Raw genomic sequence first — 72,089 nt, forward strand, 5'->3', positions numbered from 1 at the left:
TTGGTGATCACCTCAGAAAAACATCGACGTGTTCCTCTTCCTCTCTTTACTTTGAGCAATTCAATCCATGTCTTTATATTCTTAGAATTGTCATGCTAGAGTAGGATTAGAACCTATGGTGCAAAACTTTTGTACGGTAGATCAATAGAGAACACATTTAGGCACTAGGGGTGAAATAGGCTAAGTGTAGGGCTTAATTATTGTAAGAAATTTTAGATTAGCCTAATTCACCCCTCTCTTGGGCATCTTGATCCTTTGAATTGGTATCAAAGCAGAGTGCTCCTAAATTAGGCTTAACCGCCTAGAGCAAGATGTCCCACGTGATGGACCCCCTCCTTTCTTCGAAGAAGATGATTTTCCTTATTGAAAAATTCTCATGGAGGCGTACCTAGAGACTATAGATGTTGGAGTGCTTAGAGTCACCACATAAGGCCTCCCAAAACCTAAGGACCCCTCCAACCCGGTTGGTGATGAGGCAAATTACGAGAAGGGGAATGCAAAGGCCAAAAACACCCTCTTTAGAGGCCTTTGCAAGGATGTCTTTAACCGTGTGCGAAACCACAAAGACACCCATGCACTATGGTCGGGCATTTGTGCGCTCCATGAGGGAACTAAGAGTGAGCATGAGGAACGCTATCACCTTGTGATCAAAAAGCTAAATTAATTTGAGATGCTTCCTAATGAATGTGCTAATGAAATGTATTCTCGCTTGAATGTTCTTGTAGAGGAGATCAATGGGCTTGGATTCACTCAAATGCAACCATCCGATGTTGTGAGAAAGATCTTGAGTGTCCTCTCCATTGATAAGTATGGGCATATTGTGATGGTGCTTCATCAAGGTGATATTTCCACCGCTACACCAACTCAAATATTGGAGAAGATCAATGCACATGATATGTACATGCACATCACTCCACAAGATGGCTCTTCTTCCACCAAGAAGAAAGATTTGGCATTCAAGGCTAGCTAAGAGAAGAGGGGCAAAGCAAAGTTGATCATGATAGCTCAAGTGATGATGAGATCGATGATGCAAGCCTTGCTCTCATGGTGAGAAGAACCACCAAGATGCTAAAAATTCAACAAGAATGGTGTCAAGTTTGATGGAAAGAAGAAGAAATTCTTCACTAGTAGCAAGAGGAAGCCCATCTCCGAAATGGATTGCTATAATTGTGGAGAACTTAGTCATCTAGCTCATCAATGCCCCAAGCTCAAGAAAGACGAGTACAAGAAGAAGTACAGGATAAGAAAGACGACTCAAGTGATGATGATGATGAGAAGAAGAAAAACAAGCCATACAAGAAGAAGGAATATCACAATAAGAAGAACGACAAGGCTTATATTGTTGGTGATTGGCTCATGGACATTGAATCATAAGTGGCTCATCCGATGGTGAAAGTGATAATGAGAAGGAGAAGGTGCCCGCTCTTGTGATTGGGAAGTCACTACCTTCACCGCCGCCACCACCGTCATCCTCTACACACCTATGCCTTATGGCCAAGGGCGATCGAAAGGTACAAAGTGATGATGATAGTAGTGGTGATGAAAATGGTAGTGATAATGATGAAGAATTTGAATCACCTTTCTATGATGATCTAGTTGTCTTGCTAAATGACTACACTAAAATCATAAGAAATGTCACAGAACCTATCAATTTATAAGAGCACAAGTACAATGGCAGCCGTAAGCAGTCGCACTGTCATACTTGAGCCCATATAAATCTGGTAGTCCGTCGAGTACCACGACGGGTCTCGATAAACAATCCACATACAACCAAGATCGTACAAGATTCAACATACATGTCACATGTTACATAAAGTTCACAGATACAATTCATTCATTAGAGTACGAAATAGAGTTATTACAAACCAAGTTCGATAGATAGTAGCGGAAGTAGATTAAAGTTTGAAACTAGCATTTGTCAACATAGTTCAAATACAGTGCCAACACATGATCACAATCCACAAAAGCATGTAAGAGGGATTATTAAAGATGCCTGCCCAAGGCTCAGTCCTCATCCATGGTGGGATAGAAGCAGTTCTTGCAATAGCCGTGATAGACTGTACCATCTGCAACAATGAAAATTAAACCCTAAGTGCGAGAAGGTACTCAGCTAGACTTACCCATCATAAACCAGAAATAAATTGACTCCAAGGATTATGCAAGGCTTTATAAGTGGAGGTAGCTTGACAACTTTTTACATAAAAGCAATTAACTCAGTTATACAATTATACTTTGGTCATCAAGTAATTATAGCTATTCATCTCTAGATTAGCAACTATCATGTGTCAAACATGTGGTATATCATTTGATAACATGCAATAGTAACCATAGTAGGTGTAGTAATTTCCATGTTTATCCGAACCATCACATTTCATAATGTAATTACTACGATGTTGGGACTAGCCAAGTTTCTCACAGTCCGAGAGAGACGGTGATTCGAATTGATTTCAACCAGCTGGGAATTTATTCCTAACACAAATACAGGCAGACCAGATCAGCGGTCATCTTAGGTCACCTTTGGTACAACCCAAGTCCACATTTCATGGGTTCACCCAGCGCCGCACAATCAGGGACAACCAGTTGACAGGACATTCAGGCCCGGCCTACCCTTGGGCTGACGTCTGGCTCCCCGCACATCCTTACAACCATCTAGTGCGCACTTTTACAGAGTGGGGCCTGGCTTGAGTTGAGCTACTCGGCTTCACGGTCGAAACAAGTTATCTGGCCAGCTAAGTGATAGGCATGCGTTTAATCTTGTCAGAAGCACCAACAACGGTACGGTCCTTAATTGGCATAGATAGAATCACATGAGTCAACCTACACATAGACTCTGTCCGACCTCCATTTACATTACCCATGGTTCTTTTCCACGACAGCAAATATAGCCAACCATGCTTCGGTATCCACCTATATCTCGTAGGTGACAGGAAATCATCCGACTTCTACCGGTCTAAGCATGGCTAAGCATATATTCAAACCTGGACCTCACAGGGTTAAAGGTATATGTAACTAGACAAGGTGGTTCTATGCATTAAGTGTTTCCAACCAACTCTTATAACCTAATGTATCAAACATAAAGGACTCAAGTAGTATTTTATAAAACAATAGGAGACTTAGAATGCTCCGGGGCTTGCCATTGAGAAAAGAGGTGGGTCGGTGATCTGGGCACTCAGGGAGCTCTTCGGGAGTCTGCTCCTCTTCTCCTAGAGCTGTGGTTTGAGGAGTCTCCTACTGATCCCCTTCCTCTTCTTTGTTGAATTCCAGCAACGTTATCTCCTCGGTTGATCCTATATGCATGAGCATGGAATAAGATATCATGAATGCATGTATGATGACACGTATAATATGATAAAATGTGATGAATGCATCTTTGTAAGTATTTTCAACAGCATGGTATTAAGGTACTAACAAGTGCGTCATATTCTATAGAGTAGGTGTATATCTCTTCTCTATTACTTAAGCAAACACTTCTGCAATTTATTTTCTGAACTACAACACAATAGCTACTTGTTTTAATCATAACTGGAGTTATACACATTGGAATGATATGGTTGGGGACATTTTGGAAAGTTTATGAAATTCTACAACTTCACCTACGTGATCTACTCACAGAGCCACATTGACTGACATAGGTGGTGGCAGCACAAATGCAACGGAGCATGATCATCATCGGCCATGGCGGCACGGCGGCGCTGCGTGCGCCTGCCATCTCTGGCCATGGCAAGCCCAGGCGAGGAGAGCATGAGCACCATGGTGATGACTCAAACCTATCTAGTCTATCTAGGGTTTGGGTGGAAGCACCGGTGAGGGTGTCCACAAGCGCGGCGGTGCGGAGGTTGGAGCGTGATGGCGCTACACGTCATGTTCCGTGCCGGTGAGGCATCCATTCGCGGTGAGGTCATGCCACTAGCTAGTCTACACCCTGACCAAGCTCTAACATGAGGAAATAAAATCAATGTGCATGCGAGCCAAGTAGTGGCGAGCTCACCGTGGAGGCGGCTAGGGAAGTCGAGCTCTCCGGCAAGGACGGGAACGACAATTTTGCCCTCACCTCGTCTGGCACTACAAACACATCGAGGAGGTAGAGGGGAACACGGTGAAGCTACTGGCTAGTTGGAGGCGGTAATGGTGTGGTGGAGCAGGCGCTAGGCGATGGCAGAGCGTCTTGGTTGCTCGGTGATGCTCGGTTCTCTATGGTGAGAGCGAGAGAGGGCAGTGGAGAGGGAGAGAGTGAGCGCGTGAGTGCGAAATGAGGCACGCGAGCTCTCCTTAAGCGATCGCCAGCACACCGCGGTAGGGGCTCGATGCCGGCTAGCGGCGGCCACACGATGACCAGAAGCTGCACCCAGTTGGCCACCACGGCGCACGACGCGGCATCCATCAGAGTCTGAATTCAGACCTGACGACGCTATTTCAATCCCTTCTAAATCCCAAACGGTGTCGAGTTAGCGAGGAATTCCTTAATAAAAGTTGGAGATCTACATACCAGCTCCAACTTTGCTTAAGTGATCAAAGTCTAATTCTAAATGGTTAGGAAGATACATCAGCACAAAGTCAAGCACGTCAAACTATAAACTCATCATGACTTAGAAAAATTCTAGTTTTGGAAAAATTGTGTTTTGCTGATTTTTGTGAGCACTAAATGACCAAGCTAGGCACTGAATTAGCTCATGACCCAAAAATAAAAGTTGTTGCTCAACTCAAATACTACAACTTTGCTTAAGGGTGCTTTGCCATGCAAGGACTCTATGATATAGTTCAACCTAGGTCAAACATATCACTTTCAAATGATGACTTACACTACAACTATGACTTTGAGACCAAATTTGCCCTAGTCATGAATACCAAAGTTGTTCATAGTGACATTCTAAACATGTTTAAGGTATTTCTAAGGTCACACAAGCATTTCATACATTGTTTACATATAATACTTCCTAGGTCAACAAGCATATCACCACTTAGGTGCTTAATTAGATAAAGTGATCTACATGAACATTGTTTCATTAGTCATCCTAAGTGTAGCTAAGGTGCTTTAGTGACCAACATTAACCATTTACACTTATTCACACATGATCATAATCATACACATGGAAACATAAAATAACAAGGCATGTTTCACATGTAAAAGCTTATATATGAATGCTTGATGATTATGCTCATGCAATGCAAGTGAAATTATGCAAGCCTAACACCTAGGGTGTTACAACCCCTCCCCCTTATAGAAATCTTGTCCCGAGATTTGCAAGACCTATCATTCTTGGAAAAAGGCGAGATAAACCTCACGTAAGTAATCCTCTCGTTCCCACATGGCATCTTGTTCACTGTGATTATTCCACACACCTTGTAGAACTTAATGATCTTACTCCATGTTACTCTTTCCATCTCTTCTAACACTTGGATTGGTTTCTCTTCGTAGGTCAAATCCGATTGGAGCTCAATGTTGGTGGGTGCAATGGCTTCCTCAGGTATATGAAGACATCTCTTCAATTGAGAAACATGGAAGACATCGAATATTGCACTCATATCTGGAGGAAGTTACAACTTGTAAGCGACATTCTCTTTCCTTTTAGTAATCTTGTATGGCCCTACATATCTAGGCGCAAGCTTTCTTTTCACTCCAAATCTCTATACTCCTTTCATGGGTGACACTTTCAAGTATACATAGTATCCTACTTCAAAAGTCAATGGTCTTCTTCTTTTATCAGCATAACTCTTTTGTCTTGACTGAGCTGCTTTCATATGTTGTTGGATAATACGCACTTGCTCTTTAGCTTCAGTGACAAAGTCAATGCCAAAGTATCTTCTTTCGCCGGGCTCAATCCAATTCAAAGGAGTTCTACATTTCCTATTGTACAAGGCTTCAAAAGGAGCCATCTTGATGCTTGCTTGATAACTGTTGTTGTAGAAGAACTCGGCTAAAGGTAGCCATCTCTCCCATGAACCCTTGGAAGATATAACACAAACTCTCTACAAATCTTCTAGTATTTGGTTTACTCGCTCCGTTTGTCCAGAAGTTTGTGGATGGTATGCTGAACTTTTGATCAGTTTAGTTCCCAAGGCTTGGTGCAAGTGTTCCTAGAAACGAGCTATAAATTGTGGTCCCCAATCTAAGATTATGGTCCTAGGTATTTTATGTAGTCTCATGATCTAAGAAATGTACAACTCAGCGTACTTCCTAGCTAGATACCTCGTGTTCACCAGTATAAAATGTGCTAACTTGGTGAGGCGATCTACAATGACCCATATGGAATCGTGACCTTGCTGTGTCATTGGAAGGCATGTGATAAAGTCCATACTTATTTCTTCCCATTTCTAGCCTAGAATAGGCAATGGCTGAAGTAATCCGGTAGATTTCAAATGAATGGCCTTTACTCTACTGCAATTATCACACCTCACGACATAGGCGGTGATCTCTTTCTTCATCTTGGTCCACCAAAAATGGGTTTTCAAATCTTGATACATTTTGCTACTACCCGGGTGGATAGACAACTTGGATGACTGAGCTTCATCTAAAATTTGATTTCTAAGCTCACGGTCTTTTGGTACCACAAGTCGGTCCTCAAACCATAGCACACCTCTTTCATCTAATCTAAAATGTTTGGTTTCTTGCTCTTGCATCTTTCTCTTGATGTGAAATATACCTACATCTGTCTTTTGTAGTTCTATGATTTTGCTCTCAAGTGACCAACTGATAGTGATATTGTGCAGCACAACCGAATGTAACAAATTAAATCCATCTTCTAACAATGCTTCCAAAGTGTTGTAATGAGTCTTCTAACGAAGTGCATCTGCTACAACATTGGCTTTTCCTAGATGGTAGTGCACTTCTAAATTGTAGTCCTTGATCAGTTCTAACCATCTTTGTTGTCTCATGTTCAGCTTAGGTTGAGTGAAGATATATTTGAGACTTTTGTGGTCAGTGTATATGTGACATACGTTGCCCAACAAATAATATCTCCATATCTTTAATGCATGAACAACTGCTGCAAGCTCTAAATCATGCGTAGGGTAGTTGACTTCATGTTTTCTCAACTATCGAGAAGCATATGCAATAACTCTTCCTTCTTGCATGAGCACACACCCCAAACCTATACCCAATGCATCACAGAACACATCGAAAGGCTTTTCAATGTTGGGTTGTGCTAAAACAGGAGCTGTAGTTATCAGGGTCCTTAGGGTGTGAAAAGTTGCTTCACACTCTGGTGTCCAACTGAACTTTTCATCTTTCTAAAGGAGTCTAGTCATAGGTTTAGCTATCTTGGAGAAATCTAGAATGAAACGATGATAGTAACCCGCTAACCCTAGAAAACTCCAAACTTCATGAACCGAAGTCGGGGCCTTCCAATCCATGACCTCATGTACTTTAGATGGGTTTCTAGATATTCCATCTCTTGATAAGATGTGACCCAAGAAAGGTACTTTGCTCAACCAAAATTCATATTTGCTAAACTTGGGATATAACTTATGCTCCCTCAATCTGGACAGAAGAATTCTCAGATGCTCTGCATGATCTGCCTCATTCTATGAATAAATCAAGATGTCATTGATAAACACAACCACGAACTTGTTGAGCTCGGGCATGAATACCGAATTCATCAAGTACATGAAGTAGGCAGGAGCATTCGTCAGTCCGAAAGACATGACCAAATACTCATATAAGCCATACTAAGTGGAGAAAGTTGTTTTAGGTATATCCTCTGGTTCGATCTTTATCTAATGATAGCCTGACCTCAAGTCAATCTTGGAGGATACCTTTGCTTTTGCCAATTGATTGAACAAGATATCGATACGAGGCAAAGGATATTTGTTTTTGATGGTCACAACATTTAGTGGCCTATAATCCACACACATTCTCAAAGACTTGTCCTTCTTCTTTACAAACAATGCTGGACATCCTCATGGAGACAAACTAGGTTGAATGAGACCTTTGTCCAACAGTTCTTGTAACTAAATTTTAAGTTTAGCTAACTCATTTGGTCATATCCTATAGGGCCTTCTTGAGATAGGTGCCGTACCTGGCACTAACTCAATCTTAAATTCCACATCTCTATCAGGTGGTAAACCTGGTAACTCATCTGGGAATACATCAGGAAACTCACAAACCACTAGAATATCACAAAGGGTGGTGGCTTGGATAGCACAAGACAAGTTTTGGAGTTCAAAATTTTGAGAAAGTGGTACTAGAAAAGCATTACCTCCCTTGGGTTCTCTCAGCATAATTGTACGAGTGCTAGTGTCAATGAGAACCCCATGATTGCTCATCCATTTCATGCCTAAGATCACATCTATAGATAATCTGGGCAATACTATTAGATCCATTGTGTACTCCCTCTCTTGTATAGAGATGAGCACATTTCTGACCATCTTATTTGTAGAGATAGTAGCCCTAGCTGAACTTATACTATAACCACCCTAACTTACCTCAATTACTTTCTGATCATTTCTAGATGCAAATGCTTGGCTCATAAATGAATGAGAAGCTCCAGAATCAAATAAAACATTGGTGGAATGTTTGTTAACAAGAAACATACTAGCAGTGACAACCTCTCTCGCAGGAACCTCTTCAACAGCAGTGTAGTGCATGTATCTAGGACGTGCCTTAGGATTTGCTTGTCTCTAATTTCCCTGGTTTTGATTATTGTTCTTCTTAGGATGGGGGCATTCCTTGGCCTAGTGACCCACTTGATTATAGTTGAAGCATGGTTGATTGCTCTTAGGTCCTACTAAGCTTCCTTGCCCTCCATTCCCCTTGGGTAAGACAATGGTGAACACCTTATGAAACACCTTCTGAGGTCGGTTGGTCTGAGCTTTTGCTGGAGGAGGCTTGAACTTGGGCGCTGGTGGTCGAAACTATGGCCTAGCTGCACTAGAGCTCTGGACTGAGAAGACCCTGAGGCGCCTGCCTCAGCTACCCTCTTGCGGCCCTTTGCTACCGCATGTAGATTGTTGTGGTTTTCCTAAGTCAAGGCATCACTAATGAACTCATTGTATGTGGTGCACCTTGAGTTGGTCATAGTTTTCATCAGCTTTGTGCCAAGACATCTCTTAAAGCTTTTTATCTTCTTTTCTTCTGTATCAACAAAACCTAGGGCATAACGGGACAAATTGTTGAAAGCATGCATGTACTTAGTAAGGGTCTTGGTCCCTTGTGTGAGTCGCATAAACTCAGCTACCTTCATGTGCATCGGCCCTAGGGGAATGTGATGTCCCCTAAAGGCTAACTTGAACTGCTCCCATGTGACCTATGCATTGGCAGGTAGAGAGGACAGGAAATGGGTCCACCATATCCTAGCCGGTCCCTGTAGCTGATGGGATGCATATTCTGCCTTCTAATGTTTTGTGACCCTCAGTAGATAGAACTTTTCCTCAATAGTGTTGAGCCATTCATCCGCCTAGAGCAGTTCCTCAGCCATCTTGAAGATAGGAGGCTTGGTGTCCAGGAAATCCTTGAAAGTGTTGTACTAATTTGGCTTAGGCCCCTGTTGTTGCTGGTGGGCGCGAGCCGTGGTCTGTGCAATGAGGCATAGGGTTTCCTCCATAGTTCTCTAACTTCCCAGGAATTGTGCAAAGAACTCATTAGCAGACGGTGGTGGCAGTGGTGGTAAGTCACCGTCATTGCCCTCTTGGCTGTTGCCTGCTCCAGCACGAGTGCGAGTCATCTGCAAAGTTGCAACAATAAGTGATTATTAGATGATGTCAAGAGACTGCAGATGAATTGTATATTCATGCCAAACTGAAATTACTGGAGAGAATCTTAAATTCATACAATAAAATAGAGGCATAATAATTCATTCTTGCAACATGACATCACCAATGTGATCATTCATCGGCTCGCATCGCGTTAACATACAAGTCATAATCACCAGTATGATGAAACTATAATTTCATTAACGTTCAACCCAACGTGAAATAACATGTGAAGTACCAATATTACATGAAAGTCAAATCACAATTACCAAACTTCAACTACAAGTCCATTACATAAATAGCAGGGATATATCTAGCGCTTTAACTAGTCACTATGCGATTCTAATCTTCATTATGATCGCTGTTGAGGTTGGAGATAGGATCATCCTCATTCTCTGGCTCCACTTCTTCTTTGTCCCAACCATCATCTTCAACTAACATTTCTAGATCTTCTTCTTCCTCGTCAAGGATCGGGTGTAGTTGGTTCTTCAGATAATGCACCTCATGCTGAAGATCCATCACTACATGCTGGGTCTGTGCAAGCTGCTGGTGCAAGTCCCTCTCAACATGGTCCTGCTAGACGCTCATGGCATGGGTCCTATCTTGTTCCGCTTCTGCCATAGCTGCATGGTTGTTTGCTAGGATACACTGGCGCGTAGCTATGAACGCCTTGGCACGGGCGGCCTCTAGCTGCTTCCACAGTCCTGCTAACATTGCTTGATCATTTGCTCTTACCTCTTGGGTGGCAGCTCTTTGTTGATCAACTTGCTCCAATTGGGTGTGGAGATTTCCCAAAGCTATATATGCTTGATCAGTTTCCCGTCGGGCCTCACTTGTTGCCTTTTTGTGCTTGCACACACGCTTCTTGAGCTTATGTTGTGCGGCCTCGGCTCTCATGAGCTTATCCATGCAAGTGGTATAGTACTCCTACCAGAAGTCCCTGGTGTCCTGACGAGTGTAGAACATCTTCATTACTGCAAACATGACACTCATAGCGGGACTAGAACTATCTGCCCACTCATCCCGATCTTGGATCAACGCATTATGGTTACGTTATGCCCACATGGTTGTGGATAGATCCACCCAAGGAAAAGCACCAGTGGCACTACCGGTAAGCTCATCCCCTTGTTGCTGACAAATCTGACTAAGTACCTCAAAGGCTACTACTTGGGCAGCTTCCCAAGGAGTTTTTCCCTCAGATTCCACCTTCCATTCCTGCCAGAAGGGTGCTTGGGTACAAGCTGGTATAGTCAGCCGCACTTCATACCATGGTTGTCCCTCTAGGTATACTTTGTTCCAATAGTAGAGGGGTGGTTCATAATACCCCGCATAGTGCAAGACTCTCCAAAGCAGGGCAGGAGTTCCAAACATCAATAGGAAACTCTCACTTCCAGCTGGTGCTGCCATCTGTACCAACAACATGTGCAATTCTCATGAGACAAAGTCATAATGGATAAGAGTTACATAACCGAGTAAGAGATCTATATGGGGAGGAACAATTCAAGTATGGAATAATAATTTATCATGATGCATGCACGTTCCGTACGTCCTTACAAACTTAGGAAAAATTATTTCTAACGACATACATGGTGGCATACATACGTTCTCTCATATATAGCATAGCTAGTCGGGCTACACATTTCATTGTTAGTGTACCTGCATAAGAATTTCATTTCAGCCCAACCCCACAATTATATATGCAGAATGTAAATCTGGTCTCTAGGTTGTAATCTAAATACTTCCATATATGTATACCCATACATATACTTCCGCATCAAAGCTACCCGATGACAATTATTTACCCACAATTAAATACGCACCATACACACATACAAGCATGCATACACAGCCGTATCAAAGCTAGCTCTCCCCGACCTCACGCTCACATCTTGCGGTCATGCCACTCATCAACTTACCTTCTTACCTTGACGTAGAGGCATTTGAGCCATACATTACCACTCAAGTGAATGGCATCCATACAATAGCACGCCATATGGACGACGAAAGTAAAACCCCCAAGTTAGTACTTAATTAGCCACCTAAGGGTCCTTAACTAGGCATAAAGGAAGTGATCACGGACATACTTTAGATTTCAATTCTAGATTTTAAATACCTAATTATATAGCTATTAGTTGCTAAAAACTAGTTTTGGGAAAACAAAAACCTTTATTTTCAATACACATGTGGTCATTAACGTTGAATCTTGCTCTAATGCCAGATGTTGCAGAACCGACCAATTTATAAGAGCACAAGTACAATGGCAGCCGCAAGCGGTCGCACTGTCATACTTGAGCCCATACAAACCCGGTAGTCCGTCGAGTACCACGATGGGTCTTGATAAACAATCCACATACAACCAAGATCGTACATGATTCAACATACATATCACATGTTATATAAAGTTCACAGATATAGTTCATTTATCAGATTACGAAATAGAGTTATTACAAACCAAGTTCGATAGATAGTAGCAGAAGCAAATTAAAGTCAAAACTAGCATTTGTCAACATAGTTCAAATACAATACCAACGCATGATCACAATCCACAAAAGCATGTAAGAGGGATTATTAAAGATGCCTGCCCAAGGCTCACTCCTCATCCACGGTGGGATAGAAGTAGTTCTTGCAATAGTCGTGATAGACTATACCATCTACAACAATGGGAATAAAACCTAGAGTACGAGAAGGTACTCAGCTAGACTTACCCATCATAAACTAGAAATAAATTGACTCCAAGGATTATGCAAGGTTTTATAAGTGGAGGTAGCTTGACAACTTTTCGTATAAAAGCAATTAGCTCAGTTATACAATTATACTTTGGTCATCAAGTAATTATAGCTATTCATCTCTAGATTAGCAACTATCATGTGCCAAACATGTGGTATATCATTTGATAACATGCAATAGTAACCATAGCAGGTGTAGTAATTTCCATGTTTATCCGAACCATCACATTTCATAATAGAATTACTATGATGTTAGGACTAGCCAAGTTTCTCACTGTCCAGCAGAGATGGTGATTCGAATCGATTTCAACTAGCTGGGAATTTATTCCTAACACAAACCCAGGCAGACCAGATCAATGGTCACCTAAGGTCACCTTTGGTACAACTCAAGTCCACATTTTGTGGGTTCGCCTAGCGTCGCACAATTAGGGACAACCAACTGCCAGGACGTTCAGGCCCAGCCTACCCTTGGGCTCACGTCTGGCTCCCCACACATCCTTACTACCATCTAGAGTGTGCCCTTTTATAGAGCGGGTTCCCAGCTAGAGTTGAGCTACTCGGCTTTGCGATCAGAACGAGTTATCCGGCCAGCTAAGTGATAGGCATGTGTTCAATCTTATCAGAAGCAACAACAATGGTACAGTCCTTAATCGATACAGATGGAATCACATGAGTCAACCTACACATAGACTCCACCCGGCCTCCATTTACATTACCCCATGGTTCTTTTCCATGATAGCAAATATAGCCAACCGTGCTTCCGTATCCACCTATATCTCGCAGGTGACAGGAAATCACTCGACTTCTACAGGTCTAAGCATGGCTAAGCATATGTTCAATCCTGGACCTATATAGGGTTAAAGGTATATGTAATGTAGACTAGGCCCGATCTTCCGAAAGGTATGATAGTGTCGATTGGTGGAGACTCAACATTCATGATTTAGGCTTCGAACCAAGACTGATTCGGACCCCCACAACCGTTACACCACTGCTCCGTTGGTTATCAACCACGCGAACGCGATAGACCTCGCCGAGAAGGCTTTCCTACAAGCGAATCGAGAACATAAGCAAGAACGGGATGAACACAATCTGAAATTGCAAATAAATATGAGGCTTATGATAACGAGAAGGAGTTCAAGTCTTTATTCGAAAGGACTAATCGCCATGGGCGAACAAGATCAAGAACTGGGGCCCTGGTTCATAGCAAGCAGCCTTGGCGGCATAGTTGCAGCAAAACGATATATGTTTTATGAGGAAATCAAGAACTAAACAAAAACCAAACCCTAAAGAGAGCGACGGCTGCTATTTATAGAGTTTTGGATGTCACCCCCCTGGACGCGCCCCCAAATGGGCCCAAACACGATACATGGTCCAACGGACCAAAAGATGGTGTCGCAGCACCCTGGCAGATTCTGGACACTAACTTGTTTTGATGATTCCTGTTGATTCTGAAGGTCTTTTGATGTGAGACTACTTAGATTGGCTTCCTTATCAAATTAGCTTTCCAACCATATGTGGATCGTTGAAAACGGAGTCCAGATGCGTCCTAGGTGACCAGTTTAAGGCAGACTGGTCCTAGAACCCGAGATGGGCTCCAACTTTAGTTGGACTGAGCCTCCACCATGAAAAAGATGAATTGGACGCCCATGCTAGACCTTCTCTTATCCTTGGCTTGTATGTGATGAAGAAGTGGTGTCCTCATCATCCTCCCTTTCTTGAATTGAAGTCATCCTCGACTGAAGTAGATCATCTCCTCTATTGGATGACAGCAACGATGGCTCCGGAAGAAGACGTTCATCTTGGCGCCCAATCCTTCGCAAAGGTGGCTGCCATGGTGGTTTCCCGGCTGGGAATTCATCCTCCTCCTGTAAAAGGTTAGTACCAATAAGAGGCATAGCACTAGAAGCAGGACCAGGTGGACATATAGACGATATACAAGTTAAAGCATAACAAGGTTCATCTTGATCAGCAAGAATAGATTTAAGAGCAAATAAAACTTCTTTCATGTTACTTGATAGTTCAATTGTTGGTTTGCTAAAGTCTTTATCATGGTATTTCTTTTTCTTTTCATCAAGTTCCTTTTCATATTGCACAATTTTAGCAGGAGTTAAAGGAAGTAAAGCGATGGTCTTTCCCTTAAATATAAAAGTATATCTATTTTGCCTACCATGATGTAGAACATTATTATCATATTGCCAAGGACGGCCTAAGAAAAGTGAACAAGCTTGCATAGGCACGACATCAAAATCAGCATAATCATGGTATGATCCGATAGAAAAATGCACACGAGCAGATTGTGTTACCTTTGCCTTACCACTATTGTTGAACCACTGAACATGGTATGAATGTGGAAGAGCACGTATAGATAAACCAAGGGTCTTAACATGCTCAGAACTTATCAAGTTATTGCTGCTCCCTCCAACAATTATAGCATGAACACGGAAATTATTGACAATGAGGAATATTTGAAACAAATTGTGGCGTTGTAGCTTGTCTACTGGCTCAACTTGTGTACTCAAAATATGTTGAACAAGGATTGATTGGTAGTTTGTAGTGCATGTCACACTATCAATTACCTCATCAGGATCTTCAGCACTATCCGCAAATTTATCTGCATAAAGATCAGTTGCAAGTGCAAATTCATTCTCTTCATCACTAGCACTAGCATACCCACCATCATCAGTAGCAATATATGCGTGTTTGCTAGGGCATTCTTTAGCAATATGTCCCATACCCTTGCAGCGGTGGCAAACAATTTTAGAAGAGCTGCAGAGAAAGGTGTAGCAGATCCACTAGAAGAAGGTATGATAGAAGAACTCTTCTTTACAGGCGCTGGTGGTGTCTGCACATCAGAAAATTTACTCACCTCGGTTAGACGTGAAGGAGTGGATGGATTCGTGGAACGCCTAGGTTGTCGTCCATGTACTTCCCTTTCAGCTTTAAGAGCATAATGATATAACTGGGAAAATCTAGTCCATTCTTTATAGTCAAGAACATCCTGTATTTCACGACGCAAATCTCCAAAAAATCTAGAACACTTATCCATTTCATCCTATTGTATGTTACTACGTGCAAGACCAATTAAAAGCACCTGGTAATATTCCTCAACAGTCTTACTACCTTGATTTAAACATTGCAGTTTTAATCGCAGATCATGCTGATGGTATGGAGGAACAAATCTCGATTTCATTCATCGTTTAAGTATAATCTAGGTTTGAGGTATTTGAGCATTAGCATTAGCATTAACATTATTGCAAATATCATTCCACCAGAAAAGAGCAAAACTAGTAAACTCACTAGTAGCAAGTCTAACTCTATATTCTTCAGGGACTTAATAGGAGCTAAATTTTTTATCTACAACCATCTCCCAATCTAAATATGCTTCAGGATCAGTAGAACCAGAAAAAGGAGGTATCTTAAACTTGGTTTTAGAGAAAGGATCATTATTACCTTGGTTATTACCTCCCATACTGCGTCGGTTAAAGTTCAATCGATTACGGTTACATGCATCCTCAGTACGTCGTTGAGCTTTGGCTTCAGCCTCCGCGTCGCCATCCTCCTCCTCAGAGAGATCATAATCATCATCTTCATGATGTGGTTCAGGATGTCGTTGTTCAATATCTTCAATCCTCTTGGTCAAGTTGGTGATTTGTTGAAGGATCTCAGTAAACTTGTCATCAAGAATGGCACGAAGCTCATTCTTAGAAACATAGTCATTGAAATCTATAGGTGTGTCCCCGTTTCCTTTGCCGCTGCCTTTCGCTTTTCCTGACATGGTTAGTAGAAAGAAGACAACACAAATAGTATTATCCCTACCAACTACTTAGGTTGTGGACAAGGAAAAACAAGACACTTAACTCTCAAGCGTCTTACCACGGTCTTACAAGTGTTCTTACCAAAGCAACAGGCGGTGCAATCGGTCGTTGACTGTGATACCATTGTAGTTTGAGTGTAACAGTTGCAAGGCGAACCTATACTTGGTTAGAAGAAAGTGGAGCTTGGACAGGCACAATATAGTAGCAAGGAATAGCAAAATTCGCAACTGAATAGCAAAGCTGAATAAGTATCCTAAGTACTTGTCTTAGTTGCTGGCCTACTCACGTTCCAACTACCAGATGTATGAGGTGATGTGAACAGCAGGAATAAGATTAGGAACAAGGCAGAAATCAGCACATGCAAACACAGCTCAAATGGCGCTCTCTATGTGCTCCTCTAGATATTGTTCTTCTTTTGCCCCTCTTTTTCTCTATTTTTGGGCTGTCGTTGGTTTTTTGGGATTCTTTGACTTTTTATTTTTATTTTTTTGATATTTTTTATTCACTTAGGAGCACAAAAGAAGTAACCATAGAAAATATGAGCTTAAACAAGTGAAAGGCGTGGCCTGTGGAATTTTTAGAAGACGTGCTCAAAATCGACAAAAAGCTTGTGACCACGAAAAGAGGATCTTGTGACCAGTTTTTGATCAAAATAAAAATCTCTGACCCCGATAAAGTAGGAGATAGATGGATACAAAAAAATTTTCTCATCGATTTTGATATATGAAACATCGAAATCCGAGTTCATATGCGAAAACTAGACCAGTTTTACAAACTGACTCCGAATTAGAGGACAAAACGGGAACAATACGCACAAAATTGGTCACGGCAGCAAGGATTTGATGGAAATAGTAAAGACAAATATAACAAATTAGTTGGTGTGGACTAGGGTTTGATGGATATAAAGGAAACACAGCAAGACTTGAAGGTGTTCACGGATTATGATGAAAAACAAAGGAAAAAAACATAAACTGGACTAAAAACGATCTAAAACCAGCAACCAGAGCTTGACCTAGGGCACAAACTCAACCACGCAACACAGAGACGAAATTGCACGGCACAACGAGGCTATAGGACAGGGAATATATGGCAGTGTATATTTTTTTGGCTTTTGTGGACTATAGGTAATGCAAAAACAGTAACAATCTAAAGGAAAAAACAAAGTTATACCTAACGGGCAACAAGGTCTCTGATACCACTTGATATGGACTAGGCCCATTCTTCTGAAAGGTATGATAACATTGATTGGTGGAGACTCGACGTTCATGATCTAGGCTTCGAACCAAGACTGATTCGGACCCCGGCAACCGTAACACCACTGCTCCGTTGGTTATCAACCATGCGAATGCGATTGACCTCGCCGAGAAGGCTTTCCTACAAGTGAATCGAGAACACAAGCAAGAATGGGATGAACGCAATCTGAAATTGAAAATAAATATGAGGCTTATGATAATGAGAAGGAGTTCAAGTCTTTATTCGAAAGGACTAATCGTCACAGGCGAACAAGATCAAGAACTAGGGCTCTGGTTCACAGCAAGCAACCTTGGCGGCACAGTTGCAGCAAAACGATGTCTGTTTCACGAGGAAATCAAGAACTAAACAAAACCCAAACTCTAAGGAGAGTGACGGCTGCTATTTATAGAGTCTTAGACGTCATCCCCCTAGACGCGCCCCCTAATGGGCCCAAACACGATACACGGTCCAACGGACCAAAAGATGATGTCGCAGCACCCTGGCAGATTCTGGATGCTAACTTGTTTTGATGATTCCCATTGCTTCCAAAGGTTTTTTTGATGTAAGACCACTTGGATTGGCTTCTTTATCAAATTAGCTTTCCAACCATATGTGGATCGTCAAAAACAGAGTCCAAATGCGTCCTGGGTGACCAGTTTAATGCAGACTAGTCCTAAAACCCGAGATGGGCTCCAACTTCAGTTGGACTGGGCCTCCACCATGAAAAAGATGAATTGGACGCCCATGCTGGACCTCCTCCTCTCCTTGGCTTGTAATTGGATAAGGTGGTTCTATGCATCAAGTGTTTCCAACCAACTCTTATAACCTAATACATCAAACATAAAGGACTTAAGTAGTATTTTGTAAAACAATGGGAGACTTAGAATGCTCTGGGTCTGCCGTTGAGGAAAGAGGTGGGTCAGTGATCTAGGCACTCAGGGAGCTCTTCGGGAGTCTGCTCCTCTTCTCCTAAAGCTGTGGCTTGAGGAGTCTCCTGCTGGTCCCCTTTCTCTTCTTTATTGAATTCCAGCAACGTTATCTCCTCGATTGATCCTATATGCATGAGCATGGAATAAGATATCACGAATGCTTGTATGATGACACGTGTAATATGATAAAACATGATGAATACATCTTCATAAGTATTTTCAATAGCATGGTATTAAGGTACTAACAAGTGCGTCATATTCTACAGAGTAGGTGTATATCTCTTCTCTATTACTTAAGCAAACACTTCTGCAATTTATTTTCTGAACTACAAAACAACAGCTACTTGTTTTAACCATAACTGGAGTTATACACATTGAAATGATATGGTTGGGGACATTCTAGAAAGCTTATGAAACTCTACAACTTTATTTTAATACCGTTAATGTGATTCAACAGTTATCTAGGTCAAACAATTTAGTTATTCAAATCTATCCAGAGAGCAAACAATTAGGACAACAAACTTCTAACAGCCAAACCTCTTAAACCCTAAGGCCTACAAGGTAGATCAGTAAGTTATATACAACTTTATTATTAACAAGTTTTACATAAAAGACCATTATCAACATGAAATTATCCACTCAACCAAAACTATACTTACAGCCATCTATTTGAATTATAAAGCAATAATTAATTAGTTACATACAACCAATTGTTTCTAAGCCTTATTATTAACATCAACAGTTCACATGTACCACAAGAACCATAGAAAATATCTTGGTCAAGCACAATTTATTTATTTAAATGCCTTTATTAATTTAATTAGATAATTAGGGGAAATAACAAACATACACCAAATGTGCACAATAAATTCTCATAAAATTATAGTAGCTTCCAAGTGCTCACAATAGACTACTATAAACTTTTCATACCATTTGGACATGTATAACATCCACTACAAAAATGACAAGCTAGCAAGGTTTATTTTAGTGAAAATATTTAACCCTATAGAAATGTGTCAAACAACATATTCTATATTTTTCTTAGCTTCCTACTAGTGCCATAATATTGTACAAAATTTTTTATGGCAATATGTTACTTATTTTTATCCCTATAATTTTCCTCAGAAAACACCATTTATTAATAGATAAATATAAAGACCCTATTTAAATCAAGTTTACTGCAAGTTTACCATTTTTCCTAGCTAGAGCATATCAACACAAGACCAGAAAAATTGGAATAACAATTTTATCACATCCCTAGCTCAAGTTACACATTTTACAAAATTGTAAATGTTCAAAAAGCACTTATCTGTCTATATTTTATTCACCAATAACCCCTCCGCTCGCTTGCGCAGGGAGCGTGCCATGGCCGACTTTATCCCCACAGCGTTAACCGGCAGTTATCGGTGTTTCGAACAAACACCGGCTAGTAAATTTATAATTGTTGCGCGTTTGGCCCAGATGGTGCACTAAAGGACACAAGGTTTATACTGGTTCGGGCTGAATGTCCCTACATCCAGTCTACTGTTGCTCGTGTTATTAGTACCGAAAAAGGTTCATAGTAGGGGGTACAAACGGTCGAGAGAGGAATAGGTCCCAAGTCTCTGATGGAATGGTCGAAAGGATGCCAATAGCTCGGTTGCTGCTTGGCTATGTGTTATGTTGAATTGATCCATCAAAAGTTGGTCCCTTTAGTGGGGTGCCCTGCCCTCCCTTTTATAGACCAAGGGGGAGCAGGGGTTACAAATGGGAGAAAGAGGAAAAAACCAAAGATGGAGAAGGTCCTTCGGGGGAGCCGGGTCTTCCTTTTCCCATGTGCCTGCCCTGCTAATATGGCCGACCATCTCAGGGATGGCATGTTTACTGATCCTTATGGGGCCATGCCCTGGCTTCTGTCAGCAAGTGGGTGCATCCCATCCTACGTTGGCGGAGGGTGCGGCGTGTTAGAGGGCCAAGCTGTGACCCTTTAGGGAGTAGACGGGAAAGTGACCCTACGTTCGTCACTGTAGGTGATGTGAATTCTATCTTGGATCGTAGTGGTTGTTGTATGTTTGTGTTAGTATCCGCATCCGAGGACTGATGGCGGCGCCTACAACACTGTGGGATAAAAGTCAGTGCCTACAACACTGTTCGGGCACTGTTAGGTCGGAATGGGCTTAAAGTGCCTGTCCCATCGTGTCCTGGCGGTGCCTTCCTGTAGGCATACAGGGCATGGCCCTCGATACTGCGGTTGACTCGAATGTCCTGTCGTGCCCTATGCTCGTCTTTATGAAGGATCAGGGTGCAGTCGTCGGGCGAGGCGGAGTCTAGACCTCGGGCATCGGGCGAGGCGGAGTCTAGCCCTTAACCATCGGGTGAGGCGGAGTCAGCCCTTAGACGTCGGGCGAGGCGGAGCTCGCCCCTAGCCATCGGGCGAGATGGAGCCTAGCCCTTAGGGGTCGGGCGAGGCGGAGCCAGCCCTCGGTGGTCGGGCAAGGCGAAACCAATCTTCTGTCATTCGGGCAAGAAGCGCAGTAGTGTTCTCGTCTGACCGGAAGTGTCAACGTTCGATGGTTATTAGTTCCACCTCGTTGGGTACCCCGGTATTAGGTCCCCGACAACAATGTATCCCATCCATGCCATCTCCACTTCCGGTGCACTGCGCCCCATCTCCGTTCGCCACTATAAGATGTCATTGGTCCTTGCTCTTCTTCTTCATTCCCATCCCTCTCGAATTCGAAGCAGAGGTACGAGATCCATTCGTCATTGTGGAACTAAGTTCGTCTGACAGAGGCGATGGTGTAATCTGAGAAGAAGGGATCTGATTTTCGAAGAAGTTCAAGTCTACCCTTGGTTAGTTTGGTCTTAGGGTTCACGATTTTTGACTTCTCAGTCTCCTGTTTCTGGATCTGTTGGTCATACGTCATGTTTTGGATAATCATTATCTCGTTGTTTCTCCATTGTCCTCGTCTATCCCGACTTCTGGAGTAAGCCTTGGTTGTAGTATGTTGCTCTTAACCATGTAACTTTAAATCCTAGTGTAATTTAGTGTCCGACGTCGTGTAATCTTTCGTGTAATTGCAGAAGACAACGGTGGTCGGCACCATTTCTTTGAGTTTCAGTTGAGAGACTTGAGAGTTGAGACTCCATAGGCGCAGCTCGCAGATCGTGAAGGGATCAGTTTTGAAATGCCACGGCCCGCGGGCCACGGCCACCTCTCCTACCTGTCATCAGTGGCTTAGATATAAATGCAGCTCCGAATATTTTTTTCCTTTTCGAATTTCAAGACAATAAAAAAAGAAAAGAAAAGAGTTTCTTTTTTTTCACGACCCTGCGAAGCATGGTTTTTATTAATAAATAAGCGAGGAAAAAGAAGAAAAGAGTTTATCGTAGACGTATATGTATGTGCCATAACTGATGCAAAATCATCATTGCCAGCTTTAGTTTTCCTTTTGCCAACGGCAAAGGACTCGAGACGACTGATCGAGATGATCCTGTCGTTACCATCAGGGATGAAAACGGATCGAATACGGACGGATATCACCGATATCATATTTATTTTCATATTTCTGTCCGGATTCAGATTCGAATACGGATAGTGTCAACTATGTCGGATAGGATACGATTGGATATCGATATCATAAATATGCGATTTGAGTATTCGGATACGGATACGGTATCGGATATTGGATATCCGGACTCGGATACGGATAGATCTCAACCCCTCTAAACGGATTCGGTTTCGAATACGGTCGGAAAATATCCGTACCGTTTTCATCCCTAGTTACCACACTCACTTTTGAAAAAGCAAATGATGCGAGACTTGGACTTACCTAATTGGGTGCTTTGACTTGAATATTTATGCACCCGTAAATGTAATACACCTGTATTTTTTTTGTGCACAAAATGAAAACCTTGGAATGCATATGATGTTTATAATTCTGGAAAAGAGTAAAATTTACAAGCGCTCTTCAAAGTTGTCTGGAGCTGTCTTTTAGGTCCCTAAATACATCTAGATCCCTAAAGTTCGAAGATACATTTTGGCTCTCTGAAACTGTAACGGGTCTCATCCAAATTTTACGGGTGTTTACCCGACCCACTATCCTACGTGGTATGGAACTAACAGATGGTGTTCACGTGTCACTGACAACACTCCACTTTAGAAAAATCATATATTTTCGTAAGAACTTGGATGAAGATAGTTTTTATATGAAAAAAATGTAGCTCTTGATGAGATCTATAACTATCTAGTTTTGAGTTTTTTCATTTGAGATCGTTAAGACCCTAAAAATAATATAAGATTTCAGCAGCATATTAATTGCGTACCGGGACTTGTCACCTTAGAAAAATTATATCTTTGTTGTACGATATCGGATAAAGATACTTTGTATTTAAGAATTGTAGTTGTCAATTAAATCTACTAATTTCTAGTTTTGAATTTTATCATTTGAGATTGTTAAGATGCTCAAAAAAATAATTATAAAATTTCAACAGTATATTAATCGCACCAGGGCTTTGTCGCCTGAAAAAGTCAGTCTTTCTTATATAGTATCGGATAAAGATACTTTGTATACGAAAGTTGTAGCGCTCAATAAGACCTACAACTTTCTAGTGTAGTTTTTATTTAAAGTTGTTTAGATTTTTTTAAAAAAATTGATATAAAACACGATTAATATGTTGCTAAAACTTTATATTATTCTTTAGAGCCTCTTCACGATCTCAAATGACAAAACTCAAACTAGGAATTTATCAAGATCTATAATTTATATACATAAAGTGTCTTTACCTAACACCATACAACAAAGATATGATTTTTTTAAGGTGACAAGATCTGGTACACAATTAATATATTGCTGAAACTTAACATTATCTTTGTGAGCATCTTATAACGACCTCAAATGACAAAACTCAAATTAGTGTATCTCTTTTGAGAGCTACAATTCATATACAAAGTATCTTTATCTAACATCATACGAGAAAGATATGATTTTTTGAGCGACAAACCCTGGTATGCGATAAGATATGATTTTTCTACGCGACAGGTTTTACTTTATAAATAAGAGATTTAGATTCCTTAATCCTTAGTGCCTGACACTCTCAAATTTGTAATTTGCTTATCCTTTTAGACTAACTTCATTAGATATCCTATATCTAATAAAACTTTAAATATAAAAATATATCAGTTTCATCGACTTTTCTATTATATTTTCTTTTTCAGAGTATGCGTGATAAACCATAGCAACTTGGGCTCGGCGAGGTGTGCTTACATAAGCAGCACAATCTTCTATTACATTTTCTTTTCTACGTTTTTGAGAGATCTTCTAAATTTCCTACTAGATAGATATATAATAATAAGATGAGACAACAATACTCTCCGTGGGTCTTTTTTTTTTGGAAACAAAGCCCCTCCCCGTCGTTTCCGTAGTCCCTGTCCGCGAGCCGTGCTTACTGGCCTGCTGTCCGCCACCGTCGCCGTTGCGCCCCCGTCCGCCCACAATCACGCCGCCATCCGCGACAGAAGGCGTGCCCCAGTCCGCCCGCCACTAAGCCGCCGCCGCGCCCCCGTCCATCCACCACCACGCCGCCATCCGCGACAACCAAAGCCGGGCCCGGTGAGATTGACAGAAAAGCCCACCTCGTTGTACCAAGCCGGCAGAGAGCCCCTAGAAAAAACATAGTAGGATGCTGCGGCGCCTCATCGGCGGAGCGGCCGCCATGCGTTTGCGGATGCCGGCGGCGTTCCGTCGGCTGCTTCACAACGGCGGAGGAGGTGGTGGATGTAGCTCGGGGGAGCCGGAGAGCGTGGCGTACCGCATGTCGATGCTGCGGCGCCCCTCTTCCGTCAGGAAGAAGGGGCTCACCTGGAACTCGTGCAGCCTCATCGGTCGCCTCGACGCACCGGTGAGGCCGTTCGACGGTAGCTCCGATGAAGACCCCAGGGCGTACACCTTCCTCTGCGTCACCCCCTCGTCGCCCGCGCCCTCCTCGAGCTCGTCCAAGTTAACGTTGAGTCCCTCGCTCCCGGCCCCCCAGCCAATGCTCGTGTTATTTCCTTTCTCACTTGCTGCAGAGTTTTTTTTTCAATTTCTCCTAGAAATTGGATGCATTCTCATGTCCTTTTCTGTAGTACATATGATGTGGATTTTGCTTTGCAATATGTTGTTCCCCTATTTGCTCCGGCGCAAGTATGGTTTAACCACTATGTGGATTTAATATGCTTCAGTTAAAATATTAATCCCTTCCTTTTGTCCTAGTGAGTAGAAGAAATAAGTTAATGCATATATTTATCTTGTGTAAAACTTGGTGTTTTAAGCCCTATGAGAAACAAAGGGCATACGAGCATAACACAATTGAGCACAGTTCTAACAAAATCAGTAGGAACTTTCTGTTATGCCATTTACTCCATCCTGGTAATAACCCATCTTCCCTGCTTCAGTGGAGCAAACATTTAGCTCAAGGTCTGCCATCTTGGTATAAAGTAATTTGGTGCATCATGAATAGCTTGGGGCATTTCGCACCAAACAAAGTCAAAGTCATACTTCCAAATCGTTACGCATCCAAATTTGGAAGCCTTATGTTTGACTAAGGCTAAATCTTCTCATGTTTAGTGTGCAAGAATCAACTTGGATTGTTCATTTCAAAATTTGGCTTTAATGGAATGCTATGAATGTTGCTGAACAAAAATGGTTTTAGTTTGTTGGGTTGCTAATATGACTATCACAATGAATACACTGAAATAAGAAAAGCCAATCTACCATCCAAATAGAGAATGTATCCATCAAGCAAAGAAAGCACTATTTTCCAGAAAATAGCATAAGTAAACTCATTTTCATGATACCCAGGAACAAATCAGGAGCTGCTCCACAATGTATGCCTGATTTAACAATAGTTTTTTTCCTTTTGGTTTTCCTACAACCAGCTAAGGTAGTGTTTAGTTCCCAAAATTTTGCAAAATTTTTCAAGATTCCCCGTCACATCGAATCTTTGGACGCATGCATGAAGCATTAAATATAAATAAAAAATAAAACTAATTACACAGTTTAGACGAAATTCACGAGACGAATCTTTTAAGCCTAATTAGACTATGATTGGACACTAATTGTCAAATAACAACGAAAAGTGCTACAGTGCCATTTCGCCAAAAATTCCGCCAACTAAACAAGGCCTAACTACATATGTTCTTGTTCAACTGTTATTATGATTTGGACTGAATGAAAGTTAGGTTGTATAACTATGCTTACAGTACGAAGAACTTAAGCAAGGTTATCCAACAATAGATTTATTTATATGTTCTTGTTCAAGTAACTTTATTGTGGTTTTGGTTAAATGAAACTGAGATTCTATCGGTATGCTTCCGATATAAAAAACTTGAACAGAGTGACACTGCAGTTGAACGGTGAGCTGGCAAATGTTAGCCTAAAGCATCTGAAGCGCAATTACCTTGTTTATGTATCTGGTCGTCTGGGCTCTTATCATAAAGTCAGTCCAAGTGGTGAACGGTATATTTTCTATAAGGTCCGATAGCTGTAACTATGTTTATTATTTTCTTTACCATTCTGAATATATGCTTGTCTCTTAAAAAGCAACTGTACAATTAGTGGCTCCGTAAGTCCGTAGTAGTACCACCTACCCATGTGTTGTGTCAGTAGATCTTGTGTCTTGTAAATTGTAATATACGTCTAACTGATGCACCCTTTGATGGTGAGATGTGGACATGTGATCATTGTTAGAAGGAATAAAGCTCACACTATTCCTGGGGGCAACTGCCAAACATGTACATGAGTTGGGCATATATGCATCTAAGCCCTTATACAAAGAGGAAAATATGCTATACACCATATATATCTAACACCCCCCCTCAAACTCAGGGTGAATCACAAACACTGAGTTTGGAGAGAAAGAAACGATGTTGAACTCGCGTCTGCGACTTGGTGAAGAAATCAGCCACCTGGAGCTCAGAGGGCACATAGCGAAGAGCAATGACATCATCCTGCACTTGAGCCTGAGTGTAATATGCATCAACTCCAATATGCTTGGTGAGCTCATGCTTCACAGGATCACGAGCTATATTGATAGCACTGGTACTGTCAGACAGAAGAGGAGTGGGCATAGAAATTGAAACACCGAAATCCTCAAGTAACCATCGAAGCCAAGTAACCTCTGCTGTCGCAAGAGCTATAGCTCGCAACTCGGCCTCTGCACTCGAACGAGAGACCGCGGTCTGCTTCTTTGTCTTCCAAGCAATGAGAGAGCCACCAAGAAAAATACAATAGGCAGAAAGAGAGTGACGATCAGAGTCACTAGCCCAAGTAGCATTAGAGTAGACTTGGAGTTGAAAAGAGCCAGAATGCGGGAAGAACAGACGACGAGTAATGGTCCCACGAAGATAACGCAAGACACGAAGGAGATGACTATAATGGACATGGGTGGGAGAAGAAACAAATTGACTAAGAATGTGCACAGCATATGAGATATCAGGACGGGTCATAGCTAGATAGACAAGACTCCCAACAATATGACGATACCGAGTGGGATCGGTGAGAGGTTTACCATCAGTAGCACGGAGCTGAAGATTAAGCTCGATGGGAGTCTCAACAGTGTGATGATCAGTGAGGCAAGAGCGAGCAAGAAGATCCTGAATGTATTTTTCTTGGGATAAGTAAATGCCATCAGAGGTGGAAGAGACCTCAATCCCAAGGAAATAACGAAGAGGACCAAGATCAGACATAAGAAACTGCTCGCTGAGGCGTGCCTTGACAAAGGCAATATACTCAGAATCATCACCAGTGATAATCATATCATCAACATAAAGAAGAAGAAGAGTGCGACCACGAGGGGATGTGTGAATAAACAAGGCAGGGTCATGATTGCTTGGAGAAAAACCAGCCGCAATGATCACAGAGGCAAAGCGTTGAAACCAAGCACGAGGAGCTTGTTTCAGACCATAAAGAGAGCGACGAAGACGACAAACCATGCCCTCAGGAACAAGATACCCAGGAGGTGGTCGCATGTAGACCTCCTCACGGAGTTCACCATTAAGGAAGGCATTTTTTACATCAAGTTGAGAAATGGACCAAGCACGAACAGAGGCCACAGCAAGGAGAGTGCGAACAGTGGTCATGTGAGCCACAGGAGCAAATGTCTCATCATAATCACGACCATACTCTTGCTGAAAACCACGAGCAACAAGACGAGCCTTATAACGCTCGAGAGAGCCATCAGAGCGAGTCTTGATCTTATAAACCCACTTGCACGTGATGGGACGGGCATGAGAAGGAAGAGGGACAAAGTCCCAAGTGCTAGTGCGCTCAAGAGCAGCAATCTCCTCAGCCATGGCTAGTTGCCATTCAGGATGACAAATGGCATCATGGTATGTGGCCGGCTTAGAAAAGACAGTGCCAGCAAAACCATACCTATCAAGAGGCTTCAGCGAGCTACGATCGCAAAGATTATAATGAGAGGAGGGCTGAGATAAAGAATCGTCAACCGAAGATGGCTCAGCAGGAGAGGAGACATCAGAAGGCAACTCAACAGGAGGCAAGGAATCCAGGAGCCGACGATTGTAGGTGTGAATCACGGGAGGTTTGGAATCATAAATGGACGGAGGAGCATGTGAAGACGACTCAGAGGGCAGCGGAGGAGAAGGTGGAGGAGGTGAAGATGGTTTAGGAGGTGGAGATGGTGACGGAGGAAGAAGCACAGTGGAGATAGGTGTATCAGGAAAAGTCAAGAAGGACAGAGGCTCAACAATGGCCTGAGGAGAAACATCAGAGGAGGGCCGAGGATAGAAGGAACGAGACTCATCAAAAGTAACATCCCGAGAGATCCGCATACGACGAGCAGTTGGGTCCCAACAGCGATAGCCCTTGTGCTCAGCACTATAGCCTAAGAAAACACACTCAACAGATTGATGTGTGAGTTTAGTGCGTTCACAAGGAGCAAGAAGAACATAGCACAAACATCCAAAAAGGCGAAGACTAGAGTAATCAGGTGGATGTCCAAAAAGGCGCTCATATGGGATGCCACCTTTAAGAGCAGATGAGGGTTGAATGTTGGTTAAATAGCTGGCAGTGGAGATTGCTTCAGCCCAGAAATGAGGTGGGACCGAGGAAGCAATCATAAGAGCACGAGCAGTTTCAAGAAGGTGACGATGCTTACGCTCAGCAACACCATTCTGAGTGTGCGCACCAAGACAAGAAAATTATGAGAGAGTCCCTTGCTCAGAAAGAAATTGGTGAAGAGCACCCGAAAGATATTCCCCAGCAGAGTCAGCCCGAAAAACACGAATAGGAGCATCAAAATGAGTGCGAATCATCCGAGCAAAAGTTTTATATATGGATAACACCTCATTACGATGTTTCATGAAATACACCCATGTGAAGCGAGAGAAATCATCGATAAATATGACATAATATTGATGACCCCCTTTTGAAACAAAAGGTGCAGGACCCCATACATCTGAATGAACAAGATCAAAAGGACGCTGTGACACAGACCCACTAGAGGGATATGGAAGCTGGATCTGTTTGCCAAGCTTACAGCCCTAACACTGATCTAAAGAAACATCACCAGAGACATTTCCTAGAACACCACGATGGACAAGAGTGGATAAGTGGGAACCACATAGATGTCCCAGGCGATTATGCCACTGAGCAAAAGAGGAAGAAGCCGATGCAGGAGAAGCAGAGCTCACAAGACCGGCAGAGGCAGTGGAAGGAAGACGAAGCCAATCGAGTTCCCAGAGATGCGGAGAATCACGGCGGCGAGGGCTAATACCAACTAGGAGACCCGTGCTGAGATCCTATACACAGCAAGTGTTAGAATCAAAAATAACACGACAACCATGATTAGTGAGCTGGCCAGCAGAAATAAGTTGCATGGTCAAATCAGGAACATAAGATACATTAGGAACATGAAATGAAGAAGAGGAAAGAGTGCCCCGACCAACAACCGAAAGAGATGAGCCATCAGCAGTCTGAACAGTGAGAGGAATGGAAGGAGAGCAAATAGAAGAAAGAGAAGTACTATCAGGTGTCATATGAAAAGAAGCACCAGAATCAAGAATCCATGGCAAGATACCTAAAGTGGATGGTGGTCTCTCAATAAAAGACTGAGAAGTAGCAGCACAGAGTACTGGGGCAGGAGTGACAGAACCAGCAGCTCCAGTAGTGACAGAACCAGAGGCTCCAGTAGGTGGAGGAATAGGTGGAGGAACAGCAAGACGACGAAGTAACATGAGTATCTCCTGCTGTGCATCAGGATGCTGAGACTGAGCATGTGAGGAACGCCCACCTCGGCGAGACTGAGACTAAGCCTGCCTCTTCTTGTAACAATGATCATCATCATGTCCATCTCTGCCATAGTGCTTACAATGAAGGCCACCTGAGTTGCGAGTCCCCGAGCCACCAGAGGCTGCTGAAGTAGGCACTTTGGGAGGAGAACCAAGAATTCCAGACCGAGCAGCCAGGACTGAGGAGGACGTCGACTGAAGTAGACCAGTAGAACGAAGGCGAGTCTCCTCATTACGAACAACAGCAAGAGCCTCCATCAAAGACACGCACGGCTCACGAGCAAGTAATTGAGCACGAAGGGGCTCAAACTCAGCACGCAGACGAGTCAGGAAGTCATAGGTGCGACGAAGCTCGAGGTGGCTCTGTTGCTTCCTGCAGGAGTCACAAGTGTCCGGGGACAACTGGGGACTAAGAGTGTCAAGCTCACGCCATATTGTAGATAGCTGTCGAAAGAAATCCTCAACTGAACTGTCACCCTGCTGCAACAGTTGTTCTTGACGTAGGGCGGCAATATAAGTGGACTGGCCAGAGGGCTCATAGCGCTGACGAAGAACAGCCCACATCTGAGCAGCATGATCAAGCCGAATAACCTCTCCTGACAGATGCTTTTCCATACTAACAACAAGAACAGCCCCAGCACGAGCATCTTCATCCAACCAAGTCCGATAAGCCCAAAAATGAGACATGTAAGATGCCATATCATCATCATAAGCTTCGCGCAACTTCTTTTGTTCCTCTTCATAATTTTCTGGAGGAATCATCGGCTGCACTGGACGATCAGGCAATGCTGGACAAGGTAGCTCACCACTAAGAAACTCCCAGAGTCGGAGACCACGCATATGCCACCGCATATGTGGAACCCAGTCATGATAATTGGTGCCATCAAAAATCACTGGACAACGCGGGATTTGCGCGCCTCCAGAGGGAGGAACAGGAGGAGATGCCATCTTTCTTTCTCCAGAAAAGCAGAAAAACAGCAGCAGCCGAACGGACGGCAGAGCAGAGCAGAGCAGCAGAGGTGGATTTAGCAGAGCAGAGCAGCAGAGCAGAGCAGAAGGAGGCGAATGCGAAGCCGACGCGGATGCCGGTGGCCAGGTAGCGCTGGTGGTTCCCAGAGAGCGTGCCCGGGACGTGGATGGGCTCGTCGCAGTCCCGGCAGAAGAGTGCCCGGTCCTCCACGCAGAAGATGAACGCCGCTTTCTCCTGGCAGACGTCGTAGCGCGGGAGCCTGGCGGAGAGCGCCTCGAGCGGGAGGCGCTGGTGCTTGCTGGCGAGCTTGTTGGCGGCGTGGATCTCGACGTCGCAGCGCGCGCAGCACAGCTTCGTCGGCGCAGCACACCACCGTGGCAGCCGCGCCCTCGCACGCGTCGAGCAGAGCAGAGCAGAACAACAGAGGATGCGAGAGGGGCGCGAGCTGCGCGGGAGATGAGCGCGCGCAGGAGGAGAATCAAGCGCGCGCGCGGAAAGAGCGGAGCAAGGGCGCGCGCGGGTACGGAGGAAGTTCGACGGCGGGGCCGCGCCGGCCGCAGAAGGCGTGCGATGGCGGGACCGCGCCCGGCCGCGGAGAGTGCGCGACGGCGGGGCCACGCCCAGCTACGGAGTGTGCAACGGGAAGAGCACGCGAGGGAGAGAGCCGACGGGCGACGGAGCTCCAGGCAAGCGCAACGGGAAGAGCGCGCGAGGGAGCGAGGTAAACCCTAGACCCTAGGCTCTGGTACCATGTTAGAAGAAGCTCACACTATTCCTGGGGGCAACTGCCCAAACATGTACATGAGTTGGGCATATATGCATCTAAGCCCTTATACAAAGAGGAAAATATGCTATACACCATATATATCTAACAATCATATATACATTTAGTACTGATGCAACCTTTGATCAGACGTGGGCTTGTGTTCATATAAATTCCTACCTTTGGTATATAAATTCATCTATTCAATGTCTTAATACCGCAATGTTGTAGACAGTGTGTTTTTTTTCCAATCGGATATTAGTGAACATAAATATGTGCACGATATTTACTTATTCAATTTTGCTTTGTGATAGTATTAGTTTTGTTAATTTTTTTCAGTGCACTATCGCTTTCATACATTTTTAATTGGGAACCCATCATGTTACAGATTTATGTTAGTGAACTGAATTATGTTCTTGATCAAAATAAGCCTCAGAATGACGCAGACTCAACAAGTCCACCGTCAATGCCATCTGTCACCCGTAAGTTTTGCCCATTTACTTGTACAATTTTGCAATTGTAGCTATTCGTCTCTTATTAGCCCCCTTTGTTTACATTGTCAGCTCAAATGCAAAAAGAGAATGAGTGTATAGGCCGGCTTCGCTTGTGGCAGGTCTTCTTTGCCAACCCTTATGAATGGTGGGACAACCGACAATCCAAACCATGCATGGCCCACCTACCCTGATTTCAAGCACAAGGACACTCGTGAGAAAATATGGCTTCGTCCAGACGACCCTCCCTGGGTACGAAAGCAGCTTGAATTACATGACCTGGAAGTAGCAGAGAATGGTCACAGGGGTAACAGTCGACTGTTAAAAAGTCAAAATTGGAAAGCCCAAGATTTTGACTACTCTGATGATGTACAGCATTGTGCGGAAGCATGAATAGGACACATGACATTGTCTGCCGAGAATGAAGAATTCACCTGGCCATTTGGGTGGGTGGGGATGCGCTTTTTCTTTGTCCAGTGATCTTACTCAATTGTATAGATGGTATGCTTGGTAGGATGTGAATATGTTTTGACTTTGCTAATTATTGGGACTGCAAGGTTATTGTGTACTTTGTAATTTTATTTATGCGTATGGCAAGGTGCAGATGTGAGGGGACATCGACATTTTAGCGAGGCCCTATCAATTAAAATAAGCGATATTGTCAACTCACAAAAGGCATGTATGTATTCTTAGAATTGCTTTCAATTTTTCCTCTCATGAGTCTGTTTTGCAGCGCTAGCGTGTTTGGTTTGCGTCGCCGTATGATCCGGAATGATCCGATCCAAAAACCAAAGCTAGCCGTGCCGTTTGGTGTGCCTCATCAGACGGAGATCCGATCCAAAAACCAAAGCTAGCCGTGCCGTTTGGTCTGCCTCATCAAACGGATCCATTCGTCACCGACACCGACTAATCCATGCGCAAGTCATTTCCTGTGACCATCCGGCTCCTCAGAAACCATTTCCTGTGATCATCCGGCTCCTCAGAAATCAGCGGACGACCATATTCTTCGTGTGTCCGATCCTAGCCAAGCTGAACCCACGAGAGATCAACTCATTCCGCATGATACGGTTCCTTGAACCAAACAAGCTCATCCAGTCGTGCAGGAAACAAGATATCCTGGGTGGGATAACATCCTGTGCGAGATGTGTGATCAGCAGGTTTTAGCATTTCAGGATGAAACTTAAGTCAGAACCCCTGACCTATTCTGAGCTCCTGGGAACTGTTCTTCCATGCCAATTATCTTTGATCAGCAATCTGTTCTCAGTATTTCCCCTTTTTCACGAAGGAGCCCAAGAACTTTACAATGCAAGAATAGTAAAGTAAAAATTGAGACATACACTGACGCAGCAGTGCAGACCTTTTTCATGGCAACTTGATTTTGTTGCAGGCCTGCAAAGTCATGAACTACATCTACCAGTGCAGTTCCACTGCTTCAGCGTCCAGCAACTTAGCGTAAGGTAAGGCTGCTCAGCCAACCATGTTTATAATGGTGGACCTCCATTGGAAGAAATGCCTACCTACCAAACATGATAACTTGATAAGAGAAAAACAATACAAGTGCCCTTCGTAAACGTATAACTTCCTATAAATGGTGTGGTCTTTGGATTCCTCATATTAGAATAGTATCATTGGATTTATATCATGAAAAAAATGCAACTTGTAATTTAACAAATTTTTTTACTATTATTACCATATATAGAGTGTTCGTTTAACCTGTCCACTGGAGACCTGTCAATGTCGAAGACATCAGACTTACTAACAGAGTATAAAAGAATGTCTTCTTTTGGACTCACTTTATAATTGTATGAAGTACATTCTACTTACACAGCAAAAGGAAAAAAAAAACTGCTGGTATTATCTGTAGAGCCAATGGAAGATTAAAGCAATAATTGTATCAGCATGAACAAAATGTTATGATCATAGGTTGTAATATGTTTGCTGGGTCTCTGTATTGTCTGAGGATTGCTGGTTCTCTTTGTCAAAATGGCGAGTGAACACCTAGAAAAATGGTGAATGAACGCCTAGAGGATTGCCGGATCTTTATATCTCTTGAAAAGATCCTCAATGCCGTCAAGAACTTCTTGTGGTAGAGGCCGTGGAGTGCTGGTAAACGCGTCAATGTTCTCCTTCAACTGGTCCATGGTGATTGCTCCAATGATGGAGCTAGCAGTGAATGGACGGTCACGCACAAAGCCAAGGGCAAGCTGGACTGGAGTTAGCCCATGCTTCTTGGCAAGCTTTACATATTCTAATGTTGCTTCCTGCCATAAAAAATAATCAAAGTAAAGTAGAATGCATACGAACACAACAGTCAGGGCAAAAACAAATTTGTTATAGTATATATCATACTTTAGCCAAAGAAGCATTGTAGCGTGCCATGTATCCAGGGAAGAGATTTAGCCTACTCTTTGAGATGTCAGTGTTAACATCAAGATACTTCCCAGTGAGAACCCCACTAGCCAATGGGGAGTAGGCAAGCAGTCCAACATTGCAGTTATTTGGGTGGCAAACTTCAACAAGATCAACTGTGATGAAACAAAATATGGTTAAAAGTCAGTTGTTGGTTGCACTCGGTATAGACAAGAGAGGCTGCAAATCACATTATACGAAAAGCATGAAGCAAAAAATATGTTACCAAACAAATCACTACCCAATAGCACAAAATCTATATTTCCTCTTTTCAGCAACACCTCATAATAAGAAGAAAAATGACACTACCCCAGCTAGTTTATACTCCAGTTTCTATTAAATACATTGTCACCCATTACCACAAACCTTCATTTCCATTTTTAGCAACACCTTGTATGGAGAAACTAGAAAATCTCATGAAACATATTAGCAAGAAAAGATGTATATCGGCAATTTAATATTTGTTTGTTAAGAGGAAACTGGCCTTTCTAATTCTATGAGAAATCAAAGGGAATTCTCAAAATACTGGTACAATTTCAGAAATGAGGGCATTACTAAGAGAGTTCCTATGAATGAAATGGATGGACTAAATCAATGTTTTCACCTTCAAAGTGGCATCTCACAAGTAGACTATAACTGTTCTGGATGCTCACGATCTTTGGAAGGCCTTGAGTCTTTGCAGCATGTACAAACTCCATTACTCCATATGAGGTCTCATTCGAAACACCGATATAGCGAACCTAAAGTAGAGATAACATTAGACAATGATTAACAACTTGATATTCTTGTTGATTGTCTTCTGAATGAGCTGTCAGCACTGAGACAAAAGTTTTAACTACTCGATGTGCCTCTACTTTCACAAGAGTTGCATGCTGATAAGCTACTTTTTTTCTGTAAAAAAATACTTACATGGCTGTTACCTGATGCATATTATGTAACATTTTAAAACAGATAGTACCAGCACATGTTGTAACTTGTAAACTGCATCCACATCAAGATCAGATATGTAACTATCGGAGATTCAATTCAGGGGAGAGGGGGAGAGGGATTGGCTGGACAAGGGCCCCAGCCGAGTAGCGAGCAGGGGGCACCCATGGTGGTCAGGTGGAGGCTGCTGATGCAATGGTAGAGGGGGAGGCCCTGTAAAGTGTAAACCAAAGGCAGAGGGGAAAATTCCCTCACGCTGCTTGACCATTCATTGATAACTCCCTCCATATATTAGAGGGGAAAGACCTGACCCCTAATACAACTCCTAATAGATTGATTCTTATGAATAGAATCCAATATTCCAATCTGATTGCAACTCGAAAAGTAAACCTAAACCTATGAGGCTATGACAGCTGGGCGATTCTTTAAATCCATTATTTCCTTAACCTGCCACTTTGGATTTTCCTTTCTTATGTTGGTAGGTCCTGCCGACCATGATAGCAACTGTGCAATGTTATATGTTTTCCCATGAAAAATGTTTATGTGTTACTATTTTGCTCATATAAGAATACTAATAATAGAAATCTCACCTTTCCTTCATCAATTAGCTCCTGGAAAGCCTTCAATTGTTCCTCAAAAGGGATGCTTGGCCTCCATTTGGTTGGATTATAACTAAATTCACCAAATAGTGCCACATATCTATCTGGCCTGGACACATGAAGAAAAACTTTGGAACCAGAAATGTTTATTTGATTCAGTTCAATTGCAAATAGATATATATCAATCTAACAGAAAAAGCTCCGATCCAAAAAGTTTACATGGGCAGTTAAAGAACTCACAGAACTGCATTCAAAGAAAGCTGGTGCAAAAGGCAAAAGAAACAACTACTTCAAACTGAACTGAAATAGTGAAATTTACTTGGTTAAGTCTCCCATATGTTGTAACCTATATTTTACAAGGAACACAGATGGAACTCCAAGAAGAGTTCAGTTAATATATCCATTCATATTTTCTCCCTATTAATCAGTGATATAAGAACCTGCTGAACCTTATATGAAGCATATAATAGAAAAGGCATATTGACTTTCCCGATCAATACATTCACCAGTTTCCTTAAAAAATTGATATAATTCTGTACAAGAAAAAAAATCCATACTGATGTTTAATGGAATGTTTACATGTATGTTGGTAAAATACTAAAAACAGAAAAGTGAACCTAAATATTGTTTTTGGCAGGCATACAGCCATACAGGTGAATCAAGCTAACACTGACCAGTGTATCTGAAGCAAATCAATGTAATCTGTAGACAAGCGTTTAAGGCTCTTTTCAACACTTTCTTTGATATTGGCAGCATCAACACGCACCACTTCTGCGTTGTCACGAAGAAATGCAGACCTCTCAGAATAACCAGCAACTTTGGTGGCCAAAATTATCTAAAATGCAAAGAAAAAAAAAAGGCAAGACCCATCTTACAGTCAGACATTAAACATGACATAGTGGGAAACTTAGGGATTGTGCATTAAAAGGACTGATAGGTGTTATTACTTATTAGTAAAAGCTATACTTCTAAACTTTAAACACTGGCATCAATTTGAGGGATGAAAGCAAGCATATTGTGTAAGAATCATTGCTCGTGCAGAAATAAAGATTTAACAATCATGTGGATTAGTAATAAGAAGTTTATAGTAGAAAACATGTTTTGCTCAGCTGCCCTGTGGGGGCTTTGGAAACTGAGAAATTGTCTATGCTTTCAGGGTACAAAGTGGAAGAGTGGTCAGGTGCTGTTACTGAAGGTAACAGCTATGATCCAGAGTTGGTCTCTCCTTTGCCCCAAGGAGAAACAGGGGGGAGTTCTTTGCTCGGCTGGACAGGCTGAAAGGCATCTCGTCAAGACCCCTCCGGATTACCTACTAAACCAAGTGAGTAACAAGTGGGAAAGGCTCCTCTTTCAGTCGGCTCACAATTGGAGATGCTCATCGTTTCCTGAAGAAGCTGGGTACCTGTTGGCGGATGTTGCAAATCTGGAGCAGGCAGTCCGAGAGAAGAAATGGCTTAATCTGTCAATGTTTGGCGATGCTTGGAAGATGTAATTTGAGTGGTGGTGTTTGCTGAGTGTTCTGTCAGGATAGAGGTGTTTCTGCTTGCCTGGATGATGTAGTGTTTGCAGTTTGGAGTTGCTGTATCGACTGCTTAAACCGTTCTTGGTCTTTTTTAATATTAAGGCCGGGGCTATGCCCTCGAACTCTAAAAAAAGATTGAACAATCCAAAATATATTGTAACATCCATTTAGGTTACCTTGTCTCGTGGCTTTGATTGCATCCACCTGCCAATATAAAGATCAGTTCTCCCTTGAGTTTCCTTGTTGACTGGGACTGGGTACTAGGCCAAAAGAAAAAAAAATGGAAAAGTATATCCCATCACTTAACTTGAAAACAGAGAGAGGGATAATTAGTAGAAGTAAGGAAGGAATCTATACTGACAATTTCCGCTGTGTCTAGGATATTGATGCCTTGATCGAAAGAATAAGCGATAATATCATGTGCTTCCTTCTCTGTGTTTTGCTCGCCAAAAGTCATCTGGAAAGAAAAGGATTTACCTTGAGATGAAGAAAGCATTATTTGCAGCAAGAGGGTTTCAAATTTCATAATCATACATACCGTCCCAAGAGTGACCTCACTGATAAGCAGGTCAGAATCTCCCAGTTTCTGGTACTGCAGCTGTGTTTGTGCCACTGCCCTGACTTGGCAGCGAACGCGCCTCTTGTGCAATCTTTGAGAATGACGAGCATGGAGCGCTGATAAGGTGCCGCCGTGCGATGGAGGGGAGGTTACGGCGAACGATGGCATGGCCATTTGTTGCATACTGATGAAATTCCTGCAGGCACCACATCCCACCATAAGTAAATTTCGCGTCACAAATTCAGTATGCCTCCAGAAACTAGAATCCTAAAGAACGTTCCCCAAGGAAGCCTAGCCACTACATCTAACATCGTATATGTATTTAAATAAACAAATTATTTCCAGTAGTTAAATTTAGGCAATGCTGACAACATTAGCATAAACATACAACTAAATGCGAGTGTTGAACCCTGCCTCCTGCCCCCACCTATGGCAGCCAATACCCAGTGGAGGATTCGTACCATATTTGCCACCATAATTGGACCGAAAACAAAACTCGGGACGAATTGCAGAACGAACAAGAAAAAAACATTGGATTGAGTCGATTGACGCCTATCTTTTCATCAGAAATATAAAAACCCAAGAGAAGAGAGGAAGGGGAAGAGTAGAATAGTACCCGTTTCACGGCCTCCCGCCGAACCCAATCGGCGAACAGGAGAAGCGCGGCTAGCGGGCTCAAGAACGGAGGAATTGCTGGAGTAGAGGGAGGCGAGTGGAGGAGGCGCCGGCCGCGGCGATGACCTTTCCGAAGCCGACGAGGCGGATGAGGTGGCCATCCCGCCGCCACGGGGCACGCACGGCACGTCGCTGATGGGTGGCCCATATGCAAACAGCCCTACACTGGTGGGTGCCGAAACGGCGGCCAGTCAAGGCCCATCCCATTGCTTCTCCATCGAGTCCCATCCCATTAAAACATATAGAAAAAGTCCACTTTCTGTTCCCCAACTTTTAACGAAGTCTATTTTTCATCCCCCAACTAGAAAATCAGACACAGACGGTTTCTCATCTATCCAAATCCATACACGTGAGTACGTGACCTCCACCCTGGTTTTTGTAGTGAGCCCATGCTGATTGAATCAACCCAAAGCTAAATTGAAGACAACTGTCGGCTCATCCCATCCCCTATCCAGTGCAGCCACACGCATCTGAGCAGCGGTCTTTCTCGTCACCGACGCCTTCTCACCGTCATCTTTCCGCGCCGAGCCGCGACGCCCTTAGGCTCCTCGTTGGTACTCCCCCCCCCCCCCCATTGCCCATGGCCCCTAACACATCTCGTATTCTCCTACCGCAGCCAGTATCGACGACAGCCCTTGCTAGGAGAAAGTGGCCTGCCGCTAATCTAGTGCTCGTACTGCGGCATGGGGAGGATACTTGAGCTTATCTCAAAAACAGATGAGCACCCAAATGAAAGGTTCTTAAGTTTTGCATATATAATTGTCATACATGGCATAGTTATTCAAGTTTGGCATACGGCCTGGCACACAAACACATCATAGCTTATCACTTTTCCATGGAGGAATCATCATGAGTGGACCAGTTCCAAATCTCTTTGGAGTAGGCTTAGACTTTGTCGTTTCTTGAGCTGACACATGAGCAGATGCAGTGTGGCAGAACCGCCTAATCTAATGCCTTTCAGGAGTACTTGTCTTCCATTAGACACTAAGTACTTAAGGAAGGACACTAAATTACGCAGTTCCATCGAGCACACCCCAAGGGAGAACCAAAAAATCCACATTTTTCCATCACGATAAAAAATGAGAGAATAAAGCTTACAACATTCTTAAGCCATTTCGTACATCACTTTTAATACAACATCAGAGTTATGAACAATTTGATTTAACAACGGAATATAAACATGTGATCAGAGGTATAGCGGAAATAAATATCTATTCATGGCACTGTGAAGTATTTATATATAAGCTATGGCAACAGATTATAAAACTTCTATTTATAAAAATCTTTGGTGAGAGTTATAAGTAAAAACTATGATTGCAGCGTAAAGAAATCTCCTCTAAGCCCACCACGAGGAATCCATACACAAGAGTCAACTCTAACATCCGTCTGTCACCTGCAACAGGGGGGGAAATAAAACCCTGAGTACTCAATTGTACTTAGCAAGACTTACCCGATAGGAGAAAATAAAAGACTCCAAAGGATATGCATGGCTATCTGGCTTGTGGGTTTATTGCACCTGTAGGAGCCATTACTAAGCGTGCGTCCTTATATTCAATTTTATTAGTGTTTACACCAAAATTTGGAAGGAGTCTCGCAGAGACTTAAAAGCTCCTAAGATCATGTCATCAAGGAAGTAATTGCATGCAGATCAGAATTAGATGATTCAAATGCAGTACCGGAATCGGCTTTCTTCAGACAGCGTTGGCAGATAATGACAAAGGCTACGATCGGCGCTAGGACGAAACACGATGGACTCTACAAAAGGGAAAAGATTAGGGTCCAAGTTATCTTAAATTAGGAATGTTTTCTTTTATGCCGAAAAATTGTAACGAATCGTGCTCGAGTAGGATTCATTTTTAGACTCCAGGTATAAATACCAAACCCTGACTATTGTAAAGGACAACAATTAATCCAATATATAAGTCATTTACTTTTTCGGTTCCGGCCACCCCTTAGGAGTAGGAATAGGGTAGATCTCGGCGAGTTCTTCAGCAAGTACGACTGCATCGATCCGGTCGACCTCCACTGTTTGGTGTAAGTACTGTCATGGCTTATATCTCTGTTCGTACGGCTGTATCGATCCGGTCGACCTTCACTATGACTCTGGTATAAGTTAGTTATCGATTCTTGCCTAGTTCAAGTATGGCTGCATCGATCCGATCGACCCCCACTGCATGAACTAGATCAAGGTCAAGTTATCGGCTCTACCTTAGAATGACAGTCTTTGGTAGATTCATTAAGTTACCGATATTACTTATTACTTTCATTATTTATCTAAATTACAAAAATATCTCTCTGCCCGATTAGAATTGATCTAGATCGGCCTTATATCCTGTTTAGCCCATCGTTTGTTAATCTAGAACTGATCTAATCTATACATTAAATGATGAGTTACGTTTTATCAGCTATTTTACATCAATCTTGATCGTGCATAGCGTGCGGTTAAAGCATGTTGCGTCTTGAGTAGATTTATTGGCTAGCGAAAACCGTTCCATGGCCTAATATCATGGCCTATGTGATTCTGCCTCACACCCCACTGTTAGCAGCGTGGAGTGAAGATCGTTATTTGGTAGGTCTATTTCGGATTAGGCATGATTTTAACTATGCGCTGTGCCTGAATCGGCTGTTTTAGCCGATACCGAGTGCTTTCATGAGCAGTTCGCATCACAAAACCATTGAAGTAAAGATAGGTTGAAAGATGTGTTAGCCCTATGATCTTATTATTATATTACGGCCTGCATGATTCTGCCTCATGCCCCACTGATGTTAGTAATAAGTTAAGGTCGTTAAATCTATTGTTATTTCTATGGCCTGCATGATTCTGCCTCATGCCCCACTGATCATAGCGATAGATGAGATCTAACATATTTATTAGATTTATCTTAATTAAATGGTTAAATAGTATTGAATTGTTTCTTTATATAAAAGGGATTCAGTTGCTTGTAATCATTGGCTCAGCATAAACCAATCATTGTTGACATCTTATTACCATTGATTAATATATGCTCAAATAACAACATTTATCTTGAATGATAACCGATTCTTCTTATACAATCCAATGAGCTTTAACCAATTTATTCTCATGAGTATGCTGGAATCGACTATTTAGTCGATCTCCTTTCATATCGGCTCTCAAAGCCGCACATTCAGGACTGTCTGGCAACACCGACAAGTTCCGTCCTTAATTATTGATAAGCTTTCTCTCCTTGTCAATTACAGGGTCAAATTAACTGGCATGTCTCGGAAGGAGTGCGTAGGATCGACCATCCCTACGCTGAAGCTAGGCAGATCTACAGCTCCATCGAGCAGACCCTTCCGACTTGCTGCGTGTGTCCTCGGCATAGGACGAAAATTCTGTATCGACACACGTTTCTGGCACACCTAGTGGGACTCCACAATCATCATGGCGGTTCACAACAACAGCGACATCCTTATGCTGCATCATGAAGATCTACCTAATGAGAATAAGGGTATCATCAACAAAGCTACAGAAGAGTTTTAGAACAAATATTTGTTGTCCTACACCAAAATACATGACAACACAATTATTCAAAAATTTCCACTACCAAGAGTTCTACTACACGGGCAAACAGATATAACTGAAGATGAAGACAGGTGTTTCTTTAAGAAAGTTGTAGACAAATCTGTTCGTGATGCCATATCAAGCCATAACGAAGCTTTCGTGGACATATTCCACAACACCATGAGAGAGGCGATTTATGGATTTTTAGTTGGTCAAGGCAGACCGGCTTATTACAACATTCTAGATCCATCAACCCAAGGGACTAATCAAGTCAGTACCAGCCATCAAAAAGCAGCACCAGCTAGTAATGGTGATGTCTAGATAGTTCAAGGTTCATCTGAATAGGCTCAAGGAACAACTACGAATCAGATACAGTACAATCTTGGACCGTCAGTATAGCATGTGCGATAGCCGACGGGGCAAAGTCAGAACCAGGTGATCAATTTTGGCACATCAGGCCACATACCATCGTCGGCTCAAAAAATAGCACCATCAATTCAAAGGATCCATAGAGATATAGATCCTTATGTCTACAATCTAAGACTTCAAGCAGCAAGCCAGCAAAGGGCCTAGCAGATTGAGATTCCACAAGGGTATCACTATGGCACAGATTATAACACCTTTCACATGATACCAAATCCAGAATACCAAGGCACACGGGATTTCAATCCACAGATGGGTCAGTAGGTGCAGAGAAATCCAAATCCACAAGCTGATGAATTACTGCTAAGGGTGACCGAGATGATGAAGAATCAATTCGGTCTAAAGCCAAAAGGGCTGACCTTTTTATACAAATGTCCATATCCAGAATGATATGATTTGATCGCTCTTCCCATAAATTGCAGGCTCCTAGAGTTTGCTAAGTTTACTGGTCAAGACAGTATAAGCATGATAGAACATGTCAGTCGGTATCTTACACAATTGGGCAAAGCATCAGTTGAGGATGCCCATCAAGTTCGTTTCTTCTCCTTGTCCTTATCAGGGTTAGCCTTCACTTGGTTTTCATCATTGTCAGTCAATTCCATTGCCAATTGGGCTAACCTGGAGAAGAAATTTCATACATATTTTTACACTGGGACTAGAGAAAAGAAGATTACCGATCTGACAACTATAAAACAGAAGACTAATAAATCGGGCACTGAATTTCTTCAGAGGTTCCGAGAAACTAGGAACTTGTGCTTCTCCTTAAACTTGGCCAATGATCAACTAGCTGCTTTAGATGTTCAAGGAATGTTGTTGATGTGGAAAGAAAAGTTGCTGGGACAAGAATTTGATAACTTAGATCAATTGGCTTAACGAGTAGCAGCGCTCAATAGCTAATTCTAGAGTATGCTCAGAGATACCCGGTTCTAGAAGAGTACCACAGTAGCCAAAGCTTATGATCCATACTCAGTCGATGATGGCTATGAAGATGAAGAAGAGGTTGTTGCAGCTGAATGGAATTGGGGCAAGAAGACAGTAATAGTGCCAAATCCTTGGAGAAAAGGAGTTGAGGAGAGCTATGACTTTGATGTCACCAAATCAGACAAGCTCTTTGATTTTTTACTTAAGAAAGGACATATCAAGTTGCCCGATGGTCATGTCATGTTGCCTCCTGATCAATTAAAGAATAAGAAATTCTATAAGTTCCATAATGCTACTTCTCATTCCACCAACGAATGCAGAATTTTCTGGCAGCATATTCAGCAGGGGAGGCTCAAATTTGATACGCCTCAGAAACTAAAAGTTGACGATAATCCTTTCCCAGGAGATCTAAACATGGTTGATGCTGGGCTATTCAAAGGAAAAACTAAGGTCCTAACATCAACCAAATCAAAAGAAGCTGGAACAGTTGATCCCAAGATGCAAATATCGGCTAAAGAGTATAGAGAGATTAGAAGACGTCATGTTGAGCAAAAGAGCCGATACGAGTAGGGGGAGACATCAAAAGCAGAGACGATAAAGCCACGAGTTACATCTCGAATTCTGTTGAATAAGTGGCAGCGGTAGAAAGAAAATGATTAGCAGCGTTGGTTAAAGGATCAAGCATACCAGCATCAACTGAAAGAAGAGAGGTATGAAAGAAAACAAGCTGAATTATATTGGAATTGTCCTTTCTTCAGACATTGCTAGAATGAAGGTTTGAAGTTGCCTACTAGATATGACTGTCTAGAATGTAGCAATCAATATCAGGAGTATAGGCAGTCTCAAACCAGCCGCCGGTCTATCCATGCTCAAGATGCATCATCATAATAACATGGATCAGCGCTTAAAAAATAAAAGTGTTCATGATCGGCTTGGAAAAAGAGTTGTTGACCAGGACTAGGTTGATCATGAAGAGAAAGGCAACGAAAGAAAATATGTTTGGCAGGAGGGCCAATGGTGTCTAGGAGGTTTAACAAGGAGCCAGAAGAGAAGGGTGCAACGCCTAAGGAATAAAGAGATGGAACAGGCTCAAACATTCGGTAAACCTCAAGTATGGCGTACCAAGCAGACATCCGATAGAAAACAACCATTGGCTAATATCCAAATGATTTTTCTGTTGCCATCAGAATTTAGAGCTCCGGTAGATCAAGAAGTTTATTCAGATTTTAATGAATCAGAGTATGAGGAGATAGTTGCCAAGTTAACGGTTGTACAACAAGCAATATTTGACAAACCAGTCAAACATCAGCACTTAAAAGCATTATATATGAAAGGTCTTGTTGATGGGAAGCCGATGAACAAAATGTTGGTGGATGGAGGTGCTTCTGTCAATCTTATGTCTTACACTACTTTTCATAAACTTGGCAAAGGATCAGAAGATCTGATAGAGACTGACATGATGCTTAAAGACTTCGGAGGTAATACGTGTAAGACCCGGGGGGGCAATAAACGTCAAACTAACAATCGAAAGCAAGACTCTGCTCACAACATTCTTCATCATCGATGGAAAAGGGTCGTACAGTTTGCTCCTCGGTCGCGATTGGATTCATGCGAACTGATGTATACCATCGACCATGCATCAATGTTTGATTCAATGGCATGGAGATGATGTCGAGTTGGTTCGTGCTGATGAGTCCGTAAGCATCACAACAGCTAATCTAGTCTTTTGGGAACTAGGAGACTTCGAATGTTTTTCTGGCAAGTCATGGGAAGAAGGCTTCATTAAGATCAGTAATGAAAGCCAACAGCCGATGCAAGCGATCGGCTCTGAGAGTTTGTTTTAGTAGAAAAGTCACGGCTTCACGTCGACCGTTGGATTAAAGGAAAAATAAGCATTGAGTCTTGGAGATGGATTTAGGCCGACGTATGTGAATGTAGAGTCAAAGTGTAAGCGTGATTCAGAGTTAATGGATTTCTTAAAGAAGTTATGTTTCGCTTAATAGGATGTTTGGCCCGGGTTGATTAATCATTTGACCTTTGATATGAAAAGTTCTACGGGGTGTTATCCGAACATTTGATTAACACTTGATAGCCGATTCGCTCTTGGCTCTAATAATCGGTACCGGAGGGTATCGCCTCTAGTTCAAAAAAATAAAAATCTTCAAAGACAATGAAAGCCAATACGATATGTATCGCCTATAGAGCAAAAACAAAAAGCAAAAAAATAGTCATACACAAGGGCATTGCAATGAGGCGCATATAAGAAAGAACGGGAGTCTTTGTTCATCAGATTACCCTAAGTACAGACTAATCAAAGACCTTGTTCACCACATCCTAAGCGGATGTGATGTCTACTATGGCCTCCGCTGCCATGATGAATTCTTTGAGTAGGTCCTCATGCTCCTTAGGGCCGTCGCCCATTGGGAAACCAGTCTCCATGGCGTGGAGCTCATACCCAGTTTGGACTTGTGCCGCGGTCAGTGCCACCGCCGCACCATGACGAACGCAGTGGAGGGCGATCTCCCGAACACGGACCAGGACATCTTGGAGACGAGCGTCGATAGGGGAACCTCATGCATTGACAGCATTCGTGGCCGCATTCGCCATTAGTTGGAGAGACTCTAACTGCACCGTCAGGGCTGACAGTCACATGAATAAAAGATTATCAAGATAAAGATAATGGAAATTGGAATGAGGCATTCTTGGAATTTATCTTACCCACCACCATGGTGTCAGACTTGGCTAGCCACGCTCGAACAATGCTGGCCTCCTCCTCAGCCGCATGAAGGGCTGCCTAAGAAATCCCAAGGCGAATCTCCAGTTAGTCGTTCTCCCAAGTCACCTCGAAATAACGATTCTGAGCCATCCTCCACTCATGAAGGTAGCGCCGAGCGTCGTCACCATTATAGGAGTCGAAAGAACCCAATGATGAAGCCAACATAGAAGATGCAGCATCAGTGGGTTTGCTAGTCCTGGGGAAAGGATGAAGGCTATCATTCACAATGCTGCCATTGTAGGAGTCAGAATAGGTCACCATCATGAACAGAGGTTGCCAATCTCACCTCATATGTCGAAGACACTGGTTCATCGGCATGTCTCCTCCGAGATTTCCTCTACCACGCGCTTGCATCGGTTATCTTCGCCAACCATGAGGGTTGATTGGATCTACGAAAGGGAGAAGGAAAACCGCTATAGGGTTTCGGTTGCGAGTGAAGATGTGTTCGAGGTTGAAGCCACTGGCTGGTATTTGAAGACCTGAAGCAAAGAGGTGGATGCCCCAAGATGCGCAAAAGGCAACCACAATTAATGGAAGGTGAAGCGCCACTTCACTAATGCCGATGGGAATACGGCATTGAGCAACTGAAGGTAGGAAATCGAAGGGTTCTCTTAAAAAAGCCATGTTTTTAGACTTGATTGGATTAGATGTCTGGGATCGGTTGTATCAAATCGGCTCTTTAGCAAAAAAGAAGCGTAATTAAATAACAGAGAGTATGATCGATTCTACACAAGATACGCGTTGACATGTAGATTGCAAGTCTAGAACGTCATGGGTTGCTCTCAAAATTTCTAAGCCGAATAGCATCAGCTCCTGCGATCTGTTTAACTTCTTCGGCTGATCTAGGGATGCTCACGGAGATGTACTTATGATGGTCAATGGCAATAAGACTCCAGAGAAAGCTGGGGATGGATTACCCTTGACGGCCAAAAGCGAGATAGCCAGTATGGTTGCCTAATCAAGAGAAACCTTATCAGATCAAACATTGTGCGCCTGGTAATATTTACATTTTTGGAAACACTAAGAGGGGAAGAGGAATTCGGCAGACCAATCGAATGGGGAATATTTAAAGGAATAGTACCCTAACGTTTGGAGTAATACTTGACAGCCAATTTGCTCAGCTGTCAGTTCTAATAACCGATACCAAAAAGGTATCGCTTCCAGTGCAAAGATAAACCTAGAAGGGTAAAAGCCAATACGATACGTGTCGCTCGCAGGAGTGAGGCAAACATGGACAAAGTGGTGCATGAAGTAAAAGGAAAATCATTAGAGACAATGGAATTGTTTGCTAGATGTCACTTATTACAAGCTATAGACTAGAAAACACTTTGTTCACTATATCATCGGCCTAGGAGGTCAAGACTACAAAGTTGGCGGTGTTGGAGAAATCCTTGACTAGGCGCTCATAATCTCTAGGGTATCCAGTGGCTGGAGCTCCACGGGGAAGAAGCCGAAGATCGTGGCCGGAGTGAACTTGTGCAGCAGGCAGCGCCATGACGAACATCATGAAGAGCAACTTCTCTGATATGGTTTGGGATGTCATACAAGCGAACTACTGGAATGGCGCCCCTATCATTGACAAATCCCACCGCATGATCCGTAGCTAAACAGAGGCTTTCTAGCTGAGCTGATAGATCTAAAGGATTTAAGGAAGAGGTGATCAGGGTATTGGAGGCAAAAGTTAAGAAGAAACAAAAAATTATGGTAAATGTCTTACCAGCGATTCTAGCTTCAGCCTTGGCCAGCCTCTCCCACACTGGGTTAGCCTCAGGGGGTGATCGGCCCTAAACTATGGCCAGAGCCGACTCCACAATAGCAAGGCAGTCAGCAAGTTTCTCGTCGATCCGGTCAATGGAAGCGATCAAGTCATCGTTATCTCTTGGCCTCCTTAGATAGCGGGAAAGCTAGCAACAAATTGGTGCTAAGGATGACCCCAAAGGCTGAGCAGAGTCAGCCCTCTGCTCTAAAACGACAGGAGCATCATGAGGTGCACCCTCTTGATGATGGATGTGCTGGCGCGATGATGCAGATCCATCAAGAGCCTCCTCAGCAGATCTATTGATGTTCTCCATGATCTCAAGCCTACGGAAAAAGCAGAAACTATACTAAGGATGCAGGAGGGTTGAGACGAAGCGGGTGGTTTTTCAATCCAGAGCCATGGCCCATATATATAGCTCGGGAAGGCAAGAAGATAGACTTCACCGGGGTGTAAAACTTAAATTAGGAACGGAAACGGATCGACACTCCACAAATTCAGGGGACAGATAACGAAGAAATAACAAATTCAGACTTATTACTTCCCTGAATTATAAAATATTGAGGGGTGGATACGAAGAATTTATATTTGACCAGAGACCGACCCACCAAGACTTCTTTGGATTGAAGAGAGTTCGGATCCCCACAAGGCCAAAGGTCATCGTGAACCGAGTCACATTGGCCTGTTGATAGAATTGTGCCAGGAAAAGGGGAAAGGCCACCCAACAGATGCCCAGCTGATTCTTGGTGGCTGGGAAACTATGGGAAAGAAGCCTATGACTTTCCTAGTGGGCATTTGGTGGAACGAACAAGGGGAAGGTGTCCACACATTTTAGCCCTTGCAAACACTAGAACAACTCTGTGAGCATGGTGAGAAGACACATGTGATGTCATAAGACTTCTTCAAGCCATAGTAGCTGATCCTCTTGCTCGACAAGGCACTAGAATGAGCGACACAATCACCCTATGCACAAGGATTCTTCTAACCACTCAAGATCTTCATAGTAAAAGAATGGACCATGGAGGGTCCGGCGGAGCTAGAAGCACTCAAGGGAGCAGATGGAAGAAAAACATGGCTGGATTGTTGAGTTGCTCTCACCAGGGTCGGATAAACATTTTATAGCCGGCCCAGAAAGATGAATCCAAGGGCCCGTGAAGCAGTGACGCTCTTGTAAAAGTTTTGAGGCATAGGCTCATGAGCTATGGACGACGACAAACAGTAGACCCTAGATCAAGATTCTTTGCCCGTGACTGCGGATGAATCAGGGATACAAACAAGATAATTTTGGAATAAAATTACTTTTATCCCAAAATTTGGGGGCATGTGTTTTCACCAAAATTTGGAAGGAGTCTTGCAGAGACTTAAAAGCTCCTAAGATCATGTCATCAAGGAAGCAATTGCATGCAAATTTGAATTAGCTTATTCGAATGCAGCACCGGAATCGGCTTTCTTCAGGCAGCGTTGGCAGATAATGACAAAAGCTACGCTCGGTGCCAGGACAAAACATGATGGACTCTACAAAAAGGAAAAGATTAGAGTCCAAGTTATCTTAAATTAGGAATGTTTTCTTTTATGCCAGAAAATTGTAACAAATTATGCTCGAGTAGGATTCATGTTTAGACTACGGGTATAAATACCAAATCCCGTCTATTGTAAAGGACAACAATCAATCCAATATACAAGTTATTTACTTTTTCGGCTCCGGCCACCCCTTAGGAGTAGGAGTAGAATAGATCTCAGCGAGTTCTTCAGCAAGTATGGCTGCATCGATCTGGTCGACCTCCACTGTTTGTTGTAAGTACTGTCATGGCTTATACCTCTATTCGTACGGCTGCATCGATCCGGTCAACCTTCACTGCGACTCTGGTATAAGTTAGTTATCGATTCTTGCCTAGTTCAAGTATGGCTATATCGATCCGGTTGACCCCCACTGCATGAACTAGATTAAGGTCCTGTTATTTGGCTCTACCTTAGAATGGTAGTCTTTGGTAGATTCATTAAGTTACCGATATTGCTTATTGCTTTCATTATTTATCTAAATTACAACAATATCTCTCTGTCTGATTGGGATTGATCTAGATCAGCCTTATATCCTATTTAGCCCATCGTTTGTTAATCTAGAACTAATCTAATCTATACATTAAATGATGAGTTATGTTTTATCGGTTTTTTACATCAATCTTGATCATGCATAGCGTGCGGTTAAAGCATGTTGCGTCTTGAGTAGATTTATTGGCTAGCGAAAACTGTTCCATGGCCCGTTATCATGGCCTATGTGATTCTGCCTCACACCCCACTATTAGCACCGTGGAGTGGGGATTGTTATTCGGTAGGTTTATTCTGGATAAGGCATGATTTTAACTGTGCGATATGCCTGAATCAGCTGTTTTAGCCGATATCGAGTGCTTTCACGAGCAGTTCACATCATGAGACTGTTGAAGTAAAGATATGTTGAAAGATGTGTTAGCCCCATGATCTTATTATTATATTACCGCCTGCATGATTCTACCTCATGCCCCACTGATATTAGTAATGAGTTAGGGTCATTGAGTGTATTGTTATTTCTATGGCCTGCATGATTCTGCCTCATGCCCCACTGGTCATAGCGATAGATGAGATCTAACATGTTTATTAGATTTATCTTTATTAAACGGTTAAATGGTGTTGAATTGTTTCTTTATATAAAAGGGGTTCAATTGCTTATAATAATTGGCTCAGCATAAACCAATCATTGTTGACATCTTATTACCATTGATTAATATCTGCTTAAATAACGACATTTATCTTGAATGATAATCGATTCTTCTTATACAACCCAATGAGCTTTAACTGATTTATTCTCATGAATATGCTGGAATCGACTGTTTAGTCGATCTTCTTTCATATCGGCTCTCAGAGCCGCACATTCGGGACTATCTGGCAACATCGGCAAGTTTTGCCCTTAATTACTGATAAGCTTTCTCTCCTTGTCAATTATAGGGTCCAATTGACTAGCATGTCTCGGGAGGAGTGTGTAGGATCGACCATCCCTGCGCTAAAGCTAGGCGGATCTATAGCTCCATCGAGCAGACCCTTCCGACTTGCTGTGTGTGTCCTTGGCACGGGACGAAAATTCTATGTCGACAATTAGCAGTCATCATTAGTTCATTAAGTATCCATTCTAGGTAAGCACCTATGCTACTTTCAAGCAGGTGGTAAGCAATAAGAATCATTTTATCCTTTCTAAGTTTTAGTTCTTACTACGGAGCTAGACTATAGACAAGCCGTACCGGATTGCCTGACGATTTGCGAATCAATGTGCCTAGCTAGGTACCTCGAAACACACGCCCTACTTATGCCCCAGGCACAAATAGGACCAACCCACCACTCTCCTATCGAGCGGTCTAGGTCCCCATCCAAACTTGGACTTCAAGCCCCCATGCTAGAGTCCTAGACTCAGAGTGGTGCTTAGACCTCCACCATCCCTGCCTACAATCAGTTGGTCCGGAAAGAGACGGAACCCACGATAAGAGAGCAATGAGCCTTCTCTGCTCCCATAAACAAGTATGTGCTTAGGATAATAAGTCTGTGACCTACCTAGAACTCAATGCAACGGCCGATTCTTAATGGACATAGGCAGAACAAGTGCAATCCAAGCCTCGCTCAAATGCCAAACCAAGTCCAGATCCAAAGTACCATTCCGCCCGGTCTTCAATTATTATTCATATATATTTTCCAGGTGATAATAATATAATAGCAATAATAATATCTTTCCTATCTCTCGCGAGTGACAGGTAATCACTCGACTTCTACCGGAGTCATGTAGCATAGCAATCTACATGATCCTGTCATACTAGTAAGACTCATAGGATAAGGATATATATATGCAAGTGGTTTTATTCGACTCCTTAAACTTAATACACAAGCATAAATTAAAGTGCAGAATAATAGGGGTTATGCACCGGGGCTTGCCTGGTTAACATATAACCAAAAGTTAGTATTTCATCTTGGCGACATGATCTCCCAAAGTACCATCTCACCAGCAACTCCCAATGACTCTGTGATCCATCGATGTCCCTATTATGGTATGCAATGCGATGCAGAGATGATGCAACATTTAATTAACAAGGCAACAACAACTCTTAAAATAGAGTACATACTATGAACTAACAAACTAGCTCTAATGACTAACATACAAATATACGTATCAACATTGTTGAGAAAGGTGTTATTTTCCAATGAGTGTTTTAGTTATACAAACCCAAGTTGTTTTTATTCCATTCTATCGATTTAATATTTAATCAAAATAGGGCATCATTATCTATCTAGCAAAATAATTATTCTAGAGCTACAAAAATTACAGATGGCACATAATAATACTATGGAGCTACTGTAAAATTTTTAGAGTCGACGCTATCACCATTTTATCACAAAAATTCCCACATGTTCATATTTTAACAATATTAAACATTTTAAGATAATTAGAGTAACCCTGGAAACATTTTAAAACTAGATGAACAAAATACACTAATAGACAGATCATGATTTTAGGAACTCCATGAAATTTATTCCATGATTTTTGGACTCCTAAATGATTTTATATTTAAATAACAAAATTAGCTCAGAAATTATTTAAGGAAATCTTCACTAATTCATTAGAAAAAGAAAAGAGCACCACGTCCCATTTGACCCACGACAAGTGCGGCCTCAGCATGACCCATGACCGGCGAGCTGGCATAGTAATGTGACCCAGGCAAGGGAGCCTGCACATGCGCCCGTGCTTTAGCAAAATAGCCCCTGGCCTACCCGGATATTACACCATGGCTTGGTTTTCCTATTGCACGCGAGACAACTTCGCACCGAGCACCCTATAAAATGTTGCCTTCGCAATGGGCGGCTCCCTGACGTGCTTGAGCGCGTCAGCGCGACACTGACCGACACCATGTAGTCATGCCAGCCTATAGGAGGCCAAGACGACGCACCCACCGGGCCAACCGGAACCCACAGACGAATGCACCAGGACAGGCGGAGGAGAAAACCCAAGCAGCATTCGTAACGGCCTTAGTCTCGATGACGGCGGATCCTCAAGGTGGCGCACGTATCCCAGCGAGCCTATGCGCCCTCAGAAGGATGGGGGTGGCTCACCAAGGTACATACCGTGGTGATGGCAGAAGCGAGGAAACGCTGGTAAGAGCTAGCTCCGTGCACCCACCCCACACGGCGGTGATCTGAGCACAGCATCGCCATGCTGGTCCTCACCAACACCGTTCTTGGTCAAGCCAAGATGAGCAGCAGCATGGGGAAACCAAGGTGAGCTCAAATGATCAACCAATTGAACCCCTACCGAGAGGGTGAAAGCTCTAGTTTGGTTTTGGTGAATTGATGAAACCCTAAGTGCTAACCTAGTTTATCAAGTGATCATGAGATAGGTAGCACATTTCAAGTGGAGAAGCTAATGAAGATCATAACATGACAATGGTGATGGCATGACGATGATCAAGGGCTTAAACTTGAAAAGAAGAAAGAGAAAAACAAAAAGCTCAAGGCAAAGGTATAACTTGTAGGAGCTATTTTGTTTTGGTGATCAAGACACTTAGAGAGTGTGATCACATTTAGGCTTGATAGACATACTATTAAGAGGGGTGAAACTCATATCGGAATACGGTTATCAAAGTGTCACTAGATGCTCTAACTCATTGCATATGCATTTAGGATCTAGTGGAATGCTAACACCCTTGAAAATGTTTGTGAAAATATGCTAACACATGTGCACAAGGTGATACACTTGGTGATTGGCATATTTGAGCAAGGATGAAGAAGTTAGAGGTGAAATGGAGTTGGTCGCAATGACGCTGGGTCGCTCTGCGACCGGACATTGAAGGGCTACGTTCGGTCGTGTTGTCGGTCGGCACAGTTGAAGGGTCGAGATGGCGACTAGAGGGGGGTGAATAGTCCTTTTTAAAACTTAATCATGTTGGCTAACCAAAACAAGTGCGGAATTAGAACTATTGGTCTAGCCAAGACTATACCCCACTATATATGTTCACTAGCACCTTGCAAAGATAATAATTATGCAACTAAGGTGCCAGGCTAGCTAGAGCTCTCCTAAACAATTCTAGGAGCAAGGTCACACAAACCTATGCCACTAGTACTTTAAGCAACAAGGGAGCTCCTACACATGCTAGTAAGCAAAAGCACAAAGCTAACTAAGCTCACTAGCAATGCTCAATAACAAGGCAACCAATGCCTAATTAGAGAGCGCAAAGACTTAGCTACACAAACTAAGTAATGTGACTAACAAGGTTACACAAACCAAATTAGCCACGCAAGGGAGCTACTTCTATGCTACACAAGCAAGAAGGTAATTAGCAAGCTACACAAGCTATCTAATTACAAAAGCAACAACACAAGCGTAATGTATATGAAAGTAAACGCAAGCTTGTGTAACGGAGATGCAAACCAACGGGAAGAACAAAGTTGACACGATGATTTTTCTCCCGAGGTTCACGTGTTTGCCAACACGCTAGTCCCCGTTGAGACAAGCTTCAAGGTTGCCGCCGGTCCTCTTGCTAGTGGTGACTCACAAGTCACACTCTCCCACATGGAGTGCTTACCACAAGCTCTAGCACTTGACCCGGCCGGACCACTTGTCGCCCTTCGCGTCTCGCTTTACTAGAGTTGCTCTTCGCGGCTCCCGCGGGGCGAGCACAATGCCCCTCACAAAGCTCTTCTCCAGAGCACCGCACAAACTTCTTGCGGGCTTCGACGGAGACCACCACCAAACCGTCTAGGAGGTGGCAACCTCCAAGAGTAACAAGCACCACTGGCTTGCAACTCGATCACCTAGTGCCACTCGATGCAACCTCATGATGCAATCGCACTAGAATCGCTCACTCACACAATCGGATGATCACTATCAAGTATATGTGTGATGGAGGGCTCCCAAGCACTCACAAGCATGGACACTAAGTCCCTTGAGGTGCTCAGCACCTACCATGGCCGAGGGCCACTTCTATTTATAGCCCCAAGGGCTAAACTAGCCGTTACCCCTTCACTGGGCAACGGTCGGGCCGACCGGACGCTCCGGTCGTGTTGACTGGACGCTGGACCTCAGCGTCCGGTCGCCCGCAGACGACCACATGTCCTGATTCCAACGGTCACTTGACCTGACCGGACACAGCAGCTTCAACTGACCGGACGCTGGACCCTCAGCGTCCGGTCGTTTCCAGTAAGCTCCCGAGCATGACCGGACGCGTCCGATCGAACGCGATCGGACGCAGCCAGCGTCCGGTTACTCTCCAGCTACTGCTACACTCCACGTCAGCACGACTGGACGCAGCCTGCTAGCGTCCGGTGCATTCAGATCCAGCGTCCGGTCAGTTGACCGACGCCAGCATCTACTCCATTCTCTTCACCCTTGCTCAAGTGTGCTAACCACAAGAATTTGCATCCGGCGCAATAGAAAATAGGCATCCCATTTTCCCGAATGCGCCGAATCCCGCCGAGCTTGTGAACCCATCTCAACCCTGCAAACACCACCACCTTTGTAAATGTGCCAACACCACCAAGTGTACACCACCATGTGTATGTGTGTTAGCATTTTCACAATCATTTCCCAAAGGATGTTAGCCACTCAACTTGCCACGCCACTCGATCCTAGCGACAATGCAAAGTTAGATCACTCGAGTGGCACTAGATGACCGATATGCAAACAAGTTTGCCCCTCTTGATAGTACGGCCATCTATCCTAAACCCGGTCATAAACTTCTCTACACACCTATGACCGGTGAAATGAAATGCCCTAGGTTATACCTTTGCCTTGCGCATTCCATTCCATCTCCTTCAATGTCGATGCAACACATGCACCAACACGATCAACAATGATATGATCCACTTCATATCATCACATGATCATATTGGTTCATCGATCTTGACTCTACTTGCTCTTCACCGTTGCCATCGTCCATCGGCGCCAAGTCTTGCTCAAGCTTCACCGCCACGCGGTCCATCACTCCAAAGCCTTCGACTTGCCCTTCATGCTTGCAACCGGTCCATCAAGCCAAGTCTTGTCTTGATCTTCTCCACCTTGATCACATGACTCAATGTCATGTCTCATGTGCATTTAAGCTCCTTCATCATCACATGTGTGAGCTTTGCAACATCTCCAAGCCATTTTCACCTTCATGGCATATGTTGCTCACACACATGTACCTGTGGACTAATCACCTATGTATCTCACATAAACACAATTAGTCCACCTAAGTTGTCACTCAATTACCAAAACCAAACAAGGACCTTTCAACAGTGTTTAGGGTTAAGCACCGGACGCTGGGCTGTGTTCGGTCAAGCATGACCGGACGTGTCCGGTCGGCAAAAACTCGTTTTGGACCCTTACTGTAAATGACCGGACGTTGGGGGTCCAGCGTCTGGTCAGCTCTGTTGGAGCGTCCGGTCAACATGTCGACCGTTGAGATCAAACATTCACAGTTGAATGCAGGAGACACGTGGACGCCATCGGGCGACCGGACGCTAAGGAGCAGCGTCCGGTTAGTTGGACCGGAGCGTCCGGTTGGCCCGTGTTATGCCCAGTGAAGGGGTATAACGACTCTATTTCGTGGGGGCTTCTATTTAAGCCCCATGGCTAGCTGTAGCTCACAACCTTTGGCATTTTCATTGACATAGCAACCTTGTGAGCTTAGCCAAAGCCCTCCCACTCATCTCCATCATTGATTCATCATCATAGTGAGATTGGGAGTGATCCAAGTGCATTGCTTGAGTGATTGCATCTAGAGGCACTTGGTGTTCGTGTTTCGCTGTGGATTTCGCTTGTTACTCTTGGTGGTTGCCGCCACCTAGATGGCTTGGAGCAGCAAGGATCGTTGAGCGGAGGGTGGTGATTGTCTCCGGCTCCGATCGTGGTGATTGTGAGGGGTTCTTGACCTTTCCCCGGCGGAGAGCCAAAAGCTACTCTAGTGGATTGCTCGTGGCTTGTGTGATCCTCATCTTGTGTTGGTTGTGCGGCACCCTATTGAGGGTTTGGCGTGTGAAGCCAATTAGCGCGTGAACCTCCAAGTGAGTGAATCGCCACAACGAGGAGTAGCTTGCCGGCAAGAAGTGAACCTCGGTAAAAAATCATTGTGTTCATCCTTTGATTCTGAGGTGATTGGTCTTCATTGTTATTCATCCTTGTGATTGATTGGTTCACTCCTCAACACGGCGGTATAACTATCTTGATCACTCTCTTTACTTTACCGCAAACTAGTTGACAAGCTCTTTAGTGTAGCTAGTTGTGAGAGCTTGCTTGCTTGGTTAGTGTGGCTCTTTAGTTAGTCTTTGAGAGCACACTAACATAGAGTAGTGTCATAGCTCTTGTGTGAATCGACACTATCTAAACTAGAATTGTGGTAGGTGGCTTGCATTTTGAGTAGGCTAGCGCAACACTTGCTTTGCCTCATAATTGTCTAACTATTTTGTTAAGTGTTGTTGTAGAAATTTTATTAGGCTATTCACCACCCCCCTCTTTCCATTAGGACCTTTCAAGTGGTATCAGAGACGAGGTCACTGTTATTTGAGGCTTAACAACCTTTGGTGTTAAAATGGCTCAAATCAACAACATCAAGAAGCCATCCCAATTTGATGGCTCCAACTATCCCTATTGGAAGGCCAAGATGACAACTTATATCAAGTCAATCAATAGGAAGGTTTGGAAGGTGGTAGAAACAAAAATTGAGATTGAAGATCCGGAGAATCCCACCACGGCCGAAGAAGTACTTCTCCAAACACAATGATATTGCTCTAAGTGCTATTCATGATGCAATTGATGGAAGAACATTTGAGCAAGTCAAAAATATTGAAATGGCTCATGAGGCATGGAAGAAGTTGGAAGAATCATTTGAGGGCACTCAAGCCATGAAGGGTGCAAAGGCTTACATTCTCAAAGAAAAGTTTGCAAGCTTCAAGATGAAGGATGATGAGAGTGTGCCGAAGATGTTCCATAGGCTTTAAGTGCTTATCAATGATCTCAAAGCCCTTAGAGAAGAAGTGAAGGATAAGGACTTCTCCCACAAGTTCTTGAGATGCTTACCTTCAAGATTTGGTACATTGGTCACCATTCTAGTGAGGAGTGGTTTGGACACCATGACACCAAACCAAGTGTTGGGAGATATAATGACCGATGATACTTATAGAGATGATGATGAGAAGGAAGAAAAGAAGGAAAAGAAAGATGAGAAGAAGAAGAGCTTGGCATTCAAAGCCACATCATCCAAGGGCAAAGCAAAGCAAGAAACATCAAGTGAAGAAGATGAGTCTTGGGATGATGATGATGATGAGAAGATGGCTCTATTTGTCAAGAGATTTGGCAAGTTCATGGTGAAGAAGGGCTACCGTGCAAGAAGAAAGAAATCTTCATTCAAGAACAAAGAAGAGTCAAGAAGGTGCTTCAAGTGTGGAAGCAAAGATCATCTTGTTGCTCAATGCCCATACAATAGCGATAATGATGATGACAATAAGAAGAACAAGAAGAAGGACAAGAAGGAAAAGAAAGAGAAGAAGGAGAAGATGGCATTTAAGAAGAAGAAGGGTGGTTCATATGTAGTCACTTGGGATAGTGATGCTTCCTCAAGTGATGATGATGATAGTGATGATAACAAGACCACCAAGAAGAAGGTTCTTGCAAGTATTGCTATCAATGAGAAGCCTTCTCTCTTCGAATCTTCATCATGCTTCATGGCTAAGGCCACTAAGGTACAATCTTGTGATGATGAAAGTGATGAAGAACATGTTGATGATGATGAACATGAAAATAAAAATGATAGTGATAGTGATGATGATGAACCTACTAAGGATGAATTATTTGACATGCTAGAAGATGCTAGAGAACACTTTGATATCAAGAGAAGGGAATGCAAAAGCTTGCGTAAGGAACTAAAAGCCCTTAAGCAAGCCTTTGATGAGCTCAATGCATCTCATGAGAGGCTAGAGGAAGCCAATGAGAAGCTTGGCAAAGCTCACAAAAAGCTTGAAAAGGCTCATTCCTCTTTGCTTGATGAGCAAAATAAAAAGCATGTTGAAACTTGCAATATAGGTTTAACTTGTGATATAATTGATGAATCACTATCTATGCCTATCATTGTTACTCCTACTAACCCTTCTTGTAGCACTTCCACTTCTACCTCATCTAGTAGTGATGGTCTCACTTGTGATGCCTCACTAGTGGTTGAGAATGAGAACCTCAAGAAGGAGGTTACTAAGCTCACTCACACCTTAGCTAAGGTTTATGGTGGTGAGGACTGCTTGCTTATGTGCTTGGGTAGCCAAAGAGCTTCTCTCTACAAAGAGGGATTGGGCTATACCCCCAAGAAAGGCAAAGCGACCTTTGCTCCTCACAAGACTAGTTTTGTGAAGAACAATGGTCGGTTTTGCACTAGTTGCAAGCAAGTGGGTCACAAAGAGCAAGAATGCAAAAATAAGAGCAAAAATGCTAATGTATCCTCCATTAAAATTGATTCATGCTATATGCTTACTAAGGGTACAAATGGTATAAAGGCTAAGTTCATTGGTAAACTAGGGATGGGCTCAAAGAAGAAAGCCATTTAGGTACCAAAGAGCCTAGTGACTAACCTTCAAGGACCCAAGCAAGTTTGGATACCTAAAAAGAATTGATTTTCTTTTGTAGGTTAATTACAAAGCCGAAGGAAGGCATTGGGTTCTTGATAGTGGGTGCACTCAACACATGACCGGTGATGCAAGAATGTTCAACTCAATCAACACTAATGGCAGTGATGGTTATGATAGTATCACATTTGGTGACAATGGCAAAGGCAAGGTCAAAGGGCTTGGTAAGATTGCAATATCCAATGACATGAGCATATCAAATGTGTTGCTAGTAGAAAGCTTGAACTTCAATTTGCTATCCGTGACTCAATTGTGTGATCTTGGATTCAAATGCATATTTGGAGTAGATGATGTAGAGATCATAAGTGTAGATGGTTCTAACTTGATCTTCAAAGGCTTTAGATATGAGAATCTATACTTGGTTGATTTCAATGCTAGTGAAGCTAAATTATCCAATGCTTGTTCACTAAGTCTAGCATGGGTTGGTTATGGCATAGAAGGCTTGGTCATGTTGGAATGAAACAATTAAATAGATTGATTAAGCATGACTTAGTTAAAGGCTTGAAAGATGTTGTGTTTGAAAAGGATAAGCTTTGTAGCTTTTGTCAAGCAAGTAAACAAGTTGGAAACACCCATCCTAAGAAAAGCATGATGAGCACTAGTAAAGCATTTGAGTTATTGCACATGGATTTGTTTGGGCCAACACAATACACTAGCATCGGTGGAAATAAATATGGCTTTGTGATAGTGGATGACTACACTAGATACAAATGGGTAATCTTTCTAGTAGACAAAAGTGATGTATTTGCAACATTCAAATCATTTGTCAAAGGCATTCACAATGAATTTGAAACAACCATCAAGAGAGTTAGAAGTGACAATGGTAGTGAGTTCAAAAACACTAGAATTGATGAGTTATGTGATGAATTTGGAATTAGACATCAATTCTTGGCTAAGTACAGTCCTCAATCAAATGGCCTTGTTGAGAGGAAGAATAGAACACTCATTGATATGGCAAGGTCTATGCTTAGTGAGTACAATGTGAGTCAATCATTTTGGGCCGAAGCTATCAACATGGCTTGCTACTGTAGCAACCGCCTCTATTATCACCGATTGAAAGAAAAGACACCATATGAGCTCTTGAATGGTAGAAAGCCCAACATTGCATATTTTTGGGTCTTTGGTTGCAAATGCTATATCTTGAAGAAAGGCACAAGATTGGGTAAGTTTGACAAGAAATGTGATGAAGGATTCCTACTTGGCTATTCCACCACAAGCAAAGCATATAGAGTTTGGAATTCAGATAATGGTACTCTTGAGGAAGTTCATGATGTTGAATTTGATGAAACCAAGGGTTACCAAGTAGATGATGATAACTTAGAAGATGTTAGAGGCATTCAACTTTCAAATGCCATGAAAAACATGGATGTTGGTGAATTAAGACCTAGGCAAGTGAATGATGATGAAGATGATGAAGTGCAAGTACTCTCTAACTCAAATGTACAAGATGATACAAATCAAGTTAGTGCAAGTGGATCTCATGACAATGAACAAGATCAAGTGGCTAGTACGTCATCTCAACCCAATGATCAAGCAAGTGCAAGCAATCAAGTTCCAATCCTCCAACCAACCAATGTTGCAAGAGATCATCCTTTGGACAATATAATTGGAGATATTTCAAGAGGTGTACAGACAAGATCAAGATTGACATCATTTTGTGAACACTTCTCGTTTGTGTCATCCATTGAACCAAAGAAGATAGATGAAGCTTTGAAGGATATTGATTGGATGAATGCTATGCATGAAGAATTGAATAACTTCACTAGAAATCAAGTATGGGAGTTGGTAGAAAGACCAAAGGGACACAATGTGATTGGAACCAAATGGGTCTTTAGAAACAAGCAAGATCAAGATGGAATAGTAGTAAGGAACAAATAAAGATTGGTAGCACAAGGATATACACAAGTTGAAGGTCTTGACTTTGGAGAAATATATGCCCCGGTTGCTAGATTAGAAGCAATAAGAATCTTGCTAGCCTATGCTTGTGCTCACAACATCAAGCTCTATCAAATGGATGTTAAGAGTGCTTTTCTCAATGGCTACATCAATGAAGAAGTATATGTAGAGCAACCTCCCGGTTTTGAAGATGATAAGAAGCCCAACCATGTGTACAAATTGAAGAAGGCATTGTATGGCTTGAAGCAAGCACCTAGAGCATGGTATGAGAGATTGAGGGATTTTCTACTCTCTAAAGGGTTCACAATGGGTAAAGTTGACACCACTCTTTTCATCAAGAAGATTGGAAAAGATCTATTTGTATTGCAAATCTATGTTGATGACATCATATTTGGATCAACCAATCAAGAATTTTGTGATGAGTTTGGAAAGATGATGGCTAATGAGTTTGAAATGTCCATGATTGGAGAGTTAAGCTACTTCCTTGGTCTTCAAATCAAGCAATTAAAGAATGGTACATTTGTGAGTCAAGGCAAGTACATCAAGGACATGATCAAGAAGTTTGGCATGATTGATAGCAAAGTCATTAGCACACCAATGGGAACCAATGGCAACTTGAATAGTGATGCAAGTGGAAATATGGTAGATCAAAAGTTGTATCGGTCTAAGATTGGAAGCCTACTCTATGTGACCGCATCAAGGCCGGATGTCATGTTTAGTGTATGCATGTGTGCAAGATTTCAAGCCTCACCAAGAGAAAGTCATTTGAAGGCTACAAAGAGAATATTGAGGTACTTGAAGCATACACCAAATGTTGGTTTGTGGTATCCCAAAGGAGCAAAGTTTGAGCTAGTTGGTTACTCCGACTCGGATTATGCGGGATGCAAGGTTGAAAGAAAGAGCACTTCGGGCACATGTCAATTGTTGGGAAGATCACTTGTTTCATGGTCATCAAAGAAGCAAAATAGTATTGCATTATCAACCGCCGAAGCCGAATACATATCCGCCGGTAGTTGTTGTGCACAAGTACTTTGGATGAAGGCCACTTTGAGTGACTTTGGAATCAAGTTCAAGAAAGTGCCATTGCTATATGACAATGAGAGTGCAATCAAGTTGACAAACAATCCGGTTCAACATGCAAAAACTAAGCACATTGATGTCCGCCACCATTTCATAAGAGATCACCAACAAAAAGGGGACATTTGTATTGAGAGTGTAGGCACCAAAGATCAACTTGCCGACATATTCACCAAGCCATTGGATGAGAAAAGGTTTTGCAAGCTAAGGAATGAGTTGAACATATTGGATTTCTCAAATATGTGTTGATGCACCCTCACTCATATGACATGCCTCTCCTTCGAGCAATCCAAGGTAAAAGTTGATTGGCATGGCATACATCCTTGCTAAGGACATGTTTAGTGCATCTAGTCATATTTTCAATCTTATTAGGACCTTTCAGTGGTTCTATTTTATTAGGCTCATTCATAAAAATCAAATGATTTTGATGTCTATATGGTATCACTATTGCTTCTATGCTTTAATCTAGTGATGGCATATAACATGTTTATGGGCTTGTAAACCTAGTGTTTAATCTAGAAAATGAACTATAAGTGTTTAACTCAACATGGTACAAGATAACCCTTATTTGGAGGTGTGAAGAAGCTTGTCCTTGAATCAAACCGAGTTAAATATCTTTGGCAAATAATCTAGATTGGACCAAATTTAGGAAAATGATCCTCACCCCATTGATTGACATTGATAATCTCGACCCTACAAGTAATACTATCTATATTTAGAACCTTTGTGGTCATTGATGACAAAGGGGGAGAGAAACAAAGATAGTAGTAGAAATAGTGAAAAAGGGAGAGATATGAAAAAGGAAAGGGATCAACTAAAATTTTGAGCACACAAGTAGGGGGAGCAAGCTCATGAACTTGTATGGTGCATTTGAATGTGCATATCATATGTTTGCTTGCATGGCACAAGTATTAAATTTAAAACATCCATGCTTGTGTGATGAGTGTTAGTTGTAAGATTGAATGATGAAATGAAACCACTAGATAACTTTCATTTCAAGTATTGTTTCCAAGTGGTATTGAGATAACCATGGTGCTAAGGATGGTATATTGGTGCACTCCGATTGGTATCATGCTTCAAAGGTCCATCTTTTATACCTTAGCATCATATGGTAGACATTGACTCCTACATTTCCTATCTAAGCATATGTGCAAGCTATAATCTAAACTCTTAGCACATATGTAGGGGGAGCAATTGCTACCATTTGGGGTTCATGAAACTTGTCCATATCCATTTACACATGGTAAATATGCTTGGGCAAGCAACATGGACTCAATTGAATTACAATTCATATCTTTGTATAAGGGTTGTCATCAATTACCAAAAAGGGGGAGATTGAAAGCTCTAGTTTGGTTTTGGTGAATTGATGAAACCCTAAGTGCTAACCTAGTTTATCAAGTGATCATGAGATAGGTAGCATACTTCAAGTGGAGAAGCTAATGAAGATCATAACATGACAATGGTGATGGCATGGCGATGATCAAGGCCTTAAACTTGAAAAGAAGAAAGAGAAAAACAAAAAGCTCAAGGCAAAGGTATAACTTGTAGGAGCTATTTTATTTTGGTGATCAAGACACTTAGAGAGTGTGATCACATTTAGGCTTGATAGCCGTACTATTAAGAGGGGTGAAACTCGTATCGGAATACGGCTATCAAAGTGCCACTAGATGCTCTAACTCATTGCATATGCATTTAGGATCTAGTGGAATGCTAACACCCTTGAAAATGTTTGTGAAAATATGCTAACACATGTGCACAAGGTGATACACTTGGTGGTTGGCACATTTGAGCAAGGGTGAAGAAGTTAGAGGTGAAATGGAGTTGGTCGCAATGATGCTGGCGTCAGTCAACTGACCGAACGCTGGGCCGCTCTATGACCGGACGCTGAAGGGCTGCGTCCGGTCGTGTTGTCGGTCGGCACAGTGTTTAGGGTTAAGCACCAGACACTGGGCTATGTCCGGTCAACCATGACCGGACGCTGGGCTGTGTCCGGTCAAGCATGACCGGACGCGTCCGGTCGGCAAAAACTCGTTTTGGACCCTTACTGTAAATGACTGGACGCTGGGGGTCCAGCGTCCGGCCAGCTCTGTCAGAGCGTCCGGTCAACATGTTGACCGTTGAGATCAAACATTCACAGTTGAACGCAGGAGACATGTGGACGCCATCGTGCGACCGGACACTAAGGAGCAGCGTCCGGTCAGTTGGACCGGAGCGTCCGGTCGGCCCGTGTTATGCCCAGTGAAGGGGTATAACGGCTCTATTTCATGGGGGCTTCTATTTAAGCCCCATGGCCGGCTATAGCTCACAACCTTTGGCATTTTCATTGACATAGCAACCTTGTGAGCTTAGCCAAAGCCCTCCCACTCATCTCCATCATTGATTCATCATCATAGTGAGATTGGGAGTGATCCAAGTGCATTGCTTGAGTGATTGCATCTAGAGGCACTTGGTGTTCGTGTTTCGCTGTGGATTTCGCTTGTTACTCTTGGTGGTTGCCACCACCTAGACGGCTTGGAGCAGTGAGGATCGTTGAGCGGAGGGTGGTGATTGTCTCCGGCTCCGATCGTGATGATTGTGAGGGGTTCTTGACCTTTCCCCGATGGAGAGCCAAAAGGTACTCTAGTGGATTGCTCGTGGCTTGTGTGATCCTCATCTTGTGTTGGTTGTGCGGCACCCTATTGAGGGTTTGGTGTGTGAAGCCAATTAGCGCGTGAACCTCCAAGTGAGTGAATCGCCACAACGAAGAGTAGCTTGCCGGCAAGCAAGTGAACCTCGGTAAAAAATCATTGTGTTCATCCTTTGATTTTGAGGTGATTGGTCTTCATTGTTATTCATCCTTGTGATTGATTGGTTCACTCCTCAACACGGCGGTATAACTATCTTGATCACTCTCTTTACTTTACCGCAAACTAGTTGACAAGCTCTTTAGTGTAGCTAGTTATGAGAGCTTGCTTGCTTGGTTAGTGTGGCTCTTTAGTTAGTCTTTGAGAGCACACTAACATAGAGTAGTGTCATAGCTCTTGTGTGAATCGACACTATCTAAACTAGAATTGTGGTAGGTGGCTTGCATTTTGAGTAGGCTAGCGCAACACTTGCTTTGCCTTATAATTATCTAACTATTTTGTTAAGTGTTGTTGTAGAAATTTTATTAGGCTATTCACCCCCCCTCTAGCCATTAGGACCTTTCAGAGGGTAGGGCCTTACCCCCAACCGCCAATTCAGCGGCGCCATGACCAATGGCGAGCCAAAACTCCAAATTGCCTATGAGTAGTAACCGGCTGGACCTAAGGGGAACTGGGCGTCTAGTTGACTACCGCTACCACTCACTGGTGCGAGGAATTGGATGGAGAAGCCTTGAGCTAAGCAAATTTGGAGGGCGGAACGGCGGAGCTCTAGCTGTGGTTATGCCATGGAGCGTGCACCTGCGCGAGAGCGAGCGGAGCATCACATTGCCACTTTACCCGGGGCCACGACCAGTCATGGTAGTAATGGCATGCCGAGGCACGACGCGGTAGGTGGGACGAAGGGTGGAGCGACCGCCATGATGATAGGGCGAGGACGTTGTGCCACCTTAGCATGGCACGGCTGGCGTCTGAACCAGTTGCACATGGGGTGTCACAGCCTTGTGTGCGCAACATGCGCAGCAGCAGCAGACGACGACATGTGAGGGCGTGGCAGGGCAGGCAGTAGAGGCGCAGCACCACAGAGCGGCAACAGAGGCGCAGCGCGGCAGAGTGGCAGCAGCTGGGCGAGGGGAAGCAACAGCTAGCGGCCCGTGGTAGGCACAGTGACCAGCCACGGCCAGGCCAGGTCAGCATCGTCCAGCCAGCGTGGGCGAGCCCGACACGTCGACGCTGAGACCGCGCGTGGTGACCACGCCCATAGGCCAAATAGCCCAAGGCCAAGCTCGTGCATGAATTTTAAAGCACATGTGAAAACTCATCTAACTCATTTCAGGTTCAACCATCTAAACCACGCTTAAGAAGCTGCATTGGACTATCAACCAAAGCTAAAATATGACACTACTCATTAATTAGATTTCACGAAATAAATTCATGAACTTGGTGTTGTCAAACTATTTCTAACTTGAAAATTTTCTAAGTCTTTGAGCTGGGTTCAAATTCAAGTTCCATTTCTAGGCCATTGGAAACACTAGATAATAGTATTATTTTGCTAAAACAAAAGTTGCATTGTCATCTACAAAATTTGTACTTCACACTTTATTTAGGTACCACACACACGTTCTATAATATTTTTGCTCAATAAAAATTATTTTTCAACCCTACTTAATAATTACATAAACCATTATTTCATCGACACAACTGGAAACTAGGTTTCTTCTATTTTCATTCCTTTTTATACTAATTTTTATACTAACAAACATCACATCAACACTCGAAACAAGAGTACTAACACACTCACGACGTTCTTACCTTGCTGAAGGCATAATTTTTCTACTCTTCTTGTTAGGTTTTCATTAGCGCATTTAAGTAAACTAACTCACTATATTTATAGATCTACCTCTCAGGCCATAATCTTAGTGCTTAGAGAGCTCATAACACCAGAGGTGTTACATGCAATTCCACCAGTTAGTTGTACATGCACACTGCAATTAACATTGGAATTTAGCACACTTGCTTGCAGGTTCATTGTAGCTGACCCAGAAGAAATTATTGAAACTCTGGCATGTGCACTTGATTTGATGGTTTTTTGTGAGTTTGTTGCCTTTGCCTACATTAGTCATATGAAGCTAGTTTCAATTTTGAATACAAGATGCATAAGTTCAAAAATTGAGATGGTCTTTTGAGATGTAGGTAAACATACATTTTTTCCTACTCTATGTACTAGATACATCGTCTGTGGAATTCCTTTTCCTAGAGCTTATGCTGCTCTGTTGTGTATTAGAGAGCACAACAATAGCATTTTGGGTTACCTGGTCCATGTGGGATACATCCTGTACCTGAATGAGATCCTGCTGGCTGTGAGTTACCTATTCCCTCTGAGTTCATGGTTGCGTGTGTGTTGCCTATTGGTTTTGAGCTACCTCCTGCCTGTGAAGTTCATGCCCTACTTCTCTTCTCACATGTTGACCTGTTGTGTCTAGGCATGTGGCATTTGCTGCATCTAATAACTGTACTAGTTTTTGGCATTTTAGTGGCCTTTCTCCCTTCTGTTGCCTCCCTTCTCCTCTCAGTCTTTGGTCTGCCAGGATCTTCTGCTGCCTCCCTTCTTCTCTCAGTCTTTGGTCTTTGCCCTACACCTCCTAACTCATTAACAAACTCTGCATCACTACTGTCTGCATTTGGAGTGCAATTGCCATCATCCTCACCTTCCTGCCTAGTTTGGGGCCTAGATGTAACACCCTCATATATCACATCATCTAAGCTTGATGCCTCACCCTTCTTCAACTTCTTGAAATCCTCAAATTTTCTACATATCTAGGTTGCTTCATCATCATCACCTAAACTGCATGAGTCTCTAGGCATGTACTCACGTCGGTGTCAGACTTCTCATCTCCATTTGGCTCACTTGCTCTCCCTATCTCTCTAGGACTACTATAAAATTGTCTAACATGGGCAACTTGCTTGTCTACTTCTTTACTTTCACTTTTCCTTACAACCAAAGGTGGTAGATCCTCATCTATGTCATCATCCTCTGAATTATTTTTCATCTCTTCCTCATAGCCGTTGCCTTCATCTGTTGCATCCTGCTCATGTATAGGAACTATCTCATGCTTTTCAACATACACGTCTGCAACACCACCTTCACCAATGCAATTAGACATGTACTGGCACACCTGGTCATCAACCAAAGCTCTTAGTCCTGAACTCATATCTCTCCCAGGAAATAGCCAATGCAACATTGTACCTTCTTTGACATCACAATGGTCACAGAGATGACGAAGAACTTCATGGAGTGACAACTTATCTCGGTCAACATAAGACATAGCTTGAGTACCTCCAACATAAAACAGATCATTGCTATTCCTCAAAAACTCCCCATTAAAATGAAACCGCACAGGGAGGACGTAAAAAAATTCTATTGCCAACCACTTGAAGCCTACATGCAAAACATACACGCTATGAGGTACTACTTATAAAATATGTTCAATAGATAACAATATTATTAAATTAAATACCGACGTTAAAGTGACATTTAATTCAAAAAGCAAAGTTCGTGAAATTAACACAATCACGGAGAGCGCCGAGCACAATCATGGAGAGCACCGAGCTTGGGGTCGTAGATTTTGACACTGAGCTTGGTGCCATGGTTATTGGCGTCAAGACCTGTCTTACGTATGGGCCCTCTCTTCCTTTCTCTCTTACTTCTCTATCGTTCCTGCGCTAGGGCACCGCCAGTGTTGCCGCACCTCCGCACCCATGCCCACGCCGGCCACCACGCCCACGGCGGCCATGACGCAAGACGTGCACGTTCCTTACACAGATAGAGGAGGCTTAGGTTCATCTAGCCAAGCACCTATAGGGTCCATAGACATTGTGTACGAGGACGAGGACGACGACGACGACAAGGTGGACCAGAGGCCTGAGGAGCTTGGCCCGTCTTAGCTCCAGGACACTCTCTCGACTTAGCCTACACAGCCTTCAGACACTAGGCGACGTCGTCCACATGACCCTTACACTCCAGGCACCAACGCTCTTGGTCACAAGGGTAAGGGTAAGACTAGGAGACAGTGAGGGTTTATGGTAGATGTTATTATGTAGTATTATGGACTTTGTGGACTTTCATTATGAAATATTGTGGACTGTATGGACTATTATTATCGAATATGAACTACTATGGACTATAATTATGGACTATGTGGACTATTAATTTGCTCATGTATATGGTTTCAGATGAATGTGTTATATATTTGTATGTTTGTACATATTGTATTGAGGTTAAATATTCATCTCATATTTATGTATGGATGGCATCAAAAAATAGAGGAAATATGATGAAATTTTTCTGCCTAAAGTACGTACTCCCTCCGTTCCTTAATATAAGCCATATAGTTTTTAGCACCAATATTAACGCACGGCTTGAGGAAGGATGTGAGACCGAGGAAAAAAAGGAAAATCAGACCATCTTCTCTCTCCCAATCAGATTGCTTTCTAAATTTAAGGGATTGGTTGGGCTATGCGCTATGTACGGTGGGAAGGTTTCCAAACTAATCGGCGTGAGAGCTGATACGTACCTATATTTTGGAATTTTCTTTAGAAATCTATATGGCTTATATTAAGGAACAGAGGGGGTATTAATCAGAGGCATAAGTTTTTCTAGTTCAAAATTGTGATTGATGTCTGAAATCAAATAGACTTTTCAGTCATGGAATCTAGGAAAATAGCCTTTACAGTGATTTGCCATGTCATCATCGAATAGACTTTTTAGTGTCCTTCGAAATAGTGATTGAAGTCTGAAATTAAATAGGCTTTTTAGTCATGGAATCTAGGCACTCCAGTGTCCTATGATGTAGGCTTTTCAGTGATTTTGAGTAGACTTTCTAGGAGCATTTACAGCACAATACAATAGCTAGCAAACCTGCCTCCGCCTATATATATGTGTTCTAGGATGCATTGCTAATCAAAAGGAAAACTAAACTAGTATTCGGTTTCGTTGAAGTAGGAATGTCTGGAGGATCATCTAGAGGAAAGGGTTTTGGGAGTGGGAGAGGAAAGGTGGGGACGAAGGGAACTCCCATTGTGTGGGAGAGGCCTCTTGGGTCTGATTTCTTTGAGAAACTAGTGTATCAGTTTCCCCCCGAGAGCAAGAGTGATTTTACTAAAGAGTGCCCTCTCAGAGGATACGATAACAAGAAGGAAGATTGACCAAAATACATGCATGGTGAGGACTGCTTAGTGCAGATGTTCTCCAAGGGGATCGACTGAGGTCGTCGCTTCTTCAAATGCCCGTGGGCATGGGTAATTGCTATTACATTTCATTTTGTTAAATATGTTTCTCGAATACCCTTACAACTCATAGGACATATTTATTATAGTCTTTCAAGTTCGAAGAAAACTATGGGTTCACTAGGTGGGTCGATCCTCGACCAATTTATCCACATCAGCAGTACATCTACTACCTGCAGGACCAAATCTTCGATCTACAAAGGGAAGTTAGCAGCAGGTACAAGGAAGACGAAGACAACGACAACAACAATGATGCAAGTTCATAGGAGGTACTCTGCAATGATCCAATATTGCACCTGCTGAAAGCTCTAGTTTGGTTTTGGTGAATTGATGAAAGCCATAAGTGCTAACTTAGTTTATCAAAGTGATTATAAGATAGATAGCACATTCTAAATGGTGAAGCAAATAAAGATCATGACATGATGATGGTGATGCCATGGTGATGATCAAGTGCTTAGACTTGAAAAGAAGAAAGAGAAAAAATAAAATGCTTATGGCAAAGGTATAAGTGGTAGGAGCCATTTTGTTTCAGTGATCAAGACACTTAGCGAGTGTGATCACATTTAGGTTTGATAGCTATACTATTAAGAGGGGTGAAACTTATATCGAAATGCAGTTATCAAAGTGCCAATAGATGCTCTAACTCATTGCATATGCATTTAGGATCTAGTAGAGTGCTAACACCCTTGAAAATGACAGTCCGACGGTGCCACCGATGCCTTGTATAGAAAAGACAGGGTTTCACAGAGTGTACCGGACGCTGGTATCTACTAGACCGGAGCGTCCAGTCAGTGGAAGCAGTAAAGATGCTAGCGTTGGTCTTTGACTGGACACTAGGTCACTTCGTGATCGGACACTAGATGACTGTGTCCAGTCCCGCTGACGTGGCAATGCACAGAGAAGACAGTGAGTGACCGAACGCTGGGTGAGTTCGGTCAGGCGTGACCGGACACGTCTGGTCGTGAATTTTCACCTCTGGAAGCTTACTAGAAGTGACCGGACGCTTGGGTCCTACGTCTGGTCGTGATCAACCGAACTCGTCTAGTTATGAGTGGAACCTTACTAGAAACGACCGGACGCTGGTGTTGGTGCGTCCGGTCACATCGAGCAGCGCGTCCGGTCATAACTTAAGTGCACTGATGACCGTTGAGATCAGACGATTAGCATTTGAAGCAGGGGCCACATGGCGTGCATTGCGTGACCGGACGTTTGGGTCCTGCCTCTGGTCGATCTGACCGGAGCGTCCGGTCGCCCGAGCAATGCCCAGTGAAGGGGTACAACAGCTCTATTTCATGGGGGCTTCTATTTAAGCCCTATTGTCGGCTCTAGCTCACCCTCTTAGCCATTTACATTGACATAGCAAGGTTGTGAGGTCAGCCAAAGCCCTCCCACTCATCTCCATCATAAATTCATCATCTTTGTGAGATTAGGAGTGAATCCAAGTGTATTGCTTGAGTGTTTGCATCTATAGGAACCCTGGTGTTTGTGTTTCGCTGTGGAATTCGCTTGTTACTCTTGGTGGTTGTCGACACCTAGATGGCTTTGAGCAGCGAGGATCGTCGAGCGGAGGTTGTTGATTAT

The 72,089-nt window shown here is 42.9% G+C and overlaps 2 protein-coding genes and 1 pseudogene across 2 annotated transcripts; 1 reads left to right on the forward strand and 2 right to left on the reverse strand.

The window, feature by feature from the left end:
- Window positions 1–24,051: 24,051 nt before the first annotated feature.
- On the forward strand, window positions 24,052–32,525 carry LOC136538624 (protein OSB1, mitochondrial-like). The gene is given in 5 exon segments (XM_066530584.1): window positions 24,052–24,374; window positions 25,746–25,884; window positions 31,781–31,874; window positions 31,956–32,056; window positions 32,058–32,525. Coding segments are annotated over 5 exon segments (876 nt in total). The 3' UTR covers window positions 32,277–32,525.
- LOC136513322 (B-box zinc finger protein 24-like) lies at window positions 30,543–31,451 on the reverse strand (annotated as a pseudogene).
- A 1,114-nt stretch (window positions 32,526–33,639) lies between the features above and the next one.
- LOC136538625 (uncharacterized) lies at window positions 33,640–38,734 on the reverse strand. Its single transcript, XM_066530586.1, has 9 exons — window positions 38,516–38,734; window positions 37,879–38,095; window positions 37,702–37,797; window positions 37,517–37,600; window positions 36,493–36,653; window positions 35,810–35,927; window positions 34,897–35,032; window positions 34,233–34,408; window positions 33,640–34,144 (listed from the first exon to the last, which is right to left on the reverse strand). Exons 2-9 carry the CDS (start codon window positions 38,080–38,082, stop codon window positions 33,905–33,907), a joined length of 1,215 nt encoding a protein of 404 aa, XP_066386683.1. The 5' UTR covers window positions 38,083–38,095; window positions 38,516–38,734; the 3' UTR covers window positions 33,640–33,904.
- Between the last annotated feature and the right edge of the window lie 33,355 nt (window positions 38,735–72,089).

The sequence above is a fragment of the Miscanthus floridulus genome, chromosome 2 (genome assembly GCF_019320115.1).
Source record: "Miscanthus floridulus cultivar M001 chromosome 2, ASM1932011v1, whole genome shotgun sequence".
NCBI classification, from domain to species: domain Eukaryota; kingdom Viridiplantae; phylum Streptophyta; class Magnoliopsida; order Poales; family Poaceae; genus Miscanthus; species Miscanthus floridulus.

Bases quoted from the DNA above. Each gene is read 5' to 3' on its own strand.
- LOC136538625 (XM_066530586.1), bottom strand. From the start codon at position 38,082: ATGCAACAAATGGCCATGCCATCGTTCGCCGTAACCTCCCCTCCATCG. The intron at 37,601-37,701 runs GTCAGTATAGAT...CTTTTGGCCTAG, and splicing joins TCCTAGACACAGCGGAAATT to TACCCAGTCCCAGTCAACAA. The intron at 36,654-37,516 runs GTAACCTAAATG...TTTGCATTTTAG, and splicing joins AATCAAAGCCACGAGACAAG to ATAATTTTGGCCACCAAAGT.